The 72,089-nt window shown below is 43.2% G+C and overlaps 1 long non-coding RNA gene across 1 annotated transcript; it reads right to left on the bottom strand.

The window, feature by feature from the left end:
* Positions 1-13,983: 13,983 nt before the first annotated feature.
* Positions 13,984-66,935, bottom strand: LOC143963778 (uncharacterized). Its single transcript, XR_013271040.1, has 3 exons — positions 66,713-66,935; positions 23,814-23,840; positions 13,984-14,004 (listed from the first exon to the last, which is right to left on the bottom strand). It is a non-coding gene; the product is annotated as an uncharacterized LOC143963778 (long non-coding RNA).
* Between the last annotated feature and the right edge of the window lie 5,154 nt (positions 66,936-72,089).

Genomic DNA, 72,089 nt, shown 5'->3' with positions numbered 1-72,089 from the left:
TGGTTGAAAAACATTGAGAAAAATGGCATGGGTAGCCCTCCCTGCCCATTATCAGCCTATTTGGGTCTTGTACGCATATTAAGGGGAACCCTGTACCCATATTAAAAAAAGGAAATGCGTGTGGCCCCCAGGCCCTATATACTCAGAACAGCAGTATACAGGCGGTGCAAACAAGACAGGGACTGTGTAGGTTTGTTGTGTTAAGTTGAATCTGTTTGTAATTTTCAACTGGTACATTTTTAAAGTGTAGCTCCAGTCAAAAAACTATTTTTAAGCTTTTTGGAAAACATAGGGAAGGGTTATCACCCCTGTATAATTTGTTTTGTCGTCCATCTTTTTTCATCTCACTTGCTGCTGTCTCCCTGCGTTTGCAAGTAGGAGATGTTTGTAAGTTGGATGTTTGAAAGTAGGGGCCTGCCCTATATGCTCTGCAGAAATGGCAGAACAAGGTGTTGGTTTTGCCACAACATTGTAAGCCCTCAAAGTGACTCTTGGTGGGCGCTGGAGCGCCCTGCTGTGAACGATTATATCAAGAATTGTAATTACATGCCATTGTTGAACAGTGGTAGAAAAATTGACCTTTGGTGGTTGTGGTGCTGGTGCCACAACACTATAAGTCCTCACCGTTACTCTGGGTGGGCACAGGAAGGGGCCCTGCTGTGAAATATTATATCAAGAATTGTAATTACATGTCCCTGTTAAACAGGGGCAGAAAAATTGGGCCTTAGGCACTGGTGCTGGTGCCACCACACTGCAACCTCTGCCATATACTCTAGTTTTAATGCAGGAATTAGCCCTGCTGCAAAGCATTGCATCAAAAATTGTACTTAAACGCCCCTGTTAAACAGGGGCAGAAAAATTGGGCCTTAGGCACTGGTGCCACCACACTGCAACCTCTGCCATATACTCTAGTTTTAATGCAGGAATTAGCCCTGATGCAAAGCATTGCATCAAAAATTGTACTTAAACTCCCCTGTTAAACAGGGGCAGAAAAATTGGGCCTTAGGCACTGGTGCTGGTGCCACCACACTGCAACCTCTGCCATATACTCTAGTTTTAATGCAGGAATTAGCCCTGCTGCAAAGCATTGCATAAAAAATTGTACTTAAACGCCCCTGTTAAACAGGGGCAGAAAAATTGGGCTGCTGGCATCACCCAGAACCAAAAATGTTCTTTCAACATATCAGCGGAGGAGGAAGAGGATAGACAATCAACATAACAGGACAGTCACTCAGCATCAGCATAGGCAGTCTTGAAGGAATGTGGTATTTCAAAAAAAATTATTCGGTTACATCAGCTTCAGGTGCTTGGTAGCTGTGGGTGATCCAAGACTGATTCATCTTGATGAAGGTCAGTCGATCAACTGATTCGGTGGACAGGCGCACCCTGTGATCAGTAACAAAGCCACCAGCAGCACTGAAGGTGCGTTCCGAAAGAACGCTGGGTGCAGGACAGGCCAGTAGCTCAATTGCATACTGTGCAAGCTCTGGCCAGTGATCCATCCTCAAGACCCAGTAAGCCAGAGGATTTTCGGTGGGAAAGGTGTCCAAGTCTGACCTTGCCCCTAGGTATTCCTGCACCATGTAAATTAGACGCTGGCGATGGGTGCTGGAACCAATCATACCTTGGGGCTGCGGAATAAAAAATTGCCAGAAAGCATCAGTCAGACGGCCACCTTCTCCACAGCTCCTTCTGACCGATGCCTCAGCAACATGTTGTCCAGGACCAGGAGTTTGTAACCTCCCAGTCTCTGGGAACGCGTTGCACAGAGCTTTCTGCAAGGCCTCCCGGAGATGTCCCATCCTCTGCTCCCTCTGCGATGGCAAGATAAGGTGGGCAACCTTACCCTTGTACCATGGATCAAGGAGAGTGGCCAGCCAGTAATGGTCCCTCTCCTTGATCCGAAGAATACGAGGATCCTTCCGCAGGCTTTGCAGGATCAGGGAGGCCATGCAGCGTAGGTTAGCTGAGGCATTCGGTCCGGAGTCCTCTGGGTCACTAAGGACAACATGATCCGCAGATACCTCCTCCCAGCCACGTACAAGTCCACGTGTTTCTTGGGACTGTAAATCATCCCTACAAGACTGCTGCTGCTGCTGCTGCTGCTGCTGCTGATGCTGAGTGCCAGCCTCCACCTCCATGCTGACACAATCATCCTCCTCCTCCTCTTCCTCCTCCTCATCCTCTTCCTGTGTGATGGGTGGCACAGCAGGAACACTGTCTGGATAAAGGGGGCCTTGAGAGGCAAGGAAGTCCTCCTCTTCCTGCCTCTGTTCTGCCTCAAGTGCCCTGTACATTATTCCACGCAGCGTATGCTCCAAGAGGTGGACAAGAGGTACAGTGTCACTGATGCATGCACTGTCACTGCTCACCATCCTTGTGGCCTCCTCAATCGGTGACAGGACAGTGCATGCATCCCTGATCATGCCCCACTGGCGTGGTGAGAAAAAACCAAGCTCCCCTGACCCTGTCCTGGTGCCGTAGTCGCACAGGTACTCATTGATGGCCCTCTGCTGCGTGTGCAGCCGCTGCAGCATGGCCAATGTTGAGTTCCATCTGGTGGGCATGTCACATATAAGGCAGTTCTTGGGCAGGTTCAACTCCTTTTGGAGCTCAGCCAGCCAAGCACAGGCATTAAATGATCGGCGGAAATGCACACAGACTTTCCTGGCCTGCTTCAGGACATCATGTAAGCCGGGGTACCTGCCCAAGAACCGCTGCACCACCAGGTTAAGGACGTGAGCTACACAGGGCACATGGGTCAGTTGTCCCTGTCGGAGGGCGGAGAGGAGGTTGGTGCCATTGTCGCAAACCACCATTCCTGGCTTAAGCTGGTGTGGCGTCAACCACCTCTCGGCCTGCCCCTGCAGAGCTGACAAAACATCCGCCCCAGTGTGGCTCCTGTCCCCCAAACAAACCAGCGCAAGCACGGCATGGCATCGTTTTGCCTGCGTACTTGCGTAGCCCCTGGAACGCCTACGGAGCACCGCTGGTTCTGAGGACAGAGCACTGGAAGAGGCCATGGAGGAAGAAGAAGAGGAGGGGGTGGAGGAGAGAGGTGTGTCACAACCAATAGTAGCATTTTGAAGGCGTGGTGGTGGAACAACCTCCAACACTACTGCACCTTGTCCTGCATCCTTCCCAGCAGCCAGAAGAGTGACCCAATGGGCCGTGAAAGACAGGTAACGTCCCTGTCCATGCCTGCTGGACCATGAGTCAGCGGTAATATGCACCTTACCGCTGACCGCCCTGTCCAGCGAGGCAAGGACATTGCCTTCCACATGCCAGTAGAGAGCCGGAATCGCCTTCCATGAGAAAAAGTGGCGTTTGGGGACCTGCCACTGAGGAACCGCACATTGTACAAACTCACGGAAGGGGGCCGAGTCTACCAACTGAAAAGGCAGCAGTTGAAGTGCTAGCAATTTAGCCAAGCTAGCATTCAACCGCTGGGCATGTGGATGGCTGGGAGTAAACTTCTTCCGCCGGTCCAGCAGCTGGGGCAGGGACATTTGCCTGCTATAATCGGACGTAGGTGTACCACTAGCAGAGTTCCCGGAAGCACTTGTCTGTGACACACCTAATTCTACACCTTCATTCCTCTCAGAGCAGGTTTCAGAGAGGACTGAAGGTCTAGTGGGGTTGGAGATGCCAGCTGATGAGGAGCAAGGAGAGGTCCACTTTGTTCTTTGGTGTGGGTCTTTGAGGTACGCTTGCCAACGAGCTGCATGGCAGGTCAACATATGTCTGGTCAAGCATGTGGTGCCCAAGCGGCTGATGTTTTGGCCACGTGAGATCCGCTTGAGACATATGTTGCAAATAGCAGCCATGCGATCTGATGCACTCGTCTCAAAAAAGGCCCACACCAAAGAACTTTTAGAATAACGCGCAGAGGAAGCGCTCTGTGCAGGCGGAGCTCTGCGGTGTGATTCAGTCGGTGTGCTGCCCCTAAGCTGGCCCCCGGAGGGCATCCTGCCCCGTTGGACATGTGCCTCCTCCTCCTCCTCCTCCCTCCTTCCAGGCACCCACGTGGAGTCAGTGCCCTCATCATCCCCTCCCTCTTCATCGCTGTAGCAAACCTGGCAGTATGCTGCAGCTTGTGGAACATGACTGCCATATTGCTGTCCTTCTTGAGCATCCCCTCTCTCTGCGCTCCCGCTACTGCCTTCCTCTAGCTGAGTGTCATCATCAGAGCCCACCAAACACTGGGCATCCTCCTGGAGCATGTACCCAACACTGTGCTCAAAGAGTTCAGGAGACTCCTCAGGAGGACGTGGTGGGTCTAGGGAGTCACTGATAATGACATTGAGAGGAGGGAAGACGATGCGTTGGCAGCTGCTTTGCTACTACCCTGAGACTGGGTGAGAGAGGATGAGGAGGATGAAGAGGGCTTGGTCATCCACTCTACCAAGTCATTGGCATGTTGCGGTTCAACATGTCCAGCTGCAGAAAAGAAGGACAAGCATGTCCCATGGCTACGTGCTGATGACAATGCACCGCGTCCACGACCAGCACTGTTGTCTCTAAACACAGAGCCTGCTTGCCCTCTTTTATCGGCTCGCGCCTGTCTGCCTCTCCTTGCTGGCCTTCCAGACATGGTAATGGCCTGAAGGGAGTTGGGTAAAACAGTAGTTGGGTAGTTTATATTGTGCTGGAGGCACACAACACCCACTAACTCCTGCAGATGCCTTTTTTATAGAACAGCAGAGATAAAGGGGTATATACAGATGTATACTGTGCTGTGCTGGAAGCACACACAACTTCCAATAACTCCTGCAGATGGCAATTGGGCTCAAATAGAGAACAGCTATGTAGGTGGATTATGGCGGTATGTACTGGGTACAGAGCATGCAGACAGCACACACTATCTCCTAACACTACTGACTGCAAGCTCTATTATTAAAGATGGACCACTAGCTATATAGGTGAGGTGAATATCGCGGTGTATACTGCGGTCAGGGCACGCAGACAATAACCAGAAAACAGCAGAGATAATAGTCACTGCAACAGGGGAGGCCCTGTACAACTGTACATTTTTGTATTTCATATCACCTCCTGCACCAGTGATAGTGGTCCCCTGTATAGATATAGAGGGTAAATCTCCACAAACAGTAATAAAAATGTGACAGAGGGTCTACCCAGTGGCGTAACTAGAACCTTCAGGGCCCCGATGCAAGAAACCATGAAGGGCCCCCCTGAACCCCAGCCAGGGCCCTTCCCTCCGAGTCCGGCGGCGGAACTCCAGGGCGTGGTCACAGGTATGACCTTTGTGAGCCCTGTAGTTCCACCACTGGTATCAGTAGTTTTATTTATTTTTTATTTTTTTTAGGTGCCCAATTGGGGGACTGTCCCTAGGCAGGATGGGGTCCCCGTCCCCAGAAGAGATGAGGTCCTTTTCTCCAGGGCAGATGAAGTTACTGCCCCCAGGTGAGGAGGGGTCCCTGTCCCCAGGGGAGGTAGGGGTCCCTGTCCCCACTTGAGAAGGGGTCCCGGTCCCCAGGGGAGGTGGGGGTCCCTGTCCCCACTTGAGAAGGGGTCCCTGTCCCCAGGGGGAGATGGAGGGGGTATGTAATGGTGTGTGGTGGATGGGGTCCTCTCACTCACCATGACCAAGCTTTAGGCCGCGCACTCATCCATGTTGGCCTGAGCTCCATCCAGTGTGCTGGACAAGCGATCAGAATATCTCCCAGAAAGACCTTTCATCATCTGTGTATGACGGGGGAGGAGGGGGGCTGGCAGACAAGCCTGCAGTGTCCTCCGGGGGGCTCTCATAGGGCTGCACTGCATCTGTGTGCTTAAAGTTTGTTTACCAGGGAGAAGTATGCAGTACAGTGTGGGCCGGACTCAGGGGGGGGCGGGACTCTGGCTGGGGAGAACAGACATTGGACTGAGTGGCAATGCATGGAGCAGGAGAGGGGTACTCTGAGGAGCCGGCCGAGGACACAGGTCATGCGGGGAATGCACAACTAAAGAGCAGCCATATGTAGAGGGGGCTGCATGGGCCCCCTGCATCACAGGGCCCGGTTGCGGTCGCAACTGCTGCACCCCCTATAGTTGCGCCCCTGGGTCTACCTCTTCCGTATTCTATCAAAAACATGGAGTCTCATGCTCTCCCATTGCTGTAGTTATGCCTCAGCTACCAATGTAACTTCATTTATTCTGGTGCTGTTTTGGTCCTTTAAAAAATAATAAGTTAAATTTTCCAGTGCACTAGAAGTAAACTGACATATCTGTTGGTGACAATGGAGCTGCTGAAGGATCAGTGGTCCCTGAAAATAAGTCAACCTTTATTGTCATTCTACTACACGTGAGGACATAAGGAAGACCAAAAGTGCTGCATACTAATTAAATATAGTTATACACATAAAATGGAAAACAGTGAAGAACGTAAAATAAAAAATGATAAACCTATACACATCTGGGAACTATGTAAAAGATTTCTCACTAATATTACCTTGTATAAAGTGGGTTAGGATTTCTATCGGGTTTAAAATCCTATTTTAATGTGATGTTTAATGCTAACTGGATTTAAAGGATTCAGGAAACTTTCCTAACAGACCACTAGGAATGAAATCACATACCTGTTATTTCATCTTTAGTAAAATCTGTAATTGAAACAGAAGATCTTATTAGGATTTAATTTTTTATTAAAATTAGATTCTTGACTATATACTGTATTTATTATAATTCTAAATCTATATGAAACAGTATATGTGTATTTTGATTCTTTCCAACTTAAACTACTCTTCTGTTTCTGCTTACTTTGCATGGATGGTTTGCCAATAGTGCTGAATGAAAATGAAAGTCTTTATTTTCCCAAAATTTCAGAAAATTGGGGAGTTTTGAAAATTTCAAAATTCTGTTATTTGCCAAAATGCATACACTACAAATTCCATAGTCCTTAGTCCATCTCCAGAGTGAGCAAGAGTTATGGCGGCTTACATTCTTGCATTCAATCGCGCCATGGAGAATGCATGTAGCCACCCTCTAGGAAATCAGATCATAGCAGCAACAATAAAAAAAAGAAGAAATCTGGAGATATTAAGGAGACTGTAGCCTTATGAGTTTATGTGAAATCTCCATTAATACCTGTACAATATTGTAATTAGAAATATATTTCAGTTAGAGGGAAATATATTTAAAGTATTGAGTGTTGTGTTGGTGTTACTGTAATTAGTTCAACTTCAAAGCGTGGCCTTTTGTTTTCCCTGATAACATCTCACCTGGGAAGTAAACAACAGCTTTCTTTGACTCATCCATTCAGGCTATTCCCAATATACATTTAATCGGTACAGTGACCAATTAGGGAGAATTATATGAGCCACACTACAGAAAGTAGGGGGTGATATAATGCTTTGTGAGCAAGCTAACTCACTCTGGTGTGGGAACACACAGCAGTCACCATCAGGGCCGGACTGGCATACCGGGATACCGGGAGATTTCCCGGTAGGCCGCCTGCCATGGGGCCGCTTTCGGCTGCACTGCTCCTCTCTCGTTCTGTGTATCACAGAACTGGCTGGCTGTGTTCGGCGGCCGTGCTATAACACGGCCCCGCCCCCCTAGACCTGCTTGTGTGATAGATGGAGTATTAATTCTATCTACTATCACACAAGCAAGTCTAGGGGGGCGGGGCAGTGTGATAGCACGGCCGCCGAACACAGCCAGCCAGCTCTGTGATACACAGAACGAGAGAGGAGCAGTGCAGCCGAAAAGGGGACATATAGAGGAGATGAGCTCTCTATATTCCTCCATGCAGCCGCTGCTTCTCCTCCTATCCAATCCAACTTCTTTTACTGCCCCCTCCAGTTATCCTTGTGCTCCCTGCCCCCCCTCCTGCTCTCCTCCCTCACCACACTCTCCAGCCACCCCCCCACAGTGCTCTCTAGCCCCCCCACAGTGCTGTCCACCCCCCCCCACAGTGCTGTCCACCCCCCACAGTACTCTCCACCCCCCCACAGTGCTCTTCAGCCCCCCCACAGTGCTCTCCAGCCCACCCCCCACAGTGCTGTCCACCCCCCACAGTACTCTCCAGCCCCGCAAAGTACTCTCTACCCCCCCACAGTGCTGTCCACCCCCCACAGTGCTCTCCAGCCTCCACAGTGCTGTCCACCCCCCACAGTGCTCTCCAGCCCACCCCAACAGTGCTCTCTAGCCCCCCCCCCACAGTGCTGTCCACCCCCCCACAGTGCTCTCCAGCCCACCCCCACAGTGCTGTCCACCCCCCACAGTACTCTCCAGCCCCCCACAGTGCTCTCCACCCCCCCACAGTCCTCTCCAGCCCCCACAGTGCTCTCCAGCCCCCCCCAGTGCTCTCCAGCCCCCACAGTGCTCTCCAGCCCCCCACAGTGCTCTCTACCCCCCACAGTGCTGTCCACCCCCCACAGTGCTCTCCAGCCCACCCCCCACAGTGCTGTCCACCCCCACAGTGCTCTCCAGCCACCCCCCACAGTGCTCTCCACCCCCCAACAGTGCTCTCCAGCCCCCCCACAGTGCTCTCCAGCCCCCACAGAGCTCTCCAGCCCGCCCCCACAGTGCTCTCCAGCCAGCCCCCACAGTGCTCTCCAGCCAGCCCCCACAGTGATCTCCAGCCCCCCCCACAGTGCTGTCCACCCCCCACAGTGCTGTCCAGCCCCCCACAGTGCTCTCCAGCCCCCCACAGTGCTCTCCAGCCCCCCGCAGTGCTGTCGACCCCCCACAGTGCTCTCCAGCCCACCCCCACAGTGCTTTCCAACCCCCACACTTCTCTCCAGCCTCCCACAGTGCTTTCTACCCCCCTCAGTGCTCTCCAGCCCCCCACAGTGCTCTCAACCCCCCCCCCCACAGTGCTCTCCACCCTCCCACAGTGGTCTCCACCCACCTCCCCCCCACAGTGGTCTCTAGCCCCCACAGTGGCCTCCACCTCCCCTCACAGTGGTCTCCAGCCCCCACAGTGCTCTCCAGCCCCCCACAGTGCTCTCCAGCCCCCACAGTGCTCTCCAACCCACACACTTCTCTTTACCCCCCCTCAGTGCTCTCAACCCCCCCACAGTGCTCTCCACCCCACCCACAGTGCTCTCTAGTCCCCCCACAGTGGTCTCCACCTCCCCCCCACAGTGGTCTCCAGCCCCCCACAGTGGTCTCCAGCCCCCACAGTGGTCTCCACCCCCCACAGTGGTCTCCAGATCCCACAGTGCTCTCCAGCCCCCCATGCTCCCCACCCCTGTTCTTTCTGCACCCAGCACTCTCTGCCCCCGTGCTCTCCAACCCTGTTCTTTTTGGCTCCCCCTCCAGTGCTCTCTCAAGCTCCCCCCAGCACTCTCTGCTCCCCACCCCTGTACTCTCCACTCCCCCCTGCATTTTGCCCCCACCCATGTGCTCTCCAACTCTGCCATTCCTCTCCGCCCCCCATAGCGCTCTCCAGTCCCCCGTGCTTTCCACCCCTGTTCTTTCTGGCCCCCACTGGTGCTCTTAAGCTCCCCCCATTTCACTCCACTCCTCCCTGCTCTTTGTACCCCCAGTGCTCTCCAGCCCTGTTTTTTGGCCCCCCAGTACTCTCAAGCTCCCCCCCAGTGCTCTTCGCTACCCCACACTCTTAGCCCCCAGTACTCTCAGCCTTCCGTGCTCTCCACCCCTGTTCTTTTTGGCCCCCACCATTGCTCTCAAGTCCCCCCCAGCACTCCCCACCCCTGTGATCTCCACTCGCCCCTGCTCTTTGCCCCCACCCATGTGCTCTCCAACCCCACCACTACTCTCTGCTCCCCCTTCTCTCCAGCTCCCACCCAGTGCTCTCCACTTCCCCAGGACCAGGGGACAGGCTGACTGGGGCCAAAAAATAAGGACAGCTGAAGGTGCAGGTGGCCAAGGACCACTCCATCTCACAGCAAACAGATCCTCTGGAAGGAGCAGCGTCCCCATCCAAAACGAGAACAGGCTCTGGCTGCTGCTGGCCGTCATGGATATCCTGCTGACATGAAAGGTACTGTACCGAGCATCAACAGCACACCTTCCCACAGACAGGGACTGCAGATTGGGACATGCGGCACAGGAGAGGCTGACAGGATGGGCACAGTGAGGCTGCAATGATGGGCACAGTGAGGCTGCAATTATGGGCACAGTGAGGCTGCAATGGTGGGCACAGTGAGGCTGCAATGGTGGGCACAGTGAGGCTGCAATGGTGGGCACAGTGAGGCTGCAATGGTGGGCACAGTGAGGCTGCAATGGTGGGCACAGTGAGGCTGCATTTGATGGGCACAGTGAGGCCGCATTTGATGGGCACAGTGAGGCCGCATTTGATGGGCACAGTGAGGCCGCATTCATGGGCACAGTGAGGCCGCATTCATGGGCACAGTGAGGCCGCATTTATGGGCACAGTGAGACTGCATTTGATGAGCACAGTGAGGTTGCATTAATGGGCACAGTGAGGTTGCATTGATGGGCACAGTGAGGCTCCATTTGATGGGCACAGTGAGGCTGCAATGGTGGGCACAGTGAGGCTGCAATGATGTGCACAGTGAGGCTGCAATGGTGGGCACAGTGAGGCTGAATTTGAAAAGCACAGTGAGGCTGCATTTGATGAAAACAGTGAGGCAGCATTGATGGGCACAGTGAGACTGCATTTGATGGGCACTGGTGAGGCTGCATTGAGCTCTTGTATCATGTCTGCAGTCTCTGACCATCTCCGGTATTATGTCTGCAGTCTCTGACCATCTCCTGTATCATGTCTGTAGTCTCTGAGGGAGTCTAGAGAAGAGTCAGGATGGGGGTCATGGGAGAAGTCAGACTTATGTGGACTGTGAAGAGGAGACTATAGGATAAAATCAGAGCCAACCAAGCTGGAGCTGACTGACTGAGCCCTGCATGGTGCACCTGAAAGGTCGTCAGTGACAGCACCACCAAGGCCAGTCTGAAGGGGGGTCACTGATGTAAGGGGAGTGAATACGATAATGGCACTGATATAAAGGGTTTCCCCCTTATATCAGTAACCCACCCCCCTTACCTTAGTGTATTCTTTCTGAAGAAGGTGGTCTCCCCCCCCCCCATGTTCTGAGTTCCTGGGGTCACCCTTTATGATTGATCACTTTTAACTGGAATTTGCTTATATATATATATATATATATATATATATATATATATATATATATATATATATATATATACATACATACATATAAATCCCTATGTGATTTCATATCTGTCTTATCTATATATAATACACTCTTCAAATGTGCTCTAAAATGTGTGGTTTTCCCTTTTATTAACATAAAATAACGACGTTATGCTGTTGTGCTGGTATAATAATGCTGTGGGGCTGGTATGAAATTTTTTCCAGGGCTGGATTTTATTCCCAGTCTGGCCCTGGTCACCATGGGCTGACCTGAAGTTAACAGGTAATCTAACTCTAAACTTGCACCTTATATTGTATTGTAAATATGGTTCTGTGAGTAATTTGTAAATGTCATGTAAGCCAGGGGACCTACACTGTACATTGTGTTGTAAACACTGTCTGGGGTGTAATTTGTATAGATTATGTAACCCTATAAATCAATGTGTATTGCGGATTGAACTACCTCTTTTGCACAAAATCTCTCAGATCTAGATATGTATATGTCCATACTACTACAATGATTGAGGTGTATGCACATAATCATAAAGACTAGGCAACAAGGCTTACAGCAATATGAGGTTCTTGGCCGAGTTAAGAATATACACTTGAATGGATTTTTTTTTTTTTATCAAAGTTTGTGTCACTTTAAAGTGGTGTATGGTGGTATCTCAGTGTGTAAAGGGCTTTGAATGGTTCCTGATAAATACAGAAGCTCCTTTCACTAATTATGCAAAACAACATGCCTTCAATATTCTCCTTATGTTTTTCTTTTTTTTCACAGAAAGAGAAAACAGAAAGTGAAAAAATCTAATAAAAAAATGAAAGTGATAGTAATCAATCAAATACACACACACAAAAAAAAAAAATGAAAACGAATAAATTAAATAAACAAAACAATCCTAAATCCAAAAGTGATCCACAGCCTCTAAATAAAGAGGCTAAACAAAAAAAATGCAAACACATTAAATAGACAAAACAACCCTACATCCAAAACTGATCCACACCCTCGAAATAAAGAAAAAAAGTTGTATTTTCTCCCCATATCGATTTCTCCTAAACAGCTCAGAAATGGAAATCAAGAGATGTGTTGGTTTCATCAGTTTTTTTCCTTATACAGGCTATTTTCTCCTTTATTTTCACCTGGTAGTCTCCCTAATAATATACTTCCCATCCAAAGGTTGCTCTACTCTATCAAAAACATGGTGTCTCATGATCTCCTATGAAAAAGTATTCACCCCCCCCTTGAAATTTTTGTAATGGGTTAACCAAAAATGTAATTTTATTTTATTGTGATTTTATGTGATAGACCAACAAAAAGTGGCACATAAATGTGAAGTGGAAGGAAAATGATACATGATTTTAAATTTTTTTTACAAATAAACATCTGAAAATTGTGGCATGCATTTGTATTCAGCCCCCTTTACTCTGATACCCCTAACTAAAATCTAGTGGAACCAATTGCCTTCAGAAGTCATCATGAAGGCCAAGGAACACAATATACAATATATATACACAATATATACACAATATAGCGGTCAGGGATAAAGTTGTGGAGAAGTTTAAAGCAGGGTTAGTTTAAAGAACAATATGCCAAGCTTTGAACATCTCACGGAGCACTGTTCAATCCATCATCCAAAAATGGAAAGAGTATGGCACAACTGTAAACCTACCAAGACATTGCCGTCCACCTAAACTGACAAGCCGGGCAAGGAGAGCATTAATCAGAAAAGCAGCCAAGATGCCCATGGTAACTCTGGAGGAGCTACAGAAATCCACAGCTCAGGTGGGAGAATATGTACACAGGACAACTATTAGTCATGCACTCCACAAATGGCCTTTATGGAAGAGTGGCAAGAAGAAAGCCATTGTTGAAAGAAAGCCATAAGAAGTCCCGTTTGCAGTTTGTGAGAAGCCATGTGGGGAATACAGCAAACATGTGGAAGAAGGTGCTCTGATCAGATGAGACCAAAATTTAACTTTTTGGCCTAAAAGCAAAACACTATCTGTGGCCGAAAACTAACACTGCACTTCACCCTGAACACACCATTATGAAACATGATGGTGGCAGAATCATGTTGTGGGGATGCTTTTCTTCAGCAGGAACAGGGAAGCTGGTCAGAGTTGAGGGGAGGATGGATGGAGCCAAATAGAGGATAATCTTAGAAGAAAACCTGTTAGATTCTACCAAAGACTTCAGATTGGGGTGGAGGTTCACTTTCCAGCAGAACAACGACCCTAAACATACCAGAGCTACGATGGAATGGTTTAGATTAAAGCATATGTGATCTGTGGCAAGACTGTTCACAGACGTTCTCCATCCAGCCTGACAGAGCTTGAGGTATTTTGGAAAGAAGAATGGGCAAAAATCTCACTCTCTAGATGTCCAAAGCTGGTAGAGACATCCCCAAAAAGACTGCACTTCACCCTGAACATACCATTATGAAACATGGTGGTGACAGAATCATGTTGTGGCTAGCCACACTTTTGATATATTTATTTGTAAAGAAAAAATTAAAACCATTTAGCAGTTACTTTCCACTTCACAATTATGTGCCACTTTGTGTTGGTCTATCACATAAAATCCCAATAAAGTACATTTATGTTTTTGGTTGTAACATGACAGAATGTGGAAAATGTTGAGGGGTATGAATACTTTTTCAAGGCACTGTATGTCTCAGCTACAGGTGTAACTGCATTTATTCTGGTTCTGGTTTGGTTCTTTAAATAAAAAGTTACATTTTCCATTGCACTAGAAGTAACCTCATGTACTTGTTGGTGAAAATGGAGTTGTCGAAGGATCAATGGTCCCTGAAAATGCAATCCTATTTTAATGTGACGTGCTAACTGCATTTAAATGATTGAGGAAAAATTCCTAAGAGATCACTAGAAGGAAAATCACATACCTGTTGCTTCTGTGCTGTAATCTGTAATTGAACAGAAGGCATTTTTTTTATGGAAATGAACTTAACATGATTCTTGACTAAATTCTTATAATATTATTTACCTCAATATACAGTAGATGAATTTTGATTATGTCTCCTTTAAAGTGGTTGTAAGCCCTTACAAACCACTTTGACCAACAGGTAAGCCTAGATTAAGGTTTACCTGTAGGTCCAAGAAATATCTCCTAAACCTACACGGTTTAGGAGATATTTACAAAAAGACAGGCATCGCTGTTTATGGCACATGCACCATAGACAGCGGTGCGCAGGCGCACTGAGCATGCCACAAATCACAGCGATATGCCGCTCGTGTCGGCTCCCGTATGCATGCGTGGGAGTGACATCATCGCGGCTCCGGCGAATCACAGCGCTGGAGCAGCGAGACCTGGAAGTCACTCCGAGATACATGGCAGCAGTGAAGATAAAGGAAGAGGACCGCTTTGGGGGCTTCGTTCTCAGGTTAGTTATTCATAATGAGCTAGTATGCGCATTCTAGCTCATTATGCCTTTGCCTTGCAGGTTGCATTTTTTTTTAAAGTGCCTTTACTTCCTCTTTAATTGCTGTTCTGTTTCTGCTTGATTTGTCATGGATGGGTTTGCCAATAGGGGTGAATGAACATAAAAGTTTTTATTTTCCCTAAGTTTAGGTGTTTTGAAAATGTTGGATTTTAACCCCTTGCTGTTGTGCTATAAAGACCAAAAATGTTGTAAAAAATGCATTTTTCTTTGTTTTTGTTTTTTTATACATTTTGCAAATTAGTAATTTTTCTTCATACATTTGGGGCAAAAGTTATACTGCTACGTATCATAGGTAAACATAATCAAAATCAGTGTATAATAGTTGGTCTTTGTGAAGGTTATAGAGTCTACAAGCTATGGTGTCAATCATTGAGAACTGATCACTGGTCCCTCAACATGGAATGGGATGCTTTGCACTGATAACCAGCACACTGATTATCAGTGCAAGCCCACCAGAGATGCCCACACGTGACCACCAGGGATGCCCACTTATGACCACCAGGTATGCCAGTCAGCGGCCATTAGAGATGCCAATTGGTGCCCATCAATAATGCCTGCCAGTGCCTCCTCATCAGTGTTGCCTATCAGTGCCCATCAGTCTCACCCATCAGTGGCCATCAGTGCCACCTATAAGTGCCCATAGGTACCACCTATAAGCGCCCATCAGTGCAGCCTTTCAGTGCCCATCAGTTCTCATTCATATGGGGGAGTAGAATTTCCAGATTCTGATGACCCCGCCAGCCCAGAGACCTCTCGCAACCACCAGTCAGGGTTGTGGAGAAGGTGCTTTGGGGGACAGAGCCACCCAGTTATGGCATCGGGTGACCCCGCCCCTTATTTATTTAAGAACTGTCAGACGGCAGGAGCCTTCGTCTGAGCTTTTTTTTCAGGTCAGTGGGGTTCATTGTAATTGATGCTGGATGTACGTCAGTGGACTTTTTTTTTTACAGAGGAATTGTCAAAAACTTTCTCTGTTTTTTTTTTTCAATTAATCCCTACTCATTCCCATGGGGGAGCGGGATTTGGAGCACCCTTGTTAAAGGGGACTTCCAGATTCTGACAAGCCTCCAGATCACAGACCCCCACAACCACTGGCCAGTAGGGATGAGCCGAACACCCCCCAGTTCGGTTCACACCAGAACTTTCGAACGGACCCCGCGTTCGAAACGAACGTTAGAACCCCATTGAAGTCTATGGGACTCGAACGTTCGAAATGGAAAGTTCTAATTTTAACGGCTAATATGCAAGATACTATCCTAAAAAGGGTTTGGGGACCTGACTCCTGCCTCAGGGGACATGGGTCAATGCAAAAAAAGGTTTTAAAAACGGCCGTTTTGGCGGGAGCACTGATTTTAATGACGATTAAAGTGAAAAAAAAAAGTGAAATATTCCTTTAAATATGGTGCCTGGGGGGTGTCTGTAGTATGCCTGTGAAGTGCCACGTGTTTCCCGTGTTTAGAACAGTCCCTGCACAAAATGACATTAAACGGAAATAACACCATTTAAAACTGCTTGCGGTTTTAATGTTATATCTGGTTCCTGCAATATGGTTGAAAATCATTCAGAAAAATGGCATGGGTAGCCCTCCCTGCCCATTACCAGCCTATTTGGGTCTTGTACGCATATTAAGGGGAACCCCGTACCTATATTAAAAAAAGGAAATGCGTGTGGCCCCCAGGCCCTATATACTCAGAACAGCAGTATACAGGCGGTGCAAACAAGACAGGGACTGTGTAGGTTTGTTGTGTTAAGTTGAATCTGTTTGTAATTTTCAACTGGTACATTTTTAAAGTGTAGCTCCAGTCAAAAAATACTATTTTTAAGCTTTTTGGAAAACATAGGGAAGGGTTATCACCCCTGTATAATTTGTTTTGTCGTCCATCTTTTTTCATCTCACTTGCTGCTGTCTGATGTTTGTAAGTTGGATGTTAGTAAGTAGGGGCCTGCCCTATATGCTCTGCAGAAATGGCGGAACAAGGTGTTGGTTTTGCCACAACATTGTAAGCCCTGAAAGTGACTCTTGGTGGGCGCTGGAGCGCCCTGCTGTGAACGATTATATCAAGAATTGTAATTACATGCCATTGTTGAACAGTGGTAGAAAAATTGACCTTTGGTGGTTGTGGTGCTGGTGCCACAACACTATAAGTCCTCACCGTTACTCTCGGTGGGCACAGGAAGGGGCCCTCCTGTGAAATATTATATCAAGAATTGTAATTACATGTCCCTGTTAAACAGGGGCAGAAAAATTGGGCCTTAGGCACTGGTGCCATCACACTGCAACCTCTGCCATATACTCTAGTTTTATTGCAGGAATTAGCCCTGCTGCAAAGCATTGCATCAAAAATTGTACTTAAATGCCCCTGTTAAACAGGGGCAGAAAAATTGGGCCTTAGGCACTGGTGCTGGTGCCATCACACTGCAACCTCTGCCATATACTCTAGTTTTATTGCAGGAATTAGCCCTGCTGCAAAGCATTGCATCAAAAATTGTACTTAAACGCCCCTGTTAAACAGGGGCAGAAAAATTGGGCCTTAGGCACTGGTGCTGGTGCCATCACACTGCAACCCCTGCCATATACTCTAGTTTTATTGCAGGAATTAGCCCTGCTGCAAAGCATTGCATCAAAAATTGTACTTAAACGCCCCTGTTAAACAGGGGCAGAAAAATTGGGCCTTAGGCACTGGTGCTGGCGCCACCACACTCCAACCTCTGCCATATACTCTAGTTTTATTGCAGGAATTAGCCCTGCTGCAAAGCATTGCATCAAAAATTGTACTTAAATGCCCCTGTTAAACAGGGGCAGAAAAATTGGGCCTTAGGCACTGGTGCTGGTGCCACCACACTCCAACCTCTGCCATATACTCTAGTTTTATTGCAGGAATTAGTCCTGCTGCAAAGCATTGCATCAATAATTGTAATCAAACGCCCCTGTTAAACAGGGGCAGAAAAATTGGGCTGCTGGCATCACCCAGAACCAAAAATGTTCTTCCAACATATCAGCGGAGGAGGAAGAGGATAGACAATCAACATAACAGGACAGTCACTCAGCATAGGCAGTCTTGAAGGGATGTGGTATTTCAAAAAAAAAATTTCGGTTACATCAGCTTCAGGTGCTTGGTAGCTGTGGGTGATCCAAGACTGATTCATCTTGATGAAGGTCAGTCGATCAACTGATTCGGTGGACAGGCGCACCCTGTGATCGGTAACAAAGCCACCAGCAGCACTGAAGGTGCGTTCCGAAAGAACGCTGGATGCAGGACAGGCCAGTAGCTCAATTGCATACTGTGCAAGCTCTGGCCAGTGATCCATCCTCAAGACCCAGTAAGCCAGAGGATTTTCAGTGGGAAAGGTGTCCAAGTCTGACCTTGCCCCTAGGTATTCCTGCACCATGTAAATTAGACGCTGGCGATGGGTGTTGGAACCAATCATACCTTGGGGCTGCGGACTAAAAAAATGTCTGAAAGCATCAGTCAGACGGCCACCTTCTCCACCGCTCCTTCTGACTGATGCCTCAGCAACACGTTGTCCAGGACCAGGAGTTTGTGACCTCCCAGTCTCTGGGAACGCGTTGCACAGAGCTTTCTGCAAGGCCTCCCGGAGATGTCTCATCCTCTGCTCCCTCTGCGATGGCAAGATAAGGTCGGCAACCTTACCCTTGTACCGTGGATCAAGGAGAGTGGCCAGCCAGTAATGGTCCCTCTCCTTGATCCGAAGAATACGAGGATCCTTCCGCAGGCTTTGCAGGATCAGGGAGGCCATGCAGCGTAGGTTAGCTGAGGCATTCGGTCCGGAGTCCTCTGGGTCACTAAGGACAACATGATCCGCAGCTACCTCCTCCCAGCCACGTACAAGTCCACGTGTTTCTTGGGACTGTAAATCATCCCTATAAGACTGCTGCTGCTGATGCTGATGCTGAGTGCCAGCCTCCACCTCCATGCTGACACAATCATCCTCCTCCTCCTCTTCCTCCTCCTCACCCTCTTCCTGTGTGATGGGTGGCACAGCAGGAACACTGTCTGGATAAAGGGGGCCTTGAGAGGCAAGGAAGTCCTCCTCTTCCTGCCTCTGTTCTGCCTCAAGTGCCCTGTCCATTATTCCACGCAGCGTATGCTCCAAGAGGTGGACAAGAGGTACAGTGTCACTGATGCATGCACTGTCACTGCTCACCATCCTTGTGGCCTCCTCAAACGGTGACAGGACAGTGCATGCATCCCTGATCATGCCCCACTGGCGTGGTGAGAAAAAACCAAGCTCCCCTGACCCTGTCCTGGTGCCGTAGTCGCACAGGTACTCATTGATGGCCCTCTGCTGCGTGTGCAGCCGCTGCAGCATGGCCAATGTTGAGTTCCATCTGGTGGGCATGTCACATATAAGGCGGTTCTTGGGCAGGTTCAACTCCTTTTGGAGCTCAGCCAGCCGAGCACAGGCATTAAATGATCGGCGGAAATGCACACAGACTTTCCTGGCCTGCTTCAGGACATCATGTAAGCGGGGGTACCTGCCCAAGAACCGCTGCACCACCAGGTTAAGGACGTGAGCTACACAGGGCACATGGGTCAGTTGTCCCTGTCGGAGGGCGGAGAGGAGGTTGGTGCCATTGTCGCAAACCACCATTCCTGGCTTAAGCTGGCGTGGCGTCAACCACCTCTCGGCCTGCCCCTGCAGAGCTGACAAAACATCCGCCCCAGTGTGGCTCCTGTCCCCCAAACAAACCAGCGCAAGCACGGCATGGCATCGTTTTGCCTGCGTACTTGCGTAGCCCCTGGAACGCCTACGGAGCACCGCTGGTTCTGAGGACAGATCACTGGAAGAGGCCATGGAGGAAGAAGAAGAGGAGGGGGTGGAGGAGAGAGGTGTGTCACAACCAATAGTAGCATTTTGGAGGCGTGGTGGCGGAACAACCTCCAACACTACTGCACCTTGTCCTGCATCCTTCCCAGCAGCCAGAAGAGTGACCCAATGGGCCGTGAAAGACAGGTAACGTCCCTGTCCATGCCTGCTGGACCATGAGTCAGCGGTAATATGCACCTTACCGCTGACCGCCCTGTCCAGCGAGGCAAGGACATTGCCTTCCACATGCCGGTAGAGAGCCGGAATCGCCTTCCGTGAGAAAAAGTGGTGTTTGGGGACCTGCCACTGAGGAACCGCACATTGTACAAACTCACGGAAGGGGGCCGAGTCTACCAACTGAAAAGGCAGCAGTTGAAGTGCTAGCAATTTAGCCAAGCTAGCATTCAACCGCTGGGCATGTGGATGGCTGGGAGTAAACTTCTTCCGCCGGTCCAGCAGCTGGGGCAGGGACATTTGCCTGCTATAATCGGATGTGGATGTACCACTAGCAGAGTTCCCAGAAGTACTTGGCTGTGACACACCTAATTCTACACCTTCATTCCTCTCAGAGCAGGTTTCAGAGAGGACTGAAGGTCTAGTGGGGTTGGAGATGCCAGCTGATGAGGAGCAAGGAGAGGTCCGCTTTGTTCTTTGGTGTGGGTCTTTGAGGTACGCTTGCCAACGAGCTGCATGGCAGGTCAGCATATGTCTGGTCAAGCATGTGGTGCCCAAGCGGCTGATGTTTTGGCCACGTGAGATACGCTTGAGACATATGTTGCAAATAGCAGCGGTGCGATCTGATGCACTCGTCTCAAAAAAGGCCCACACCAAAGAACTTTTAGAATAACGCGCAGAGGAAGCGCTCTGCGCAGGCGGAGCTCTGCGGTGTGATTCAGTTGGTGTGCTGCCCCTAAGCTGACCCCCAGAGGGCATCCTGCCTCGTTGGACATGTGCCTCCTCCTCCTCCTCCTCCTCCTCCTCCCTCCTTCCAGGCACCCACGTGGAGTCAGTGCCCTCATCATCCCCTCCCTCTTCATCGCTGTAGCAAACCTGGCAGTATGCTGCAGCTTGTTGAACATGACTGCCAGATTGCTGTCCTTCTTGAGCATCCCCTCTCTCTGCGCTCACGCTACTGCCTTCCTCTAGCTGAGTGTCATCATCAGAGCCCACCAAACACTGGGCATCCTCCTGGAGCATGTACCCAACACTGTGCTCAAAGAGTTCAGGAGACTCCTCAGGAGGACGTGGTGGGTCTAGGGAAGGAGTCACTGATGATGACATTGAGAGGAGGGAAGACGATGTGTTGGCAGCTGCTTTGCTACTACCCTGAGACTGGGTGAGAGAGTATGAGGAGGATGAAGAGGGCTTGGTCATCCACTCTACCAAGTCGTTGGCATGTTGCGGTTCAACATGTCCAGCTGCAGAAAAGAAGGACAAGCATGTCCCATGGCCACGTGCTGATGACAATGCACCGCGTCCACGACCAGCACTGTTGTCTCTAGACACAGAGCCTGCTTGCCCTCTTTTATCGGCTCGTGCCTGTCTGCCTCTCCTTGCTGGCCTTCCAGACATGGTAATGGCCTGAAGGGAGTTGGGTAAAACAGTAGTTGGGTAGTTTATATTGTGCTGGAGGCACACAACACCCACTAACTCCTGCAGATGCCTTTTTTATAGAACAGCAGAGATAAAGGGGTATATACAGATGTATACTGTGCTGTGCTGGAAGCACACACAACTTCCAATAACTCCTGCAGATGACAATTGGGCCCAAATAGAGAACAGCTATGTAGGTGGATTATAGCGGTATGTACTGGGTACAGAGCATGCAGACAGCACGCACTATCTCCTAACACTACTGACTGCAAGCTCTATTATTAAAGATAGATCACTAGCTATATAGGTGAGGTGAATATAGTGGTGTATACTGCGGTCAGGGCACGCAGACAATAACCAGAAAACAGCAGAGTTAAAGGGGTATATACAGATGTATACTGTGCTGTGCTGGAAGCACACACAACTTCCAATAACTCCTGCAGATGACAATTGGGCCCAAATAGAGAACAGCTATGTAGGTGGATTATAGCGGTATGTACTGGGTACAGAGCACGCAGACAGCACGCACTATCTCCTGACACTACTGACTGCAAGCTCTATTATTAAAGATGGACCACTAGCTATATAGGTGAGGTGAATATCACGGTGTATACTGCGGTCAGGGCACGCAGACAATAACCAGAAAACAGCAGAGTTAAAGGGGTATATACAGATGTATACTGTGCTGTGCTGGAAGCACACACAACTTCCAATAACTCCTGCAGATGACAATTGGGCCCAAATAGAGAACAGCTATGTAGGTGGATTATAGCGGTATGTACTGGGTACAGAGCACGCAGACAGCACGCACTATTTCCTGACACTACTGACTGCAAGCGCTATTATTAAAGATGGACCACTAGCTATATAGGTGAGGTGAATATCACGGTGTATACTGCGGTCAGGGCACGCAGACAATAACCAGAAAACAGCAGAGTTAAAGGGGTATATACAGATGTATACTGTGCTGTGCTAGAAGCACACACAACTTCCAATAACTCCTGCAGATGGCAATTGGGCTCAAATAGAGAACAGCTATGTAGGTGGATTATAGTGGTATGTACTGGGTACAGAGCACGCGGACAGCACGCACATCTCCTAACACTACTGACTGCAAGCTCTATTATTAAAGCTAGATCACTAGCTATATAGGTGAGGTGAATATAGTGGTGTATACTGCGGTCAGGGCACAGACAGTAACCAGAGCAAGATAGGAAATCAGCCAAAAACGATTGGTGTGTAACTGTGTTGAAGGTACACAGAACACCCACTGCTTCAGATGCCAACACACTACACGAGGCCGCCTCAAAGGCGGCCTTATATAGTGTGGGGCGTGCACTACACAGCCTGAGCTATGATTGGCCACAGGCAGGACGCCCGTGGCCAATCATGGCTCTCCTCGCTGCTGGCGCTGCGATTGGCCAAGCATGCGGGGTCACAGTGCATGCTTGGCCAATCATGAACCAGCAATGCACTGCGCCATCGCAGTGCATTGTGGGCCACACGAATTTTGCCGCGAACGGCCCAAACGTTCGAAATTCGGCGAATGCCCGAACGACCAATGTTCGAGTCGAATGTACGTTCGACTCGAACACGAAGCTCATCCCTACTGGCCAGGGTTGTGGGAAAAATGTGCTTTGGGGAGGCAGAACCCTCCTGCCCCAAAGCACCCACCATGTTGAGGGCATATGGCCTGGTATGGTTTGGGATGGGGACGCTCACTCGTCCCCCCCTTTCCTGGCCTGCTGGGCTACATGCTCAGATAATAGTCAGTTTGCTAAGGAAAAAAAAGCAAAATGCATACAAAAAATGCATAAAAAATGCATAACTGTAGATATACTGTGTACCGTATTTATCGGCATATAACACGCACTTTTTTCCCCTTAAAATCAGGGGAAAATTGTTATACGCCGATCCTCCGTGATTTCTGCTCGATTTTTGGGCTCTGGTTGGCTTTCAGCCGCCTTCGGCCCTTCTCGTGGCTTTCGGCCGCCTTCGGCCCTTTCTCGGCGGCTGAAAACTGCCTAGAAGGGCAGAGAGCGGACGAAAGCCGCCGAGTACGGCTGAAGGCAGCCAAAAGCTGCCCAGTATGGCTGAAGGTGGCCGAAAGCCGCCGAGTACGGCCGGAGGTGGGCGAAAGCCACTGAGTGCGGCCGCAGGTGACCGAAAGCCGCCGAGTATGGCTGAAGGCAGCCAAAAGCCGCCGAGAACTGCGCCACCGAGATACACAGGACATCTCAGCGGCGCCATTTTTAAAAATAAAAGCTGACATCACTGAGGGGACAACGATGCACAAGGCTGCAATGATGGACAGGCTGCATGACGGACAGGCTGCATGACAAGGCTGCAATGATGGACAAGGCTGCATGACGGACAGGCTTCATGACAAGGCTGCAATGATGGACAAGGCTGCATGACGGACAGGCTGTATGACAAGGGTGCAATGACGGAAAGGCTGCAATGACAGACAGGCTGCATGACAAGGCTGCAATGAGAACAGACTGCATGACAAGGCTGCAAATGACACTGACAAGGCTTCAGATGGACACTGATAAGGCTGCATTGATGGGCATTTAAATGTAAGTTTTTTTCCTTAAATTTCCCTCCTAAAAGTTTTTTTCCTTAAAACTCCCTCCTAAACTTGGGGTGTGTGTTATATGCCGGCACATGTTATACGCCGATAAATATGGTATTTGTAAAATAAAAAAGATCTTTTACTTATATTACCTTGCATAAAGAGGGTTAGGACTTCTATTGGGTTTAAAATCATATTTTAATGTAACATGCTAACTGCATTTAAAGGATTCAGGACATTTTCCTAACACACCACTAGAAATTAAATCACAGACCTGTTGTTTCTCCAGTGGAATCTGTAACTGAAACAGAAGATCTTATTAGGATTGAAAAAAAACTTAAAAAAAAAAAAAAATTCTTGACTATATACTGTATTTATTATAATTCTTATAATTATATATATAACGCTATATATGTATTTTGATTCTTTCTACCTTAAATTCCTCTTCTGTTTCGGCTTTATTTGCTGGATTCGTTTGCCGATAGGGTTGCATGAAAATTAAAGAGGAAGTAAACTCTCCCACTCTGATGCTTCTTTTCATTTAGTCCATTATAAGTAATTATCAAACTATAGCCACTGTAATCCAGCCCAAATAGCATATTACTTACTGTTTAAAGAAACTTTAAAACGTGTTTATAACTTGTTTTCAGGGGTTAGGCAGCGCTATCTTAAGTATTGTTTTTTGAGTCCACAGTGGAGTGTATTTCCGGCCTTACATTGAGCACTTCCTGCACAAGCCTCCTTCTCAATCCAACGTTTCTAGGGCAGCCCTGCTTCCCTGCTCATAGCTGTCTTGCTTTATTTCATAGTATTTACTTATGCCGATTGTCTAGAGTTTGCCTTTGTCAGTCTTATCAGACTCAGCTGATAAGACTGCAGTAATGCTGTCCCATGCCCTGCTTTACACTGCATGTGATGTCACATGGTCTCATGGGGTGTAGGAGGAAGCTCTCAGTCTCCTGGGATTTCAGTGTTGTGTGCCATAGGAAATCCTGATAACAGATAGACAACTACATAGAGAGTGTGCCGTAAATCAGGGGAAATCTGGGCATGCTCAGAGACATAATTCTAAAGAACAAAAAGGATTACAACAATACTAAGCAAGTAAGGAGATATCTACAAGCAGTGTTCATTGGGGTTTTTTATGCTGATTTACATGGGACAAAGTTGTGGGGGAGAGTTTACAACCACTTTAAAGTCTTGATTTTCCAAAACATTTTTAGCAAAATTGGGGAGTTTTGAAAATGTAAAAATTCTGATATTTGCCAAAATGCATACACTACAAATCCCCTTAGTACATCTCTCGAGTGAGAAAGAGTGGTGGTGGATACATTTTTACATTCAATGGGACCATGGAGAATGCATGAAGACACCCTCTAATAGGAAATTGGATCACAGCACAGCAGCAACAATAAAAAAATGAATCTGGAGGTTTGAGCAATATGGCGTTGTTAGGGAGCAGGCAGCTGCCGTGTCATCACCTGTCAGCGGCATTCCCTGCTAACAGCTGAATGTAAACCAAAGAATGCCAGCTTTAAAAAAAAATAAAAAATTTTGTGGGGGTCCCCCATTCCAGGCCCTTATTTGAGCATGCAGCCCGGCAGGCCACAAAAGGTGGAGGGGGGTGAGTGAGTGCCCCCTCTCCAGAAACATACCCGGCCACATGGCCTAATTAAGGGAGGAATGCTTTGGGGCAGGGGGACTCTGTCCCCCAAAGCAAAAGCACCTTGTCCCCATGTTGACCAGTGGTTGTGAGGGTCTGGGGGTGGGGGGCTTATCAGAAGCTCCCTTTAATAACGGGGGTACCAGATCCTGCCCCCCATGTGAATGAGTACGGGGTACATTTTACCCTACTCAAATATAAGTAAAAATACAGACCGTTTTTGACAATGCCTTTATTTAAAAAACAAAAAACAAAAAAAATCCCCCTTGATGTAAATCCAGCGTAAATCACTATGAACGCTGCTGACCCCAAAAACCTAAAAGAGGTCCGCACCCGATCAAGGCTCCTGATGTCTGACAGTTCCTAAATAAAGTACAAGGCTACCTGATGCCATAACCGGGTGACCCCGCCCTTTGTGACATTAACCCAACATGCTCTGGGTCAATGACATCACAATGGGGTATAGTCACTTGGTTACATTTATCAGATGGCCCCGCCCCTTAGTTATTTAAGAACCGTCAGACAGCGGAGCTGTCAGACAGCAGAAATCTTCATCGGTCCAGACCTTTTTTTTTTCGGGTCAGCAACGTTCATTATAATTGATGCTGGATTTACTTTGGGGGGCATTGTTTTTGTTTTTTTAATAAAGGAATTGACAAAAACTGTCTCTGTGTTTTTATTTATTGTTGAAACTTTTCTTTGGTGAATGAGTAGGGGTACAATGTACCCTATTCTCATTTACATGGGGGAATGGGATCTGGGGGCCCCCTTGTTAAAGGGGGCTTCCAGATTCTGATAACCCCTCACCACTGGCCAGGGTTGTGGGGAAGAGGCCCTTGTCCCCATCAACATGGAGACAAGGTGCTTTAAGGGGGCAGAGCCCCCTTGCCCCAAAGCACCCTGTGATGAGGGCATGTGGCCTGGTATGGTTTACGAGGGGGGTGCTTGTTCATCCCCCTTTCCTGGCCTGCTGGGCTGCATGCTCAGATAAGGGCATGGTATGGATTTTGGGAGGCCCGACACCATTTTTTAAAACATGTTGGTGTGGGGTTCCCCTTAAAGACCATACCAGACCTGAAGATTATGGATTTGCGGGGGGGCCCCATGCAGTTTGTTTTTTAAGATGTTTAATGCTGGCATTCTTTGGTTTACATTCAGCTGTCAGTGGGGAATCCTGCTGACTCTGGAGCAATGGGTCAGATTTATTTACATTGTAACATTGTTGTTTCATTAAGAGTAACTCCACCTTTTTTGACAAAAAAACATTCCTCTCTGGGTGATCTATGTACATTGCAGGGATTTTTAACAAACTTTGTAGCAGATTCCTAACTTTTGTTATTGTGAAGAAATAGCTGTTTGTGTCCATGTGCAAAATCAATGTAAATGGGAGTGATTTTAGAATCATCAATCAGCTGCTACACCTGCAGGGTTCTAATGAGGAAAGTGGCAGTGGCCTTTAAACACAATTTCCCTTTGGGAGTATCTCACGAAAAATTAAATTTTTGCTGCATGGGGTGCCCAAAATCTCACTTGTATCTTGGTGCAGACTTCTTGGATAATCAGTAAGCCAATCAGACACACAGAAAGTAACATATTTAGGGGGAGAGGGGGGGGGGTGGGGGTGGTTTGTACACCATCTGTATACAGGACACCTCCAGGTAGCCATATTGCATTGCATTTTGCAGAAAATGTTAGTGCTGCAGATTGAAAAGGAAAGGTCATTTTTAATAACTTTATATTACAATATGGGGCTTAAAAAGGCTCTTATAAATATATATATATATGTAAAAGGAGCTTTGTACCATCATTGGATGTAAAATCTGTTGCAATGTAAGTTATCTGGGAGTTTCCTGTGGAAGAGAGAAAATGTGGTCAAATTTGTGACATCCTAAAAATCATAATCTTACAATTCCGCTTTCACGTTCGCCATGTGTCACTGGTATATTCTGCTCTGAAACTTGCATTTAGCTAAACACAGCACTTCCTGTCTGGGGACATTTTTTTCTTTTTTACGCACATGTTAAAAAAAAAAAAAAAATGTTTTGCTGGAAAATTGCTTAGAATCCCCAAACATTAGACACTATATTGCCAAAATTATTGGGACACCCCTATTTGAAATATTTGGCTATAACAGAAGACAGTTTGTTCACAAAGGGCTGGAGTGCGGTACAATAATGGGTTGGAGATATGGTCAGGAATATATTATTATATATTGGGATGCAATGAAAGCTTATCTTCAAGGTCTCCTTATTGCACAGATATCAAAAATTAAGAAACAATATAGGCAATGGGAAAAAACTTTCGCTGACAATATGATGAAGGCCGAACTCCAATATATAACTAATGCAAATGAAGACACTAAAAAAGAATGGCTTCATAGCCAATTACATTATTGTAGCTAAGAAGAAAGTAGAAAATAAAAGACTCTTCTTACAACAACCATATTTTGAGGAGGGTGAATGAATGAATGAATGAAATACTTGTATAGCGCACAATGCGAACTGAATCGCCTCAAGGGACAGGACATCTATTGGCAACTATTGTTAACCACTACAATACAGGGCACTTTCGCCCCTTCCTTCCCAGCCCAATTTTCAGCTTTCATCGCTCTAGCGCTTTCAGTGACAATTGCGCGGTCATGCTACACTGTACCCAAATGAAATTGTTATCATCTTGTTCGCACAAATAGAGCTTTATTTTGGTGTTATTTATTTACAACTCCGTTTTTTATTTTTTGCGATATAAGTGCAAAAAAAGCAGAAATTTGGAAAAAAAACAATATTTTCTTTTTTCTATTTTAAAAGAAATCCAATAAAATCAAATTTTGTCATAAATTTAAGCCAAAATGTATTCTGCTACATGTTTTTGGTAAAAAAAAATCCGTTAAGTGTATAATAATTGGTTTGTGTGATCACGGACATATGTACGCAAATGATCATGTACATATGTGTGCAGGTGATCACGTACATATGTGTGCAGATAATCATTGGGACATGTGATTTTAGTGGGACATATGTGGGGGACATGTTTTTATTATTAGGGACATGTGTTTTTATTATTTGGGGTCATGTATGTTTTGGGGACATGTGTGTTTTGGGGACATATGTGGGGACTGTGTTTACACTGTGTTGTGTGTGTGTTTACACTAGACTGATGATCAGTGAGTAAAAAGCTGTAAAAAACAGCTCACTGATCATCAGCCGGCTGCAGCGTTCTGCTCTCCTCTTCTCAGCGATGACTTCCGTGTGAGGAGAGGAGAGCCGATTGCCTAGCAACTGGCTGTTTGTTTACATCACATGACGGCCATAATTGGACACGGCCGTCATGTGATCAGGAGGGCCAATGACAGAGCCCTCCTGCCGATCTGAGATGTGCCGTGTCCGGGTGACATGAGCACATCGGGATCACACCGCTGCGCGGGCACACGCGCGCGCGATCCCGCTACTTCCGAAGGATGTTCCTGAACATCCTATCAGAAGTAGACGGCTCCCACCCGGCCGTATATATGCATTGGCCGGGTGGGAAGTGGTTAAAGCTCAGAGGCCGGCAACATACATAGTGGAAAAACAATCATCATTAAATAAGAGGGTTGATACTACTCCAGAGATATTGGAGGAAATCAGGGAATTCTATCAGGCACTATATAAAAGTAGGGCATCCTATCCAGAGGAGACCCTGAGTAGATTCTTTGATACTATTGATTTACCAAGTATTTCAAATGATGAAAGGGCGGCTTTGGAGGCCCCATTAATATTGGATGAGCTAAGAGAAGCAGTATCTAATTTACTTAATAATAATGCACCAGGACCAGACGGCCTTCCAGGGGAAGTATATAAAAAATATGAGGATATTTTGTCACCTGAGTTGCTTGATGTCTTTAATTATGTCATGGAGGTGGGCTCATTACCCCCCTCTATGACTGAAGTAGTAAGCATTGTTTTGCTGAAATCTGGTAAGGATCCGAGTAATCCTGACTCCTGAAGCCTATCCAGGAGCAGGAGAATCAACCGGCAATAAAAGTTCCACCAGCCAAGGAACCAGTTTTGATCGGCAATAAAGGGGACGTTTTTACCATGACGGGACCATCCACCTTGTTACCGGAGACTACAATGAGTAAGCAGGAGCTTAGTACCAGAGCAGTCTTCTCACCAGCCGGGGACGGTGAAGAAATGGGAAAGCTTCAGCAAGTACCAAGCCAGGGACCCAGCAGGACAGCAGGGGTGATGCTTGGGGTGCTGCAAGTGCCAAGCCGGGGACCCAGCAGGATAGCAGGGGTGGCACTTGAGGAGTATACAGCTCGTTAGCTGTGGAAGAACTCAGGAGATTTAGTGGCTATTGGATCTGAAAGTCTAGTCAGAGACTAGGAGCTCAGTTCGTGCCAATCTATGGAAGGCTGTAGTATAAGAGGACTATTCTTGTTAAAAGGTAAATACACAAATACTGTTAGTGATTGTTACCAGATTTGTTGCCATAGGAGACAGCAATCCTAACTATACAGAAGTGGTATCCAGCTGGAGGCCTTCCACTGTGTAGCTGTCTACCTGTAGAAGTCTTGGAGTCTGCAAATTACCATTGCATCTACTTAAGGGTGTCCTGGCCCTAACCCTCTCTCCCACAGTTCTGTTAAGAGAAAATAAATATCTTTTGTATTTAAAAAGTGTCTGACGTCCATCACTCAATTTGCATTACACCCACCATGCCTTGTAACCCACTCTACACAGACGGATGTCAGCTCTCCTTGACTCTGGAGGTCACCATTATGCCTCTAGAGGTCGGGGCCATCGCTACAGCTGTAAAATATGACATCACGCTTATGGTTTTAGTTGCTTGAGCTTGGTATAACCACTTGCTGACAGGACATTTATCTATGTATCTAGGTTAATGTTTTCCTTAGCTGCTCTAATGTAATACTGCAACAGAAAAAACCTTCCTAAGTCCTTCTTAATTGTGCGTCTGTTTGGAATAATCTGTCTCACTCCAGTGTTAATTCAGTAGTGGGCCTGTGCAAATGCATTATGGTTCATTTGGGAGCTTTTTGAATCATTTTAACCCACCATAAATGTTCATATTATGCCTTGTTTTCCCAAGCCCTACGTCATGGAAACAATTGCATTCATGAACTGCACCATTGATGGTCAACAAGCCCAAAACCGCTGTGTGCAGTTTGGACTAAATTACAATATATTATAAGGTTGTATACAGTATGTGCTGTAAATGAGCAACAAATAGTTGGCCAAAGAGGCATGAAAAAATAATTTCCATGGCTCTGCGCACTATCCTAAAATGAGGAATGATGAATGTGATGAAATTAGAAGTTTAAAGGGGTTGTAAAGTAAGAAGGTTGTATATCTTAATACATTCTATGCATTAAGTTTAAAAGCCTTCTGTGTGTAGCAGCCGCCCCAGTACCTCCTAATACTTACTCAAGCCCCATCTCTATCCAACGATGTCCAGGAGACCCTCGGCCATCAAGGACTCTCCTTCCTGATTGGCTGAGATACAGCAGCGGTGCCATTGGGTCCCGCAGCTGCCAATCAAAGTCAGTTAGCCAATCCGTGTTAGCCGTGTCTGAATAGACACATAGAGCTCCAGCTCAGCTCAGGGGCACCCATAGCAAGCTCCTTGCTTTGGGGGCACTCAACAGGAGGGATGGGCCAGGAGTAGCGATGAGGGACCAGAGAAAAGGAGGATCTGGGCTGCTTTGTGCAAAGCCGTTAAGCAGGTAAGTATAACAAGTTTGTTATTTTAAAAAAAATACCTTAAAATACCTTATGTTCTAAAATTCCTTTGCTGTGCTTCACATTAGTTCATTGGGTGTCTTTTTGCTATCAATTAGCCAACCTTACCATAACATGTCAGACTATATTTTCTTGCAGGTCCCCAAGCTCTACTTTTTGGAAGTCACTGAACTGCCAGGACTTCCATATGGCCAACAGGCCTAAAAAGATGTATGCAATATAAAATATATGGTACAATAATAATATCTTCGCTGTAAATGAGAACAGTTGGCCAAAGGAGCCTAAAAGAATGATGCCACTGTACTAAAATGAGGATTCCTTTTTTGGGGGATTTAGGATTGAGTAACGTCTGAAGATGCCTTCTGTTATCAGAAGGCTTTTCTGTTCTTTGCTTTGGTTTAATAAGGGTATTTTTGGTTTATTTTAGTTAGTTTCATCATTGTCTGTTGTTGGTCTCCAAGTCCTACTCAATAGAGGCCATTGAGCCCACTGTATTGATAATAGCCAACAAGCTGAAATTCCAGTATGCTGTATAGAAATTATGGCTCTATAATATTAAACTGTATCTGTACTGTAAACTAGCAGTTCTGGTTGTACAGTTAACAGGGCTATTATTGAATTGAATCTAGTACAGTTTGATGATTTAGAGCACTTGCACTGCAAAGTTTATGGTGCCCTGCTCCCGGGGACATATCTGGAGACGCCCATTTCCCGAAGACGGACCCTTCACAATGGGGACAGATAGTAACCTTAATTCAGTGGAGGGATTTTCGGTTCTTTTTGGCAAACTATATTTGTTGAGTTATTCATTTTAATTAGTCCCCAAATCCTACTCCATAGAAGCCATTTTTAATTAGAGTGTACTGTTGATGATGGCCAACAATGTATTGCATGGCTCCAATCATTATCCTAAAATGAAAAATGCAGGTATTATTTGGAATTTTTGATGGAATGAAACATGATAATACCAAATGTTCTGAGAAGACTATGTTGTGTTTTTTTTTTCTTTTGCAATGTATTTAGTAAGCACAGTGTTGGAAATGAAGAGAAGGATTGTTTCAATGTGAGAGTCTGTAGTACTGTAGGATCAGTCACTGTTCAGAATCTCCCACCAACTGAATATAACATGAAACATACCAACTGTCACAACTACTAATGTAACTAGATATAAGCTGTCACCAACTAGCAGCAATATTCTCATTTGGCCACAGGAAATCAAGCACCATTTATCCTAAGGACACCTCTAATGCCCTGTACACAAGGTCGGATTTAATGACGGAAAATGTGCTATCGGATTGTGTTGTCGGAAATTACAATCATGTGTGGGCTCCATCAGACTTTTTCTGTTGGAACTTCTGACACGCTAAGTTTGATAGCTGGATCAAAAATTTTCCGAAAACAAAATCCGATCGTTTAAATTCCGATCGTGTGTAGACAATTCCGAAGCACAAAGTGCCACGCATGCTCAGAATAAATTATGAGATGAAAGCTATTGGATACTGGCCTCTTTATAGTCCCGTCATACGTGTTGTACGTCACCTCATTCTGAACGATTGGATTTTCCGTCAACTTTGTGCGACCGCGTGTATGCAAGACAAGCTTGGTCCAAAATCTTGTCATCGTAATGTCCGACCGTGTGTACAGGGCATTAGAATGTGACAAAAAAGAGGATGCACAGCCTAGTGCATTATCTCACGCACCACATTATTAAACCTCTTGGCGACCAAGCCTTTTCTGGAACTTATTGTTTAAAAGTTTAAATCAGTGTTTTGGGCAAGAAAATTACTTAGAACCCCCAAACATTACATAGCCTTTTTTTAGCAGCGACCCTAGAGAATAAAATGATGATCATTGTAATATTTTAGGTCACAGTATTGGCGCAGTAGTCTTTCAAATGAAATTTTTTGGGCAAAAATACACTTTAATGAAAAAAAAAAATATTTACTTTTTTTTGTATAATATAAAAGATGATGTTACACCGAGTAAAAAAAGTTTTATTTTTTATTTTTACACTATCCATTTTTTTTAATCACTTTTCATCTATTACAAGGAATGTAAACATCCCTTGTAATAGAAATAAGGATGACCTCTTTATTGAGAGATCTAGGATCAAAAAGACTCCAAATCACTCATATACCTTTAAAAGAAAAAAAAGAAAAATTTACTATGGCTTGGAAAGTGACGTCAGACTTCGCACTGGTCCTCCAAGGGCATAGAGACAAGTGGTGGCCCACCTTACCCTCACTTTATTCCATTCCCAGCTAACGGCTGCATCGGATCGCTCCCGAGCTTAACCTATCCATTAGATAAGCCTAAAATTGAGCAGGAAGCGGGGGGGGGGGGGGGGGGGGCTGCAAATTCGCCTGCAAGACCACTTTTACCTGAAAGAGAATCACCCATAGTAAAAAAAAATACCGGGGTTATGGCAGCTAGCTGCTGCCATAACCCCAGTATTTAAGTCAAAGTTATGATGTATTTTTACTATGGGTGCCATGTCAAGTGGTTAATAAAAGCATAAAAAACATACCCACAAAGTGGAAACTTTCAGTGCACTTGCAGTGCAAAGTTGATTTGCCTTTAATAAATAACCCCCATTGTGTACCTGTTTGTGCAAAATGATGCCTGTAATTACCTTATCTTAAACCTTTGCTGACCGTTCATGTGACCTTCGGCCACTCTCCTTCTCCGATCCAAGGGCTACAGTGTAAGGGGCCGGAGGTCACGTGACTGGCTGGAAAAGCTCTGAGATAAAGTAATTAGAGGCATCATTTTACACAAACAGGTACACGGTGTGTTATGTCCTGATTAGGGATGAGCCGAACACCCCCCGGTTCGGTTCGCACCAGAACTTGCGAACGACCCCCGCGTTCGGTACGAACGTTAGAACCCCATTGAAGTCTATGGGACTCGAACGTTCGAATTGGAAAGTGCTAATTTTAACGGCTAATATGCAAGATAGTGTCCTAAAAAGGGTTTGGGGACCTGCCTCCTGCCTCAGGGGACATGGGTCACTGCAAAAAAAAGTTTTAAAAATGGCCGTTTTGGCGGGAGCACTGATTTTAATGACGATTAAAGTGAAAAAAAAAAGTGAAATATTCCTTTAAATATGGTGCCTGGGGGGTGTCTGTAGTAGGCCTGTGAAGTGCCACGTGTTTCCCGTGTTTAGAACAGTCCCTGCACAAAATGACATTAAACGGAAATAACACCATTTAAAACTGCTTGCGGTTTTAATGTTATATCTGGTTCCTGCAATATGGTTGAAAATCATTGAGAAACATGGCATGGGTAGCCCTCCCTGCCCATTACCAGCCTATTTGGGTCTTGTACGCATATTAAGGGGAACCCCGTACCCATATTAAAAAAAAGAAATGCGTGTGGCCCCCAGGCCCTATATACTCAGAACAGCAGTATACAGGCGGTGCAAACAAGACAGGGACTGTGTAGGTTTGTTGTGTTAAGTTGAATCTGTTTGTCATTTTCAACCGGTACATTTTTAAAGTGTAGCTCCAGTCAAAAAAACTATCTTTAAGCTTTTTGGAAAACACAGGGAAGGGTTATCACCCCTGTATAATTTGTTTTGTCGTCCATCTTTTTTCATCTCACTTGCTGCTGTCTCCTTGCGTTTGCAAGTAGGAGATGTTTGTAAGTTGGATGTTTGAAAGTAGGGGCCTGCCCTATATTATAGCGGTATGTACTGGGTACAGAGCACGCAGACAGCACGCACTATCTCCTAACACTACTGACTGCAAGCTCTATTATTAACCACTTGTTAGCCCAATGTTTGCATAAAGTGAAAGATGAAGTTATGCTGAGTAAATAGATATCAAACATGTCACTCTTCAAAATTGCACATGCCCGTGAAATGGCGCCAAACGTCGCTACTTAAAAAATCCCCATAGGCGACACTTTAATTTTTTTTTTTACTGGTTACATGTTTTGAGTTGCAGAGGAGGTCTAGGACTAGAATTATTGCTCTCGCTCTAACATTCTCGGCGATACCTCACATGTGTGGCACATGCGAGCACATGGGGACATGGGCGCTTTAATTTTTATTTTATTTTTTTATTGTTCATTTTACTTTATTTATTTTAGTTTGACATTTTTTCCCCCAAAAATTTTTGATCACTTTTATTCCTATTACAAGAAATGTAAAAATCCCTTGTAATAGGAATATGGGGTGACAGGTCCTCTTTACAGTGAAATCTGGGGGGTCAATATGACCCCTCATCTCACCTCTAGGCTGGGAAGCCTGAAATAAAAAAAAAAAAGATTCTGGCTTTGATCGTACTGGCGAGTTGGTAGAAGCACCGGAGGGCGGTGAGGGGTGGGGGGCGTCTATGGCTGGGTATTTCAGGGTATCACCGAGTATGGCTGGGTATCTCTGAGTATGGCTGGGTATGGCAATTTATGGCAGGGTATTACAGAGTATTGGCGTGGTATTGGCGGGGTACTACAGAGTAATAGCAGGGTACTGCAGAGTATTGGGGGGTACTACAGAGTAATGGCAGGGTACTGCAGAGTATTGGGGGTACTGCAGAGTAATGGGGGTTACTGCAGAGTAATGGGGGGTACTGCAGAGTAATGGCAGGGTACTGCACTGCAGAGTAATGGCAGGGTACTGCAGATTATTGGGGGTACTGCAGAGTATTGGGGGTACTGCAGAGTAATGGCGGGTACTGCAGAGTAATGGCGGGTACTGCAGAGTATTGGGGGGTACTGCAGAGTAATGGGGGTTACTGCAGAGTAATGGGGGGTACTGCAGAGTAATGGCAGGGTACTGCAGAGTATGCACTGGTATTGCAGAGTATTGGCAGGGAATTGAGGGGTTAAATTCGGTGAGCAGCGATGTGGGCACTGCAGATGCAGCCCACATCGCTGCTGACACCGATCTCTTTCCCCTCCGCTGTACCGATCGGTACAGAGAGGGGAGGGAGGAACAGGCGTCATAACATGATGCCGGTTTGTTTCCAAGTGATCACTCCGTCATTTGACGGAGCAATCACGTGGTAAACGGCCGCTATGAGCGGCCGTTTACCGTGATCCGTGATGCGACCCGGCGGTCACGGATGCTCTCGAGTGCGCACACCTCGGGGCACGCGAGAGCAGAATTCTGGGAGGCCGTTAATTAACGGCCTCTCAGAGTTAAACAACCCCCCTGAAGCCGTTAATCGGCAATGGGCAGTTGTTAAGTGGTTAAAGCTAGATCACTAGCTATATAGGTGAGGTGAATATAGTGGTGTATACTGCAGTCAGGGCACAGACAACAACCACTACACAGCAGCAAGATAGGAAATCAGCCAAAAACGATTGGTGTGTACTGTGTTGAAGGTACACAGAACACCCACTGCTTCAGATGCTAAGTAACACACTACACGAGGCCGCCTCAAAGGCGGCCTTATATAGTGTGGGGCATGCACTACACAGCCTGAGCTATGATTGGCCACAGGCAGGATGCCTGTGGCCAATCATGGCTCTCCTCGCTGCCGGCGCTGCGATTGGCCAAGCATGCGGGGTCACAGTGCATGCTTGGCCAATCATCGGGCAGCAATGCACTGCGCCAACGCAGTGCATTATGGTCCGCGCGCGCGTCACTCGAATTTTGACGCGAACGGCCAAAACGTTCGGAATTCGCCAAACGCACGAACAGCCAATGTTCGAGTCGAACGTACGGTCGACTCGAACACGAAGCTCATCCCTAGTCCTGATAAAAGAGAGGGTCTGGCAGTAATATTTATTTAACTTTACTGCCAGCTACTAATAGTGGCTTGAGGAGAGGGTAGGGGTGGCTCACACACACAGGAGCTGACAAGCAGAGAGGGAGGGGGAGAGGAGAGCAGTGGGATGATGGAGGCATGTAAACTGACCACAGTATCATGGATCAGCAGCCATGATTACCATGGTCAGCACACATAAAGGGACACAGGGACAGAGAGGATCAACCAGGTTTTGTACAGCTTAGGAAGGGGCAGATTAGACAGCACAAGCACTGTGCTGTTTCTACTATAAGGGAACAGAATTTTTTTTTTTTAAGGGCTACAACCACTTTAATCTCCGTAAATGCACACGTTCACTCTCCATTAAAGAACGATCTATAAAGGTCTTAACTAGATGGTATTGTAACCCATCATGATTATATAACATGTTTTCTGAGGCATCTGATTGAATGAATGAATTAATGAAATACTTGTATAGCGCACAATGCAAACTGAATCTCCTCTAGGCGCTGTGGTGAGCTTTGATCATCTGCTAAAAGAGGAAGGTCTTGAGTTTTTTTACTAAAAGCCAGGTGATTTTCTTCCAGGCGGATGTTGATTGGTAGAGCATTCCATAGCCGAGGCCCTTGGACAGCGAATCTATGATCCCCCTTGGATTTATACCGGGCTTTGGGCACGAGGAGGAGGTTTTTGTTGGCTGATCGAAGACTGCGGTTTGGTGTGTAATGATTTATTTTCTCCATTAGGTATTGTGGAGCTTCTCTATGCACGGATTTGTGGGTGAGGCAAAGGGTCTTGAACGTGATCCGATTTTTTACGGTTAGCCAATGTAAGCTCCTCAGCGAAGGAGAGATGGATTCCCAGGTTTTTTTTTCCTGTTATCAGCCTTGCCGCCGTGTTTTGGATCAGTTGCAATCGCGCAAGTTGATATTGTGGTAATCCTATGTAAAGTGAGTTTGCGTAGTCCAGTCGGGAATTAATGATTGTTCCAACTACCAATGCTTTGTCATTCTTTGAGATAAAAGGGATGAGTCTGCGAAGCATGCACAGCAGATGGTGAGATCCACTGACTACAGATCCTATTTGCACATCCATTGACATTTGTGCTTCTAAAATAACCCAGAGACTCTTGGCTTTGGTCTTTGGGGAGATAGTCTGCCCAAAAACGGTTGGTGGAGACCAGGAGGTTTTGGTTGCAGGCTTATGATTTGGGTGTAAGATAAGAAGCTCTGTCTTTGATTCATTCAGCTGGAGGGAGTTGGTGGTCATCCAGTCCTCTATTGATTTGAGGCAGTTTTCAAGTTGTTGTTGGTGATCTTTTTTTCCATTGATCCGGAAATAAAGTTGCATGTCGTCAGCGTAAGAGTGGAAGCAGAGATCTGAGCATCTGATGATTTGAAGGAGTGGGCGAATGTAAATGTTGAAGAGAACGGGTGACAAAGGAGAGCCTTGAATTGATCTGATTGCTGTATCAGAGGCTATAAAAGCCAAAGGATCATTTTTTCACATATTTTGGAGTTGTGAAAAGCTACAATCAACATGGCAAAGAGTATTACCCTTGGCCTCTCAGTTATCCTCTAATTCTATTATCCTTATTCCACCTATGTGTTTATTATTTGATCCTAATCCTATTATTCCTTCATCCTTAGAAAAATGAATCCACAGATTATGTGTAGTAACACTGTGGGCCACCACATTTAATTGGAGAAGTCAATCTGTATCTTCTGCACAAATTAAAGACAATGCTATTATACTGACAGAAAGAATTTAACACACTCTTTCTGATTCCATACCTTTCATGCAAAATGGGATATTTGGTCTTCTATTTTTAGCACATTAGCCGGCAAAATTTCTTTATTTCTTATAAATCTCTTTATGGCAATGTTGGTATAAGTAACTGATATGTCTTATGTACCATTTTTTGTGTACTTTAATGGCGCATACACACAACCAAAATTTCCGACGGGAAATGTTGGATGTGAGCTTGTTGGCTGAAAGTCCGATCATGTGTATGCTCCATCGAACATTTGTTGTCGGACTTTCCGCCAACAAAGGTTGACTAGCAGGTTCTCAAATTTTCCACCAACAAAACTTTGTTGTCGAACTTTCCGATCCTGTGTACACAAGTCCATCGCACAAAAGTTCACGCATACACAGAATCAAGTACAAGCTGGAAGCGATCTGTCTTGTAAAACTAGCGTTCGTAATGGAGACATCACGTACGTCTTGTACGGCATTACATTCGTAAGTAATTGTTGGCCAACATTTGTGTGACCATGTGTATGAAAGACAAGTTGGAGCCAACATCCTTTGTACAAAAATACATGGTTTTGTTGTCGGAAAGTCAGCTCGTGTTTACAGTACATAAGAGTTTTTTTCCTTTTTTTCTAGTTTGTTATTTGATGAATATATTGTAAAAAAAAAAAAAAAAAAATACTCCATTTTTATTATTATAACATTGTAAGCTAACTGGCTACCTGATATTGTAAACATGGATGTTTATATTGTGTAATATCACTGGACATAAAAAAAAAACATTCTGTAAACAACACAAAAAAATAAATACAAGATTGTTTTTGAATGCAGGAGATACAAATGAATATCAAAATATTCACTCATCCAATCAGAGGGTGCTTTGCATTCTGTGAAAAGAATAAAGATGCTTTTTGGATGGAGGAGGTAAAAAAACGAGTGTCCCTCTGTCAGAGCAGGTAACGGCTTTTAAGCAATTCGCTATCACAGTACTACAGCCAGAACTGTAAATCTCAGCTCTGGATATTTGAAGTTTACAGTATTGTACAGGCTGAAAAAAAGTAAGAGTTTCTCCAAATGTAACAGCAGCCACACATGGAATGGAACCAATAAAGGTAGTTTAAATTCACATGGAAAGTTCAGCTTTAAGAATCTGGTCACAATAGATTTATACTTTTAGTATGTCTGTAGCCAGTGGCGTCAGCCCTCAGACTATTCCTTGCCCCCCATGTGACCATACTAAAATAGGCTGCTGGGCAGGAGAGGAGAAGAAATTCAGGAGATGCGCTGTGCTCTCCTTCCTCTCCACTTTCACACTCCTGTCACTGCAGCTCTTGCTATTCAGTGGCTTTGTGTGCATGGGGGGGGGGGGCTGCAGCCCCCCTCCTGTCCCTGTCACTGACTGTGGAAGCAGCAGAAAGGAACCAGCAGCCTCAAACTATAGGAATGGCTGCCTGCCAGCCACAGGACAAGAAAGAGTTAATAGCAGGAGCTGATCTGCCTCCTGCTGCTTACTGGGCCAATAGGTACTGTTGTAACCCACCCCCTTCTCAAGTTTGCTCTTCCTCCCTCTCTCTCTCCCTCTCCTCCTATATCACTCCCCCCCCCCCCCCCCAGCATTCTCTTTCCCCTCTCTCTCTCTTTTTCCCCTCTTGCCATAGCCATTATAAACACTGATATGGAATTTTATGGATAGGCAACTCCTATCACTGTAAAAGAAATTCTATATATAATTGTATTTTATGTTGTATGTATAGCACAATACCCTCACTGTGCACACGGCAGTAATAATGTTTTCAGTACATGTTTGCATTCTTTCGAGTCCTGATTAGAATTAGTCTGCCTATGTTACGCCCCTTGTTATCATAAATGTACATTGTAATATTAATGTGATACCTACTTAATCACGTGTATAAAAACCTTCAATTTCATCATAATTAGGCAGATCAGTTATCTTTTGTGCCTGTTCCCTACTGCAGTAGTTATTATTAATTTGGATCCACTAATCAATATGCGGAGTTGCCTATCTATAAATTTCCATGTCAATACTATGTAAATATTACAACAAAATGTACAATGCTGTGCTCCTTTCTTCGTCACTCAATTTAGTAATGTAGCTCAATTTAAATGCAATTACTGTACATAATTTAAAGTATTATTTTTTTTAAAGGATATCTAAAGGTTCATTTTTTTTTAAACAAACATGTCATACTTACCTCCTCAGTGCGGTTGGTTTTGCACAGAGTTGGCCAATCCTCTTCTTCTGGGGTCCCTAAGCGGCACTCCTGGCTCCTCCTCTTCTTGAGTGCCCCGTTGGAGAGCCACTCTCCCTTGGGGGACTCGTATTGGCGCACTCCCGTGTCCTGCTGCTGACAAAGACAGCAGGGCTCAGCCCCACCTCCGACTCCCACATCATTGGATTTGATTGACAGCAGCAAGAGCCAATGGCTGCACTGCTATCAATCTATCCAATCAGGACCAGAGACAGCAACCGGATTCAGGTAAGTAAAAGGGGGGCTCTGGGGGGGCAGCTGCATCACAGGAGTTTTTTCACCTTTATGCATTCTGTGAGGGTCTTGAGGGTTTACAACCCCTTTAAATAACAAACATGTAATATGTACCTTTTCTTTTAAAAGTTTTGCACAGAGTAGCTCTGATCCTCTTCTTCTGGGGTGCCCTGGCAGCGCTCCTGGCTCTTTCTGTTCATACCTGTTCATCAGGTGCCCCCCCCCCCGGAGAGCCGCTTTCCCTGGGGGCAACCACGTGCATCCATTGACACAGACAGCAGGACTCGGCCCCGCTCCCCGCTCTTGGATTTGGATTTGGTTGACATTAGCAGGAGCCAACTATCAATCTATCCAATGAGGACAGAGACAGCGGATGGGCTTGTGCACATCACTGAAACAGATGAGCTTGGGTAAGAAAAGAGGAGGATTGGGGGCAGCTGAAGCACAGAAGTTTTTTAACCTTAATGCATAGAATGCATTAAAGGGAAAAACCTTAATACTTTACAACCACATTAAGTGATGGTGGAACCCTCCCTCTGAATACCATTTACTGTATACGTGGTGTCCTATAAACCAAATATACAACTTTATATCTTTCAAACACATAAAAATATAAAACTGCAGTATATTAGTGATGGTGACACCCCTCAAATGAATTTAGATAACGAATTGTAATATATAAGTGATGGGAACACCCCCTCAAGAAATAAAACAACTCTACTTACAATAGGGGGTGTCACAATCACTAATATACTGCAATTTTATATTTTGAAATTGTTATTTGTTTAAAAGTTATAAAATTGTACATTTGGTTTATATCAGCCTAATAGAAAGAAATGATTAACCCCTTGAGGGGAGTGATGGGATTATTACCATTGCCAGTAATGCAAGGGGTTAATTAACACTGCCACTGGTGATTGCTGTATTAGTGGCCAGTGGCAGTGTTTATTAACCCCTTGCATTATTGCTAGTGGAAATTGTATTTAACCTCATCACTCCCCCAAGAGATTAATCATTTATTTGTACAAATCTGCAGTAGTAGCAATTGTCATTGTCATTAATCCCTTGAATTACTGACTAGTGACCCCCTTATTTGCCCATGTGGTTAACAATTTGTACAAAGCCGCATTAGTAGCAGGTGAAGGTGTTAACCCTGGTTTTGGGCAGTTATTATTGCGTAAACTGGCACCAATACTTGGGGTTATTACTGCGCAAACTGGCACCAATATTTGGAGTCATTACTGCACAAACTGGCACCAATGCTTGGGGTTATTACTGCATAAACTGGCACCAATACTAGAGGTTAATACTACGTAAACTGACACCAATATTTGGGATTATTACTGCATAAACTGGCACCAATGCTAGGGACTATTACTGCATAAACTGGCACCAATGCTAGGGACTATTACTGCATAAACTGGCACCAATACTAGGGACTAAGGATGAGCCGAACACCCCCCTGTTTGGTTCGCACCAGAACCTGCGAACAGACATAAATTTCGTGTGAACTTTAGAACCCTATTAAAGTCTATGGGACGCGAACGTTCACAATCTAAAGTGCTAATTTTAAAGGCTAATATGCAAGTTACTGTCCTAAAAAGTGTTTGGGGACCTGGGTCCTGCCCCAGGGGACATGGATCAATGCAAAAAAAAGTTTTAAAAACGGCCGTTTTTTCAGGAGCAGTGATTTTAATAATAACAATAACAATAATGACTCATTGAGTGTTCTCTGTATTACGGGAGCCGACAATGGAAAGTGATTTTAAAAGACTTTTTTTCCTTGCGAAATGACACTTTGTGCAGGGACAGTTCTAAGCACGGGAAACATGCGCCCCTTCACAGGCATACTATAGACACCCCCCAGGTACGAAATTTAAAGGAATATTACACTTTTATTGTTTCACTTTAATCATTATTAAAATCACTGCTCCTGAAAAAACGGCCATTTTTAAAACTTTTTTTTTGCATTGATCCATGTCCCCTGGGGCAGGACCCGGGTCCCCAAACACTTTTTAGGACAGTAACTTGCATATTAGTCTTTAAAATTAGCACTTTAGATTTCTCCCATAGACTTGTACAGGGTGTTCCGGCTTTTCGAATTTGCCACGAACAGCCCAAATTGTTCACTGTTCACTGAACAGGCAAACAGGCAATGTTCGAGTCGAACATGAGTTCGACTCGAACTCGAAGCTCATCCCTACTAGGGACTATTACTGCATAAACTGGCACCAATACTAGGGACTATTACTGCATAAACTGCTGAATTTTCATCTTTTTCTCAGGTCTGAAGCAATACCCAAGGAAGAAATGAAAACTCTTGAAAGCTTGTCTTTTAAGCATTAGTTTAGTACAATAAAAAGGTATCATTGCATACCATATTACTCTCATATTTTGTAGTCTTATTTTTATATACTTATGTTTTTTTCAGTGGTATGATTTAGTGTTGAAAATGATTTTTTCAGTTTTTATTGTGCTATCGTATGTGCCCCTCCCCCATATATTGTACATAGAGTCGCCACTGTCTATTGTATGTGTCCTTCTATCATTATCATCTATCAGTTTATCCATGCATATATGTCTTTCTGCCAACTGTTGACTGAAAAGGTGTTCCCATTGAAAGATTTCCCTTAACATCTTGTTCCAGTGACAACTGAGAAATTTCAGTTTTCCCATCACCTTCAGTTCCTTTTACAACAATCACCAAGAAAAGAAGTCAAGGTGAATCACTCTAGCAGAGAGACAGACATCAATAAATACTTAACAGAGTTTCCAACCCTTCCCTGTGCAAACAAAAACTAAAAAATGTTTGTTTTTGGGCTTTGTGCTGCTTTGCCCATTTTCTTTGAGGTCTCAGTTGTTCTCCAGTTCATATAGGCTACATTACCTTACCTTATTGGTGCAGTTCAATGCATCAGAAAATGTAGTATAGGCTCTTTCTCTGGGAAAATGTTACAAGTTGTGAATATTGCAATCAGGGAAGCTTTTTTTTTGTCAGAGAATAGGTACAGGAACTTGCTATGCACAGAGTGCATTACACAAACTTTATAAAGTACAAAATCAAGAGAGAGCGCACACCAGCCCTAGTTCATTAACGTTTATTAAAATCTAATAAGAAAGTAAAAAGCCAAGTATCACACTCACAAATTGCCGAATTTGTTGTAGCATTGAAATCAGAAGCCTCCACGGCTGCCTCATCTCCCGATTTCCTGCTCCCTGCAGCGGCTTACAGTGGGGATAACCAGGCTTTCAATTCGCCTGCTTCTATGGGTACACTATCCCTCTCTCCGCGTCTCACATGCACGGACCAGCCGGCTGTGAATGACGTCACTCGCGACCAGGGGGCGGATCTCTCGGCGTGTGTGCTGACTCCAAGGCTATAATCAAACTGTTTCCGTGACGACTACATGTTTCGGAGGTGTGGCCTCCTTCTTCAGGTAACGCCCTGATGTCTGTTTGTGATATAAGTATGTTAGCACCCTCCCCACCCTCCTCGCTAATGCCAATCACAGGGAGCTTTTAATCTGGGGGAGGGAACATGCACTAGGGCTGGTGTGCGCTCTCTCTTGCTTTTGTACTTTATAGAATTGTCTGCCACCCAGTGGATTCCAGTAAGAGCAGCAACGCCCGGAGTGGATTTAATATTTTTTAGAAGCATTGCAGTGGAATTGGATAGATGGGGACAGCGCCGTTCTTGATATATATCCTTGCATTACACAAACTTTGCAGGGTTCAAGAGCACATCACACACAGAGTGCAGGATTCAGAAGTGCAGAGTTGAAAATTGTGCTATGCACAGAGTGCATTGCACACAGAGTTCAGGATGCAAGTGTATCATGCCCAGAGTGTAGGTCCAGTATTTACACTATGCACAGAGTGCATTATGCAAAGGGTATAGGGTTCAGGAGTGCATTATGCACAGGGTGCAGGGTTCAGGAGTGTGCTATGCCCAGGGTGCAGGGTTCAGGAGTGTGCATTGCACACAGAGTGCAGGTTTTTTAGGAGTGTGTCATGCACAGGGTGCAGAGTTCTAGAGCAATACGCACAGGGTGCAAGGTTCAGGAGTGCCCTAATCACATTATGCAAAGGGTGCCGGGTTCAGGACTGCGCTACACACAGAATACAGGGTTCAGGATTGTGCTACTCACATGAATGGCATTACACACATTGCATTACACACAGGATAGCAGGGTTCGGGAGTGCATTACACACAGAGTGCTGGATTCAAGAGAGTGTTATGCACAGGGTGCAAGGTTCAGGATTGCGCTACACAAAGTACATTACACACAGGGTGCAGGGTTTAGAAGTGCATTACACACAGAATGGAAGGTTCAGGAGAGAGCGCTACGCACAGACAGCAGGGTTCAATAATGTGCTATGCACATTATGCAAATGATTCAGGATTACACTATACAAAGAGTGCATTACACAGACACAGATGGTACAGGATTCAGGATTGCAACATGCACAGAGTGCATGACACAAAAGGTGCAGTGTTCAGGATTGGGTGCAGGAGTGCATTTTGCACAGGATGGAAGGTTCGGGAGCGCAGTACACACAGGGGTCAAGAATGTGCTACACACAAGGTGCAGGATCCAGTAGTGTTTTATGCTCACCTCTGCATCCCCTATCCACATGTCACTTTTACACCCCTCTGAAGTTCTGATCTCTGTAACCCATCCCCAGTCCTCACCTCTACACACACCTTCCTCCACAGCCCTCATCTTTAGACCTCCACCTTTTCTTCAAAGGCCACACTTTGCTTTCATTGCTGTTTGTGTTTGTTTGGTGGGGAAATCATCCAATTGGTGAAATGTGTTCTGGTGAAGATTTTCATCACTTTGAAGAAATGTTACTGCACTTACTGTTGTGTTTACAGGAAAGGTAGTGAAGAAAAATATTCCCAAATGGACACAAATAGCAACAAAACTTGGCATAGGTTTCAAGAATGCCCTACTATTCATGTATTTGATCTGGGGATCAGGAAGGAATAGTTTTCCCTCACTGGAGCGAATTGGATCATGCTTTACTGGGTATTTAACTAGATGGGCTAATGTATTTTTTCAACCTCACTAACTATGTAATTTATTTATTAATTTTTTTAGAAATGTTTTGGCTTTAGATATACTTTTGAATAAGTTTGACCATCAGTAGAAATAAAAGGGGAGGGGGGGGGTGGTGTTTCTAAAGTTAAATAGACTGTGCACTATGCAAGTGCAGTTGTACTTATTTTCCCCAGAGCTTAGTAAATATGGTAAAGCTCTGCAGATTTACATCACTTACAGAGTGCACAGTCTATTTGCCTTTAGTAATTCTACCCCATTGTGGTCATCCAAAGATTTATTTTTACAGTAGCATACCCATGCAAAGAACGCGCAAATAAAAATGCAAGAAAATGCAGAAAATGCCTAAAATCAAGTGAATGCAGTCTAATGGAAAGGCAAAGGTATTATTTAGGAATTTACAAATATAACTTGGAAGGAACATTGATTGCAACATCAGTTCAATTTACAGGAAGCGACAAGGACACAGCAGATCAATAGGTATTTTCTGTAGCTGTTGAAAAGCAAACATAAATGAAGCCAAACGCTCTAAGGGCAATATATAAGCTGTCATATATTGCATTTATGGGATAATGTATAAAATGCCAAAATGCCTTAGCAAAATCTAGATGCACTACATCCACAGACCTTCCAGATTACAGCTTATGTCCTCATGTTAGCTTTTTGCCAATCTGCTGGTATTATTCCAGCCAGTAATGTGTCTGTGAAAATTAGGGATAACGGTCTGACTAAAACATGGCTAAGTTCCTTGAGAACTCTTGGGTGTAAGCCATTCAATCTGGTCCTGGTGTTTTTCTAGTCTTTTTTCTAGTCTATTTTCTAGTCTATTTTGAATACTGTTTTTTGTTAGCCACAAGAGTACATTAAATATAATGTTATTAACATTATTGTCTTGTTTATTAAAGCCCTCCTTTCCATTTGCATAAACTGAGGAATATATTCAATACAGTTTCTTTCAACCAGTCATACGTGACCAACTTTTCCTAGTCATCTTTTATGCGGCCAACATGTTACGACCTAGCTTTTTTACTATTGATATGTTTGGTCAAAATTTGGGGACTTGCTTGTACACTCCTCCGCAATAGATCTCTCATAATCAACTTTAGCTGCCCTGATCACACTTCTACATTTACCATTATTTGTAGCTTTCGGATGCCAAAGGTGACCCTTTGGCCTTATATGATTTTAAAGAACAACATAAATAATATAATTACTATTTAAAATAGATAGATAGATACTGTAAATAGACCAAATAAATAAGTATTGCCCCATAATTGGGTCAAATTTGTAGTAAATTTGTACAAAAATTATACGTATGAAAATTTTAACAGAATTCTACAAATTTTAAAGCCAGCTTTACCCCTCCTGTAACATAAACACTAATACTCTATTTTGTAAGCCTAAACTCTGTTTATTTTTTATATCTTTGTGAATACCTCGTGCACTCCTAAAGGTCATAAAATCCCTAGCTGCTGTGTTTTAATATCACTATGATATCTCCGATGCTTAAAGAAATAATATACAACTTATATATAACTTTACTTTACCAACTTTAACAGGTAGAAGTGCATTCTTGTGTATCATAAAACATAAATTCTTTCCAGTTAATTCCTTCCAGTTAACATGAAGAAAATCATAAACAGAAAGTCCACGCCTCCAAGCCATGCAGCAAACTCCACAATGTACCAGACTCTCTGTGTTAATCCATCTCCCCTTCATGCCACTTTTGTGATTATAAGCATCTGTTTTCATGAGAACTCACCAGATTGAGAGACCCCCTTACTTCAATAAGTGGGTTCATCTGCGCTTTTTTTACTCTACAAATTACAGTGTTACCATATATACGAACTCCATGGTAAACAATAGAGAAAATGCTAATGATTAGCAAAAATGTGCCAAGATATGCCTGCTTTTAAAGTGATATACATTTTTTTAATTGTATTTACCTGTTCTGTGTAATAGTTTAGCAGTCCTGATCCTCCCCTTCTAGGGTCCCCAGATGGCTCTCCTGGCTCCTCCTCTTTTATGAGTGTTCCCATAGCTAGCCATTTGCTATGGGAAATTTTATGTGTGTTTAGAAAAAAGAAGCCATGCTAACACAGTCCAATATATACATTTTTGATTGCAGAAACGATCATCATCTCTCTATAGGCATAAAATTGTGGAATACTAGACCAGTTTTTTCTAATATTACCATCACAGTGAGCTCATAAAACAAAGTGAACCACCACCTTTGGAAAAACTCGCTTACCAGATGGCAAGCAAAACCAGGCATGCTGCTATAGCCCCGGCCAAGGCCATTGATTGCACAGAAGACCTTGGGGATAAACTCTGGATAGATGGCTGCATGGATATCTCAGACACGTATGGCACCGTTCAAACCAGGACCTTTTAGTTCAGTAACTCACTCAGCAGTGAACCTATATTGTAATATTGCCTAACTAGTTGTTTATTTAGATAAAAAACAATATTGCACTTACATTATAAATCATTTAAAATTTACGCATAAAAATGAAGCTGGCCGGCTACAAATAATCTCCCATCCTCCTAATGAAACAGTGTGGTAACGTCAGCATGTATCCTCCTTTAGACGCGCTTTGTCATATGTGACGTTGTCAATGGGGTATATCTCACATTAAGCTGCTGCTCATTTGTTTTAATTTTCAATTCATGTGTGTTTGCTCCCGAGCCCTGCTCTGTGCATCCATGGGGCCCAGCCCCATTCCCCACTTCCTTCTCACTCGCTGTGATTGACAGCTGTGGGAGCTAGTGGCCAATGCGGAGCCAGAAACCCAGGAGAAAAGCCACTCTCATGCACATCTATTGGATTGCAATCAGGCTCGGGTAAGTATTACAGTGGGCTGCGGGGGGAGGTGTATATTGATTTTTTTTTACCTTCATGTATATATTGTTTGAAGGTAAAAAAACCTTCAGTCTTTAGAACTACTTTAATTGATATCCCATGCTTTTTTTTCTAAGTACTTTGAATAACAGTTTTTAATTCTATACAGGGCTGAACTGGGACAAAAATTTGGCCCTGGACTTCACCCAGACCAGCCCACTTTAATTTTGAGTGTCCCCAACAGCGTCCCCCTTACATCAGAGTGTCTGCACTAGCACCCACTTACATCAGAGGGTCCCCATAAGCAATTTTTTTGGGGGGAGGAACACCGCTTTAAGCAGTTGTAAATGTCATCAAGTATTGGTAAGCTGACTCCAACATGAAGCCAAAAATGGTCTTCAATATGGTGGGAGTCATGAAAGTCGTCACTATAGTGGGATTCATGAAAAAGTTAAGAGATTGCTGGACTATTATTTTTAGGGTACCAAATCCAGTTTATCAAATTATTAATAGAGAACCTAATTACCATAATGGACATTTAAGGAGCCCTCACATTACACCATATAAGATAAACTTTTTTATTATTATTAGAGTCATATTAAAATGTATTTTAATATAAGTTTTAGTTTTTTTTACAGATTTTGCTATACCCAAGTATTGACACACATACTCTCCAACACCCTATTATTCAAGATTCAATACATATGGTCCTGTGACACACTACTATCTTGGCAGAATCTGCTAATGCAGCAGCAGAGTGGAGATTTATCTCAAAACATTTCTCATAAATTGTTCCGCTTCTTAAGGATTCAATTAAAATTTTTAATTTCTACAAAAATCTGGTCACTATAAAAAATACAAAGGACAAGTGCTGGGGTACCAAAGAGGAGAAATCCGGCAAACATAGTCAACCTTGGGCTATCGCGGGCTGAAGGGTTCAGTGCCTTATGCTCAATGAGAACCAAATATTGCATCCACCAAAATCTGTGGCATGAATGGAGACTAACATGTATTAACAGGAAAGTAACATTTTTATTTTTACTGGGGACTGCAGATCATGAGCATCAGTAGCATATAAACCTTAAGGATTTTTGCTAGTCTGTCCCCTTCTCTGATAAATCTATTTTGTTATGGTACCTGTGTATTTCCTTTTATAATACTCCTGAGTCTGTGGCCAGCCATTTGTGGGTCCCTTAACCCCCCTGACGGTATTCCCGAGTCTGGCTCGGGGTGGAATTTTCATACCAAAAGCGGTATCCCCGAGCCAGACTCGGGACTGCATCGCTGGATCCAGGAGGACGTTTACTCGCCTTCTCCCTCGGATCCAGCGTTGTCTCCCCGCTGTACGAGCGAGCCGTGACTCGCTCGATGCATCACATCGCCGATCTCCGTGCCCTGCGAGCGTTGCGACGCACGGGGACGGAGATCGGCGCCAAATTCAAAAAGTGAAACAAACAGTAAACATACAGTATACTGTAATCTTACAGATTACATTGCTGTATGTAAATATTTCACATCCCCGTTGTCCCTAGTGGTCTGCCCAGTGTCCTGCATGCAGTTTTATGTAATAAAAACTGTTCTTTATGCCTGGAAACTGGAGATTGTCCATAGCAACCAAAACTGTCCCTTTACATCAAAAATGGTTTTAGACCAGCTAGAAAACAGCGATAATAAATTGGAATCACTCGCAGAATTCAGCGATAGCGATTTGTGGGGAGATCCGTCATCAAATACTGAAAAGTAATGACAGTGACAATTCTGCAACTGAGCAAATTTCAGTGTTTTTTGATTTGATTACATTATTGAATAATTTTTATTATTGTTATATTATTATTTGGTACAATTATTTATAATTATTTATTATATTATAATTTATGATTTCATTTTTCAAACTTTATCATACCCGGGATGTCTGCTAGACTCTGGTTTGGACAGATTTAAGAGAGTTATTCCTAAGAATTGCAGGCCTACAATATAAAACGCCAAATTTTCATGCAAAATAATGGTACCGCTTTTAGCACCTAAAATCCGAAATAATCGTACCGCCAGGGAGGTTAAAAGTCTGCTATGGTAATTGGGTTCCATACTAATAATTTGATAAACTGGATGCGGTGCCCCAGAAATAATAGTCCATTCCACAAACTTATTACTATTTATCCATCTATCATATTAAGCCCAAGCAGTCTCTTACCGTTCGCAAGAATCACACCATTGTGAGAACCGTTGGTGGCTTCATGTTGGAGCCAACACACCAGTACTTGAAGGTAATCACCCGTGCTTAGATATCATTTAAAATGAATAAACATATTTATCTCTCTCCCTTATATTGCTGTGATCTTTGTAACTATCTTGATTAAGTTATTGTCAGATATGTTATAGAAAATATGTGAAGACAAGTTATACAAGGCATCATATAGAAATATGATGAAGTCAAGGAAGTTAATAGTCATAAATGATAATCATCTTCTACATTGCAAATTCACACAAGGAAATGTAAAAAAAAATATGAAAATGTTCTGATTATCTTGCAAATAAGAATCATCTGATATATCCTAAAGCTGACTGTAAGATAAACCAGATACCCAGCACCTGGCTTTCTTCTGGATTTGCCTTTGCTCCTGCATTAACTTTGTTCATCTAATCTCTCTGACCTATCTGCCTGGTTTACTGGACTTATCTTTGCTGGATGATTCTGTACTGCACTGTCTGGCTGTTACTGACTTTGGTCTGCTTTCTGGACTTACTCTGCCTGCTGACTTGATCTCTTGTTGCCTTGATGCTGATATCTCACTCTTCATATATATCTACTACAACTTTTTGGATGAATATCTTATTCCTGAGCAGTATCGTGATATATTTTCTTTGACAGGCATTCATTATTGCTTTATTGCCTTCCGTAGCCCTGTCACATTAATCACCACCACCAGCTGAGATATACTCCCAATATACCTCTCCATCGGAGATTATTTGGATACACCAAGACAGCTCTGGAATCTCCATGTATTACAGCTATTAATTTGGGCTATACTGCATCATACAGCAGCCCTATTGAGAACTAACTCTTACAGTTACATTGGAGAATATGATTTATCCACATTTACGGTTCATCACTTGATGATTTATTAGGAATCTTTATCCCTCTGAGCAACCACCAGGATTGTTTTTTATAACTTTATGTTTGTTTGTTTTGTGCTATTTCCAATTTTTAATAGATTGAATTCTACAGGGATGTCAATCCATACGGTTTGTATACATTTTATAAATTTTTCAATAACTTCTTTACTATTACACTGCATGGTCATATTTGTGCCTAACTACAGTTTGTTCTCTACAGCTGTTCTTTCCCCTCTTCGTCAGATGAGGGTAATGCAAAGAGATTGGGGAAGGCCTTGATTTGTGCAGAGTACAAATATGACAGCTGGCTGCTACAGGTCACACACCTGTGTGGTCATGTGAATGTACTGTAACTTTTTTTCATAGTGCTGTGAAAAAGTATTTCCTGATTATTTGCATATTTGTCACACTTAAATGGATCAGATCATCAAACAAATTTTAATACTACACAAAGATAACCAGAGTAAATACAAAATGCAGTTTATATATGCTGATTTAATTTATTAAGGGTAAAAAAAACTGTCAAAACTTGCCTGGCCCTGTGTGAAGAAGTAACTGCCCCCTAAACCGAAAAACTGGTTGTGCCACCCTTGGTGGCAACAACTGCAATCAAGTGTTTGTGATAACAGGCAAAAAGTCTTTCACATCACTGTGGAGGAATTTTGGCTCACTCTTCTTTGCAGAATTGTTTTAATTCTGCCACCTTGGAGGGTTTTCCAGCATGAACGTCCTATGTAAGGTCATGATACAGCATCTCAAACGGATTTAAGTCCGGACTGTGACTAGGCCACTTCAAAACCTTAATTATTTTTTTTGATCCATTCAGAGGCGAACTTGCTGGTGTGTTCCGGATCATTACCCAAATGCGCTTGAGGACATTCTCATTCAGGGTTTTTTGGTAGATATCAGAATTCATGGTTCCATCAATAATGGCAAGTCGTCCAGTTCCTGAAGCTGCAAAGCAGCCCCAGACCAACACACTACCACCACCATGTGTGACAGTTGGCATGATGTTCTTTTTATGAAATTCTGTGTTAGTTTTATGCCAGATGTAATGGGAAGCACACCTTCCAAAAAGTTTAACTTTTGTCTCATCAGTCCACAGAATAATTGCTCAAAAGTCTTGGTGATAATTGAGCTTTTCCTTGGCAACTGTGAGATGAGCCTTCGTGTTCTTTTTGGTCAGCAGTGGCTTTCGCCTTGGAACTCTCCCATGGATGCCATTTTTACCTAGTCTCTTTCTTATTGTTGAATCATGAGGAAAGGGAGCCCTGCAGTTCTTTAGATGTTGTTCTGGGTTCTTCTATTTAAGTGATTTCTGTATTCAACATGTGTTCAACTTAATAAATTAAATCATCACTTAAAAACTACATATTGTATTTACTCGGGTTATCTTTGTGTAATGTGAAAAAGCAATTAAACCACAACTGCACAAACTCCGCACTGTGTGAAAATAAATGAAATAATAAAATAAAAAATAAATTTTTTTTTTGAACAATATAATAAAGAAAAAAACATACAAAAGAGCTGCACCCTATACAAGTGAAGTGAAAGAAAAAACACCTTACTGAATAGTGAGAATGATTTTAGGGGTGCTCTAAAAGTGTAAATTATTTAGAACATGTCAATACTCAAAATCAACAATATAAAATGACATCAATAATAAATCTTCCAATTGTGATCTCATCACCATAGAAAAAAATATATAAATAACACCAAAGACTAGTTTAACATTCAAAGAAAGTCCCAATAAAAGTGTCTTTGCGAATTCCTTAATGAAAATACTCAGATGACCGAAGTGCAAATGAAAATAATGTAGATTGTGGTATAACAGCAGATCCAAAGGGCTTGTGACTCCCTCCACCTAAAAAGCAGCACCACACCACTCGTGAAGATAACGAGTCCAAACTGATTACCAGATTTGTTTGACCACTTTAATTAAAAAGTAAGTCAAACAACGCCTGTACAGGTAAATGCCTGCTCATATGGATGCTGGTGGAAATAACACAGGATAAAACGTCCCCCTTCACAGACTCAGGCGGTATGTATATAAAAGAGCACAAAAAAAATCCATAGCGTGATACTGATTTTAGTAAAAAATGTATAAAACAGACAGCCAAATCGCTCCTTACATAATCGTGTGCCTGACCCGCCACTGGGACTGCTCGCCTTGAGACCACTCTCCGATCGGTCAGTGTATCCCTTCTGCAATAGCGGGTATGGCGTGCATTCCAGGCCATCAGACCGACAACCAGAAAGCCGGAAATGGCATCAAAAATGTGACCAAGGTACTGCTCCAACGTACGTTTCATTATTAACGTCTTCAGGAAGCGTATCTTTGTGTAATATTAAAATTTGTTTGATGATCTGAATCATTTAAGTCTGACAAATACACATAAAAAGAAAAAATCAGGGAGGGGGCAAATACTTTTTCCCATGACTGTACCAAGAGCAAAATATTTTTAGAACTTTTCTTTATATAATGAGTTTTACAGACATCCCAATGGTGTCATCTTTGGATCATAAAGTATCTTAAGATCAATTATTTTTATCAATGATAAAACGGAGCATATAAAAATAAAATTAAAAGATTAAAATTAAATAAAATATTTATTAAATGCAAGAAAACATATGAAAGTATTGACAACTTCTTTGATAACATAAAAATGATTGCACATTAAGCATCTATTTAAATTTTTTCTTTGGTAAAGCATGGTAAAATAATAATTTTACTGGGAATTACCAAAAGGCACAGTAACAAAGAACCACAGTTCACTGTGGTGCCATTTATTTTGAATGCCATCCCAAAACCTTATTCCAGTAGCTGACAACACAGTGTCAGTGAACCTGCTGTAGCTCTAGTGCAGTTTCTTAACCACTTGCCGACCAGTCACTGTTATTATACTGCAGCAGGTCGGAACGATCCCACGAATCGCCATAGCTGTATATCTGCCCCAACGTTCATGGCTGGTGCCCGCAATGTCCAGCACACAAATCCCTGTTCTGACAGGAGAGGAGAGACAGATCGTGTGTTCCTACTAAGTAGGAACAGCAATATGTCGTCTCCTCTAGTCAGTCATATCCCCCCACAGTTAGAAAAACACAGTGAGGGAACATATTTAACCTCTTGATTGCCCCCTAGTGTTAACCCTTCCCTGCCAGTGACATTTATACAGTAATCAGTGCATTTTTATAGCACTGATCACTGTACAAATGTCAATGGTCCCAAAAATGTGTCAAACGTGTCCGAACTGCCTGCCGCAATGTCACAGTCACACTAAAAATCACAGAGCGCTGCCATTACTAGTAAAAAAATTATTTAAAAAAATGCCATAAAAATGCCATAAATCTATTCCTTATTTTGGAGCCGCTATAACTTTTGCACAGTCGAGTCAATATTTTCTTATTGCAATTCTTTTCTAAAAATATGTAGAAGAATATATATTTGCTGGGCACAGTGGCTGCATATGATGGGCACAGTGGTTGCATATGATGGCACAGTGGCTGCAATTGATGGCACAGTGGCTGCATTTGACAGGCACAGTGAGGCTGTAGTTGATGTTTTTTTTTAAAGTATTTTTCTGAAGTTTGTTTGCGCCCCCCAAAAATTTTGAGCACCAGCCGCCACTGCTGAAATGGGAACTGAAACGCTGAATGGAGATGCACTAGACTCCTGCTGTGAGCCGCTGCGTGTTCTAGTGTGAACCCAGCCTGAACCTTCAGTTTAAATCAGCTAAATATATTTCAGGTGCCTAAAAGCTACATAGGTTAAATTCAAATGAAAAAACACAATTCCACTGAGTTCAACCAATAAAACAAATAAATAAATAAATGTAAAACCATATGTATAATCCTATACTCAGAACTGATCCAGAGTAAGCCCTTGTACACACGGTCGGAGAATCTGTCGGAATGAGTCTTATCGGACCGTGTCGTCGGATAATCCGACTGTGTGTGGTATGCATCGGACTGATTCCGTCGGAATCTCTGTCCGACCCAATTTTCCAACATGTTGGAAAGATTTCCCGACCAACTGGGCCGGACGGACCTAATCCGATCATGTGTAGAGCATTTAAGGCTAAATAAATGTTTATAAAACATGGTGCAGGGCAAAAAAAATCCTCCCTGATTTCCTCAGATATTCCCTGGGTCAACAAACTCTAGTATTATTACATACAAATGATAATATCTAGTTATAATGGATTTTGGAATGTTTCCAGCATTTTTTTAAAACAACAAACTGAGCTTGCTTAAATTAGCTCCTGAGGAAGTCTATGCCACATTTTTATGGCTCTGACTGTGAAGAAGTAGTTTCGTATGCAGAGGTTAAATCTCATTTCCTCCAGACACAAAGCATGTTCCTTGTCCTTTGCAGAAAATTTAGCTAAATGTACATTCAAGGTGTATCAAAACAAAAGGAGTGCAAAGCCTGATGCCCTGTACACACAAGTGGAATTTCCATCAGAAAAAGCTTGGATGGTCTTTCCGACAGAATTTCGCTCAAGCTTGGCTTGCATACACACAGTCACACAAAAATTTGTGGAACTTTTGACCGTCAACAACACGGTGACGTACAACACTACGACGAGCCAGGAAAATGAAATGCAATGCTTCCGAGCATGCGTCAAATTGTTTCCAAGCATGCATAGGAATTTTGCATCGGAATTGGTACAGACGATTGGAATTTCCGATTGGAACTTTTTCTGACCAAAAAAATCTCAATCATTTTCTGGTGGGAATTTTGCCCAGCAAAAGTAAGATGGCGCATACACACGGTTGCATTTTCCAACCAAAAGCTCACACTGGACTTTTGCGGGCCAAATTTCCGATTGTGTGTACAGGGCATTACAGTTCATTGGTAGGGTTATAGGGAGGAATAATTTAATAATAATAATAATTTAAAAAATAATAAAAAATTGGTAGGAGTTGAGTTGAAGTATTAACTGGATATACATAAGCTGGATAGCTTTCAGTTGTGTAGCAACCAAAATGTATAGTTATGATTGATGAAGAAGACAGATAACCAAGAATTAAAAGTACTTGAATTATGCAGTATATACAAATAATATGGCACACTAAGCAATTGCAATGTGTCATTGAAAAAAAAAACCAAGTATAGAACAAATGTGTTAAATAAGGGATCATAAAATATGTAATAATGAGCAAACAAAATTATACACATATATAGACAGATAGATATATATGAAACATAAATAGTATATAATTACTATTTTAAATAAATAAATGCATAATGCACCATAGGATTATCTTGAGCCTTCCTTCCAGCGTGTTGAATTTCTATTGGCTGCAAAATTCCAGCACTCAATAAAACTCTGAAGTAAAAAGAATCACCTTACACCCTGAACAATCCCTCACCTGCTGCCAGAAGCATAAAACCCATTAATGTGTAGACCACCAAAGGCTTCATTCTTCGAGTGGGGTGCTTGTAATACTCGAAGACCTTCAATGTTTGTGCATCAGCATCCAAATTGAATATGTGACCCAAGATCTTTCCATTTAGTACAAACCATACAATGATCTTTGTAACGCATAACATTGGTAATTAATGACATCACAAGCTGTGTGTCTTATAATTAAGTTGAAGTCAATATTTGACAGTGATACAAATTCCCTGGTTGTAATTTAAATCAGATATGAGTTACAAGGAATCAAGACAACATGACATTTCCTGGTTGACATTTAAATGAGATATGAGTTACATGCAATCAAGATAAGAAGATTCAAATAGGGCATAAAGATGCTGGGGTTGAATTGTTAGGGGTTAGATCAGTGCTAGTCAACTTGAAAATCATAGAGGGCCACCATAAGCAAGCACTTTTATAGAGAATGATACAATTCCCTATAAAAGCCTTTGCATTTGGTGGTCCTGATCAGCCTAGCACTGAGGAAGGGGGTGCACTCCTGAAACATGTCAGCTATACCCTGTGATTGGTCCTGCACATATCCATGCAGTGCGTTTTTTTAGGGCTTATTGAGAGTTGCACTTTGTGGGTGCCCACTTTTTATGAATGTTTTACTCATTAAATTATCATTGGTAATGCACTACGTGTGTTCGCCTTCCATTTTGTTTTTCTTGTAGATTCCATTGGATTACCCAATCTGAGGAAAGCAGCATCCACCCAGTCTTGGGACACCATTTTACCATTTTCCCTGTTGCCCTCTACTTCAGAAGACACCTTAGCACTGGAAGTGACTGCTTTTTTTTTGTTTTGTATTTACACTTATAATGAGTTTTATGTATGTTATATTATCACTTTACTGATGATTGCACCGTACTAAATTTATCCTAAATGTACTGAGTGTGCATTAAGGTCCTTGACGTCTTATGCGTGGTTGTGTAGAGAAATACTATAACCTGACTTATCTCTGGAAAATGTTTCTTTCTGTTTTTTTTTACTTGAAAGCAATAAACATATTGAAACAGAAATGGCCTTAGAGGGCCTCAAGTGTGACCATCAGCGCTTCCACAGGTTGCACAATAGCAGCAAATTTTTTCCTCTCAACACTAACGATTTTGATTCTGGGAGTACAATAACCAAGAGAATTATTGTCTGTGAGTGCAATAATATTCCACAGCATTGGTGCCAGTTTACACAAAAATAACCTCCAACATTGGTGTCAGTGGATGCAATATTAACCCCCAGCATTGGTGTCAGTGGGCACAATAATAACCCAAATATTGTTGTCAGTGAAAGCAATAATAATCATCAACATTGATGTCAGTGGATGCAATAATGTCCCCCCTATCAGTGTTAGTGAGTTCAATAATAACCCCAGAATTGGTGTCAATGGACATAATAATAACCCCCAACATTGGTATCAGAGGATGCAGTAATAACCCCAGACACTGGTGTCAGTTAACACTAGGGATGAGCTGAACACCCCCGGATCCATTCGCAGCAGAACATGCGGGCAAGCAAAAAATTTGTCAGAACACCATTAAAGTCTACGGGACATGAACATGAATAATCGAAAGTGATCATTTTGAAGGCTTATATGCAAGTTATTGTCATAAAAAGTGTTTGGGGACCCGGGTCCTGCCCCAGGGGACATGTATCAATGCAAACTTTAAAAAAAAAAACTGCTGTTCTTTCAGGAGCAGTGGATTTTTTAATGCTTAAAGTGAACCAATAAAAATGAAATATTTCTTTAAATGTTGTGCCTGGGGGGAAAATTGTCATTTAAACCTGATTGCAATTTTTTTTATTTTGGTTCGGGGGTTCCCTTAATACTCATACCAGACCCGAAGGGCCTAGAATTGGACTGGGGGGGAGGTGATCCCATGCTCTTTTTTTTCAATGAGTTTTATCTATATTGCCGAGACCTGACAATTTATTGACAATTCGACAAACCTGACATTCTGAGACCTGACAAAATAATAAAAAAAAAATTTGCATTGATACATGTCCCCTCCAAACATTTTTTATGACAATAACTTGCATATAAGCCTTTAAAATTAGCACTTTTGATTTTTCATGTTAGTGTCCCATAGACTTTAATGGTGTTTCGGCGGCTTTCGAATTTGCCCCGAACACCGCATATTGTTCGGTGTTCGCAGAACTTCCGAACAACCAAAGTTTCAGCCCGAAATAATGCTCAGGCTGAACCATTCGCCCATCCCTAGTTAACACAATATTAACTGCTAGGATTGGTGTAAGTGAATGCAATAATAACTCCCAGCATTGATGTTGGTGGATGCAATAATAATCACAAACTTTGGACTCAGTGGACACAATAATAACCCCCAGAATCTGTGATAATGGACACAATAATAACCCATAGCTTTAGTATCAGTGGATGCAATAATAATCCTCAACATCGCTGTCAGTGGATGCAATAATAACCCCCAGATTTGGAGTCAGTGAACACAATAATAGCCACCAACATTGGTCTCAGTGGATGCAATAATAGCCCTCAACATTGGTATCAATACTATTAACCCCTCCACATTGATGGTCAATGGAAGTGAAATTTAACCCCCCTGCATTGGTGATTTTCTAGAAGTGAAATTTAACACCCCCTCCTTCCATTGGTGGTCAGTGGCAGTGAAAATTAACCCCCATCCCTCCCCTGCATTGGTGGCACTGGTCATCCAGTGAAAGTTAAATTCACGTCCCTCCCATTAGTGTAATAACTCCACACACATTACAGTCTCTTTTTCAGTGCCAGGTGCTGGAATGCAGAGAGCACTCTGCTATCTCAATGGGGCCCAATAGCAGATGGGCCCATGGACCACTTGTCTGGAACCATTTCATTTAGCAAATTGAAGCTATGTTCACTTTGATCATCCAATTGTGTTAAAAAAAAAATACACACTTCCTTTAAAAAGTCATCCCACTTTATATTCTACTCATAGTGCATTACACCCCAGCAAAGCTTAACAAGATGGGTAGACTTGAGCTTTGGAGGATCTTATTCATCTCATATGGCAATACCAAAAGCTGCACCACTACTGGAGTGAGATCCTTTCCACGCTTAATAAAGTGTTCCAGGTGAATGTCCCTTTGAATCCCATTCACTGTTTACTTGGAATCCCTGAATAAGAGATTCCTGTGGAAAACAACAACAGTGGCCTTCTCCAGATCCATATTTCAGGCTAGGAAGGTCATTTTGTTGGGATGGAAATCCATGACTCCCCCATTGGTAAAAACATGGGTGACTCACATGACAGACATGCTCTTTCTGAAGAGTTATACAGGTATATACTAGCACAGGGGTTGATTAAATAAATACGAGAAACTCTGGTCTCCTTGGCTTGATGTCCCAGGGCCAGCCCTAAGGGAACTAGTTCTAATAAGGGAACTGCTGGGTCCCCCTGGGTTGAGGTACTACAGGAGACTCCCGGGTAAGCATTGAATACCTACTACCTGTTCAATGGGGTATCCGTTTGGGGAGGATTTTAGGGGTGGCGACATGTATAACCATGTAAGCTCTGGATGCAACCTGCTTATGTATCAGACTTTCTTGAACTGTGATTTGTTTATTGATGTGTTTAATGGTGTTCTGGAATGGGGGGGGGGGGGGGGGATGTTTACTGTACCTGTTCTTTATACCCTTTGTAGTTGGTATCTTCTAAACAAAATAAAAAAATATTTAAAAAAGTAATCTCATCATTAGGAAAGTCATGCTTGTTATCATGGGCTCATGCACATTTCTCGGTGCACCATCCTGCTCATAGACGTCCAACTGGGAGTATGTTATTACATAAAAAAATCACCCATTCGCAGGCATGCTTCATGGTGTGTGTGCTCATGCTAAATGCTGGTGTCTTTGAGCCGAATGGTCTTCAGTTGTAACCTATGACTTGTAACCTGTTCCTGATGCTCTTTTGTTTCCTGTTCTTGACCTGGCTTGCATCATGACTTGATTTTTGGCCTCAAGCTCTGCTAGCACCTTTGAAAATGCCTCAACCCTCAACCTCTACTAACCCTTGTGCATTCTGATTGACATGCTTCCGGGTGCTCTGCATCAACCCCCCCCCCCCCCCCCCCTCCCATCACACAGTTTTAGTGGTTCCAGTCTACTTCATTCATAAATTCATGCCGCTCCATGCCCTCATGCAACCTATCTCTCTACTAATAGTAAACTGAGCTGGAGGTGTAAAAGAAACTTCCCTTATCAAGCTCTCTCAGTTATACTGTATAACACCCATTAAAATGCAGAAAACACGAAATTTGTTGCGCTAAATAATAAATTGTAAAGAAAGCTGCTGACTCTAATTGTTCGGTACATAACATGGGTAAAAGGTATAGCGCTCAGAGCAAAATAAAATGTATAAAGTTCATAAATTAGAGTTCATCTCTATGAATGAAAAAATAGAAATCAAAATGTGTTTCCATCATGAGAGAAATATGGAGGCCACTATTGATCACCTCTACTTCTGAAAATACTAGTTGTCTGGCTGATATGCCGATCCTCTTCAGGGACGAATTCCAGGTATGGATATTTTATACATAGTTACATTGGTCCAGTTTGGAGCAATGTAACTATGCATATACTATCCCTGGCCATTGTCCTTGGAAGTTGGAAATCACTGAAGAAATTGCTACTTCAGTGATCTCCACTTGCTCCCAGGTCCTGTACCGAGTGGTTACCCTGCTGCATTATGAACACATGAATCAGTACGGGTGCCATTCACAGAATTTTCTGAATGAATGCAAAGCATTTTATGATTGGATGGGGTGTAAAGGCAGGGCAGTGATGTTATGTTCTCCACCTCATCCAATCAGAGAATACATTCATTCAGAGAACGCAGAGCAGTCCTTAAATGGCTCCTGTGCTAAGGGGCCGACCTCCTGTATTCAGAATGCAGCAGGAAACCTGATCGGAATGGGACCCAGAAGCAAATGGAGATGGTGTCTTCTTTAGTGATTTTCAGTTTCCAGAGGCTCAGCCTGGTATGGTATATTCTGGACCAATGTAACTATAATAAAACATCCATAAATTCATCTTTCATTATTTAAGTCACTAACCTTAAAGAATGTAGCCTTTTCTCTAACTCACCTGATTTGTTTACATGTTAGTATTCTCAAAAATGATTAAACCCAGTTGGTCAAGGCAGCACCAAGGCAACTAAAACTTTTTTTTTAAAAAGATTAGAAACCCTCCCACTGTCTACATCTCTGCAACACAAACCCAAATTTGTTTCTATAATCCAAGATAAGAAATAAAAAAGGCTCAGTAATCTCATAAGCTTAAGTTTCATTATTAAAAAATATAAATATTATAACTCAACCCCACAGGTGTAATAAAATAATTATCCAGCTGCAGTCACTATGTTCTCTGTGGAGTGTGTAAAACAATTAGACCCCTTTCACGCCGTAACATGGGCATTTTTAACCCCTTTTATGGGGTTAAAAGTGCCCCGCGAGCGGTCGAAAACAGCAGGAAAGCAGCCTTAAAATACCTAAAACAAGAAGGTTATATACATAACATTGCGTAACAATGTATCAAAAAATATCTACTTTCAAAAATATTATGCAAAAATATTGTACTCAAAAAATGATACCACTCAGTCCACAAATTATTCAATCCAAATAAACAAAAAATAGGTTCTCCAAATAAACAAAAACCAAGTTGATAACACATTTTTAACATAGAGGATTTCTTTACAATGTTATTTTCTTATATTTAATTTTTTTTTGCACACATGGCACTTGAAGGTGGAAATTGAGAACTTGGTTTTGGACCCATTGAGGTTAATTTACTAAAACTGGAGAGTGCAAAATATTGTGCAGCTTTACATAGAAACCAATCATCTTTCAGGTTTTTCATCAACGCTTAATTGAGCAAGCTGGAGTTAGAAGCTGATTGGCTACCATGCACAGCTGCACCAGATTTTACACTCCAGTTTTAATAAATCAACTCCATTGTTTGTTAACTGAGCAGTGTCATTTTTTGAGTACACATTTTTGAAAGTAGATATTTTTAGATACATTGTCACACACATAATAGTTTTCATTATTAACTTTGTTATTATCAACTTTGTCCCCCAGGGCCATAGCTATGCATGAGGGAGACCAATATCAAAGCTAATAAAGCCCCCTCCTTCTGTAATCTTCATCTCTTATTCCTGTTAATTTTCACTGTGCCAGTCTAAGGGATCATTACAAAGGGGAAGGGTTGTTGTAAAGAGTATAATTTTTTAATATATTGTTGATAAGTAAAATATTGATTTGCATATCACCCTCTCCATCGGCTATAGAATTAAAATACAATGTTTGGGAAACTACAGGGCATTTGTTGATAAACAACATGAATGGGCCAAGATATGCTTGCTTTTAGTTGTATACATACCATAAGGCAACTTTAATAAACATGTCTATCTATCTACTTATCTAGTAAACCACAGCAATCTCATACCTTTTTCAAGAATCCCACCATTGTGGAGACCATTGATAATTTCATGTTGGAGTCAGCACACTAATACATACTCCGGAGCTTAAGCATCAGCCAAAATGAATAAACATATCCATCTCTCTCTTCTATATTGCTAACATATTTGCATATGTCTTTAATTATTGCCAGATAATAGGAGTTAAAGAGACTGTATATTTGTAGTCAAGTTATACCAAACAACATACTATAATATGAGTAAGGTTAAGGAAGTTAAATGTCATAATTGGTAATCATCTTCTACAGTGTTACAAAACCTCACAAGGAAATGTAAGAAAATTATGAAAATGTCCTGATTGACTTGCAAGTAAGAACCATTTAGTGTATCCTAAAACTGACTTCCAGAGAAATCGCTGAACCCACAGATGAAATGCATGCATGGCAGCCGTTTTACCTTCCAATAGAGTTGCATTTATGTCCCCTCAGTCCTAAGACTTATACAGCACTACCATACAGCACAGCTCTGTCTGGCAAGGCAGAAAATATGATGTTTCTCTGCTGAAGTTAAGTAGCTATTGGGAGGAATTTACTAAAACTGGAACAGCAGACATGTGAGGAGCTCAGGATTAGAGATCTAGGAACATTAAAGAGATCCCAAAGAGATCCTGTCATCCCATCGAGAGATCATGACATCACACCAGCTTCATTTCACTGTGGATCACCCCTGGTAGCCTTGATCATTTGTAGTGTTAGATTCCTGCCACACATGCCATTTTGTTTTTAGGCCAAATAGTTCAACTTTGGTCTCATCTGACCAAAGCACCTTCTTCCTCATGTGTGCTGTGTCCCTCACAGGGAATCTTGCAAACTGCTAACAGGACTTCTTATAGCTTTCTTTCAACAATGACTTTCTTCTTGACACTTTTCCATGAAAGCCAGATTTGTGAAGTGCATGACTAATAGTTATTCTCCCACCTGAGCTGTGGATCTCTGCAGCTCCTCCAGAGTTACCATGGACATCTTGGCTGCTTCTCTAACTAATGCTCTCCTTGCTCGGTCTGTCAGTTTAGGTGGACGTCTTGGTAGGTTCACAGTTGTGCCATACTCTTTCCATATTTTGATGATGGATTGAGCAGTGCTCTGTGAGATGTTCAAAGTTTGGGATATTATTTTTATAACCTAACCCTGCTTTAAACTTCTTCACAACGTTATCCCTGACCTGTCTGGTGTGTTCCTTGGTGTTCATGATGCTGTTTGTTCACTAAGGTTCTCTAGAAAACCTCCAAGGACTTCACAGAACAACTATATTTATACTGAGAGGAAATTACACATAGGTGGACCCTATGTACTAATTAGGTGACTTCTGAAGGCAAATGGTTTCACTAGATTTTAGTTAGGGGTATCAGAGTAAAGGGGTACTGAATACAAATGCAGTCTTTTTCAAATATGTATTTGTAAAACATTACGAAAACCATTTATAATTTTCCTTCCATTTCACAATTATGTGCCACTTTGTGTTGGTCTATCACATAAAATCCCAATACATCACAAAATGTGGAAAATTTCAAGGCGTATGAATACTTTTTCAAGGCACTATATATAAAATTGCTTGTGCTAATCAGCTTTTGCTGCAGGTGAGACCTGAAGACCGCTATATAAACAACAGTGTTTGCAGAGGTACTATGGATGGAGAAAGGAGCCCTCCACATTTTGGTGGGGTCGAAATCACTCTAATATTGCAGACTGAAGCAATTTCAGTTACCCTCTCTCAGCGGATGTTTCAAATATATATGGCTATACACAGTCCTATAGTGTTTCATCCAACATATTTTACATGCTGACTTTCCCCATCATATTTAGTCAAGTTGAAAAAAGGCACAAATTCATCTAGTTCAACCAACAGAAAAAAAACAGAAAAATCTGCATATACACAATCCTATGCCCACGGTTAATCCAGAGGAAGGTAAGCAAAAATTCTATCATCCATTCTCCAATGGGAGGGAACACAATCCTTTCTGATCCCCCAGAAGGCAATTGGATATTCCCTGGATCAGAAGTCTCTGGTTTATTAATGTAAACTTAACTTAACTTATTAAGGAACGCTATCCAACAGGGAATAGTCATTACTTTACTGATCGGTTCCCCAGTTCACCATAAACCTTGGACAGGTATGTTGGTAAACTTAATGTAAGGTGTATGTTGTGGCAAGGACCATAGCTGAAGCCTTAGAATGACTCAGTAGTATGCCAACTAAGTCTTTGTTGTGCAAAATGACCTGACCAGTTGGATTCATTATCAGATTTTTTTTCAGGGTAATGAATAATTACCTGATTGCACACAATGGAAAATTATCTTCAGAAGTAATCTGTTACACTAACCACCACTAGATAGATGGTGTATATAACTCATTAATTCATTGCATATCAATACAATCAGCTAATCAGAAACCCCTCCAGTGTTAGTGCCTGGCAGTAACCTGTATATGAAGAGAAGGTTACTTGAGTTATAGAAGGATGTGGAAGACACAGAGGTACCTATAAAGATTGGACATATATACTACCCGAAAGCACATACATTACTTTCTTTGTGGAACGTTCATGCAGCCATTGCATAATGTTAAAAATTAAACCTTCCATGACAGAAATATGAGACTTGGCCTTGCTAATTTCTTAAATGCTAGTTGCCTGGCTGCTGAACCTTTGACTTTTCGGACAAAGTCAATAACCCATCACAAGTATGTAGATCAGGATATAGGGAAGAAAAAGTTTTTTTCCCAGTTTTCATTTTTTTCTCTATGTCAGTACCAAAACAAGTGTCATCCAGGCATCTAGTATTTTCAGTGATCAGCAATAACCACCTCAATGTTTCGTTCAGTTCCTCAAAACGTAATAGTAAAAATCCATGTTTTGCCAGTGGTATCTCACCTAATGCCAAAAGGAACCAGCCCACCAATGCGACCAACGCCGATTTCATGTCTGCAGTTATGTGATCTTAATATCCCAAGACATTCACCATTCAGTGTCAACACCAGCCTTTCAAGTTAAAAAATGTGGGACCTTTATAGGCTCTTGAAAAATATGATACTAATGATCCATCTGACATGCGTCACTATAATAAAAAAAGAGAAAAAAGAAGCATGCTCAAGATCAGATATGTTTTAGAGTGTTGTTCTGAGATAAGAACATTGTCTAGAATTGAGGAAATACATTTGTTTCTAGCTATTTATCCCATGCCTTGCCTGCAATGTGATGGGAGTAAATTATTAACATTAAAACATATATAAAACAGGCCATGTTGTCCATAACCTGTAAAATAAAAAAATATGAAAGTAATAATGCTTTTTAAGTTTGAGGAAGAATATTGAGCATGGTATAAATCTTGTTTAACTTTTTTTATACTATCATGTGCAGGACAATAGATGTTCCATATAGTAACGTACATATTATTAAGTAGCACATTGTACAGTATTTAGGTTAGTCAATTCTGAATATTATTTAAAAGCTTTTTCTTTTGTTTTCATAAATCAGTTCACTTATTTGTAGACATGTGCAGAGTAAAATATTTCGTTTTGGAATTTCGTTTTCGTCCGAAAAATGAATTGATTTAGTTACTCCCAAAATTCGTTTTTATTTATTTTGTTTTCATCCGAAAATCCACATTTATTATAGTCGAATCTGTCTTTGAAGGCTTATGGTGTCTGTCGAATGTATAAAGAAGATTCGACGGAGCTAGTATATAGCATAGTGATTAAGAAATGGTGTTGCGCTCCGACTACTTAGATCTAATTAAATTAACATGTACTCAAGTGACAACCAAAACAGAAATAAACTAAAATGTGAAACTGCATGTTTAAATAAGCTCAGACAATGTGCATAAATATTAAAGTGCAATAAACCAGGTCACATTGTGCGCTTGACAAAAAACTTGATATGAAAAATCCTCTATAGATGACAGTGAGATGATATTAAGTATATATCCAAATATATAAATGATATGAAAAAAAAAAAAAAAAAAAAAAAAAAAAAAAAAAAACACAACTGAGTGTCGTTATAAAAGTGCAAAACAGATCAAAGAATACACAAAATACTAATAATCCATGTGTAGTGTATCACGTGTCTGAACAAAATACTAATAGTCCATAAGCAGTGAAATGTGTGTTTGAGCAAAAATTCCAAAAACAAAAATAAGGTGAACTATAGTTATATGGAGAGCATATCCATTTAGTGATAAAATGCGTCCATTTGATGATCAACAAGGCAGTATCCTGCGTGCTCCAAAAGCAGGGGGTGGATTCCACCAGTGCTCCTATGCGTATAATATCCTCACACTAGGTGCAGTAATTACCTTACCTTACTGCTGTAAGGTAAACAGCATTTCCAAAGTGACGCTTGTTGTCCAATGTAGGTTCAGTAGGTGATGTAATCCTGGACTCTCATTCACCATGGGCACGTTGTAACATGCAGAGAAAGCAAGGGGAACACTCCAATAGTGAAGTACGTATTCACAATTTATTGGGTATAAAACGAAGGTAAGGTACTCACATTTAAAACAATAATAAAAGCACAACTTAAACGAACGCGTGTCACGTTCGCGCTTCCGGACGTCACTTCCGGTGTCCTTACTGGCCAATTGGAACACAATTGGCCAGTAAGGACACCGGAAGTGACGTCCGGAAGCGCGAACGTGACACGCGTTCGTTTAAGTTGTGCTTTTATTATTGTTTTAAATGTGAGTACCTTACCTTCGTTTTATACCCAATAAATTGTGAATACGTACTTCACTATTGGAGTGTTCCCCTTGCTTTCTCTGCATGTTACAACGTGCCCATGGTGAATGAGAGTCCAGGATTACATCACCTACTGAACCTACATTGGACAACAAGCGTCACTTTGGAAATGCTGTTTACCTTACAGCAGTAAGGTAAGGTAATTACTGCACCTAGTGTGAGGATATTATACGCATAGGAGCACTGGTGGAATCCACCCCCTGCTTTTGGAGCACGCAGGATACTGCCTTGTTGATCATCAAATGGACGCATTTTATCACTAAATGGATATGCTCTCCATATAACTATAGTTCACCTTATTTTTGTTTTTGGAATTTTTGCTCAAACACACATTTCACTGCTTATGGACTATTAGTATTTTGTTCAGACACGTGATACACTACACATGGATTATTAGTATTTTGTGTATTCTTTGATCTGTTTTGCACTTTTATAACGACACTCAGTTGTGTTTTTTTTTTTTTTTTTTATTTTTTTTTTTTTTTTTTTTTTTTTTTTTTTTTTTTTTTCATATCATTTATATATTTGGATATATACTTAATATCATCTCACTGTCATCTATAGAGGATTTTTCATATCAAGTTTTTTGTCAAGCGCACAATGTGACCTGGTTTATTGCACTTTAATATTTATGCACATTGTCTGAGCTTATTTAAACATGCAGTTTCACATTTTAGTTTATTTCTGTTTTGGTTGTCACTTGAGTACATGTTAATTTAATTAGATCTAAGTAGTCGGAGCGCAACACCATTTCTTAATCACTATCACTTAATCTGGGGAGGGTGTATACCCCTGCCGGTGTTTTGCTGCAACCCCACTAGTTTTAGGACACATTGGTAGGCGCGAGAATACTTTTACTCTCATCTCTAGTATATAGCATACTTTGTGTGAACTTTAGAACCCTATTAAAGTCTATGGGACTCCAACGTTCAAAATCTAAAGTGTTTGGGGACCTGGGTCCTGCCCCAGGGGACATGTATCAATGCAAAAAAAAGTTTTAAAAACTGCAGTTTTTTCGGGAGCAGTGATTTTAATAATGATTAAAGTGAAACAATAAAAGTGTAATATACCTGGGGGGTGTCTATAGTATGCCTGTGAAGGGGCGCATGTTTCTGGTGCTTAGAACTGTCCCTGCACAAAGTGTCATTTATGCAGAAAAAAAGTCCTTTAAAATCACTCGCAGCTATTATGAATTTTCGGGTCCATAATACAGAGAACACTCATTGAAAATCATTGATAAAATAAATAAATAAATAAAAGCATGGGGGTCCCCCAAATTCAATTACCAGGCCCTTCAGGTCTGGTATGGATATTAAGGGGAACCCCCGCGTCAAATTAAAAAATTTTTTTACGGGGGGCGTGGCTTGGCCGCTGACCGGAATGGCCGCATAGACACTGAGCTCCTCTCATCCACATAGCTATAAACAGCATCCAGCGCCATCAACCTCCTCGATCTGTCCCACAGAGAGCCAGGGATCACCCCACATCACTGGGGACATGACCCGCGGTAGATCCGCCACCCACGGAGCAAGGAAACTCATGGAATTCTATATGAAGCCCACCGGCGTGCAGGCCCAAGATGGCGACGACCGGGATGAAAGCCCTGTGCCTCAGGAGACACACGCGGCCTCGGCGGCCCCAGCGTCCACAGAGGACCCCCCTCTCTGATATGGAGGAATCTGAGGAACAACAGCGCTTGCCCGCCATCTCACCGGCTGACAGAGGTAAGAGATCAGTGATGTCTCCAGCACACTCTCCCTCTAAGCTTCCCCCAGTGAAGCAGCAACATGGCGCTGGCACCTGTAGTTCCACAGCAGCACCAGGTGAATCTAACTCCTCTCTGGCTGCTTACAACACCTCTGACAGCCCTGCTTCTGAACATACCCTGAAGGCCATGTTACTCTCATTACAAGCAGATATGCAGAAAGAGCTTAGATCCTCCATTAACCATTTGTTGGACAGAGAAGATGACATGGAAGACCGTATAGATCACATTGAGCACCATCTCTCTGCTGCCACTAGCTCCCATAACACTATGGTTGACATTCAGGATGAACATTCCGCAGCTATCCACCAACTGCGTCTTAAAGTCGCAGACCTCGTAGACTGCTCGAGGCGGAATAATATTAAGATCCGAGGGGTCCCAGAAACTGTGTCATCTCCTGATATAATTCCATACCTGCACCAACTGTTTCGTAAGATTATACCTTCCTTAACACCGCAGGATCTCCTCATTGATAGAGCGCATAGAATCCACAAACCGCAGCACCTGCCCGATTCAATACCCAGAGATATCCTGGCTAGGATACACTTCTTTAATTCTAAGGAGCAGATCATGAGGGCCGCAAGAACCATACGAAACCTTCCTGAACATTTCACTAAAATTCAGCTGTATAACGATATCTCAGCTGCCACCTCTCAGGCGCGCAAGGCTTTTTCACAAATTACTGCGATCCTCATAGAGCACAAAATCGCATACAAGTGAGGATTTCCCACTAAGCTCCTTGTAAACTACCAGCAACAGCAAGTCGCCTTTCTAAGACCCCATTCACACCTGAGCGTTTTGTAGCCCTACGCCTGAAGCTACAAAACGCTGGAGGGGAAAAAATACATTATTCTCAATGGAGATGGTTCACATCTCCACTCCAAGTCGCCTTAAGCCCTACGCCTGAAGCTCAAACAAGTTCCGGACCCTTTTTTGTCGCGCGCGAATCGGGCTGATTTGGGCGTTTTCATTCCCATAGAAACTAATGGAAACGCTCGATTCGAGCGTTTAGCGCGACAACGAGCGTTTCTATGGGCGTTTTGACGCTGTATCTGCAATGCTTAACATTGGTGACCTTTTGCCCTGCACAAATTCGAGACAAAACACGGCAAAAAACGCCGCAATCGTGGTAAAAAACGCCGCAAATCGCGGTAAAAAACGCCGCAAATCGCGGTAAAAAACGCCGCAAAAAACGCTTGAAAAAGCTACGCTCAGGTGTGAATGCAGCCTAACTCCCAAGGATGGATTCAAACAGCTACATAACTGGGGCATTGCACCTAACATACCCCCAGTGCCGCCTTTGAATATTAGATCCTCCAGGATCCCTACTAAATGGGCTACAAAAAATAAATCATAACTCTCCGATGACAAAGGGGTAACCTTTCAGGTTGCCCTCTTTCTTAACTGGTGCTCAGTTAAACATGTGAGTGTGGATGACCACCTTATTTCTCTCGAACCTTCCACGCCAGACTGCCACTGTGTGCTAGGCACACGGCATTACCCATACCTGTACATCTGAATTACCGTTCCACTTCGTTTTTTCCCACCCATTGTTCCTGAAGGGACTGTTTAATAGAGTGACTTATGCCTCTATATCACCCGGTTAGCGATATAGAAGCCTCAGCACCATTTATTTTCTATACTGATTTCTTGTTATTTTTTTACAACAACTGTTCGTTTCTGCTAAAAGTCTACGATTTTGTGTATGTACACTGTGTAACTAACTACTACTTGCCTCCTCATAAGGGTC

The sequence above is a fragment of the Lithobates pipiens genome, unplaced genomic scaffold (genome assembly GCF_037356315.1).
Source record: "Lithobates pipiens isolate NorthernLeopardFrog02 unplaced genomic scaffold, aLitPip1_a1.2 Scaffold_8, whole genome shotgun sequence".
Lineage (NCBI taxonomy): Eukaryota > Metazoa > Chordata > Amphibia > Anura > Ranidae > Lithobates > Lithobates pipiens.
The sequence above is the reverse complement of the archived record's forward strand: the minus strand, read 5'-3'. Positions and strand labels throughout refer to the sequence as shown.